Source organism: Diadema antillarum, unplaced genomic scaffold (assembly GCF_040938485.1).
Source record: "Diadema antillarum isolate AM-2024a unplaced genomic scaffold, OU_Dant_1.0 seq00000365_RagTag, whole genome shotgun sequence".
NCBI lineage: Eukaryota > Metazoa > Echinodermata > Echinoidea > Diadematoida > Diadematidae > Diadema > Diadema antillarum.
This window is the reverse complement of record NW_027271366.1, coordinates 301615-373703: the sequence shown is the minus strand read 5'-3', so window position 1 is coordinate 373703 and position 72089 is coordinate 301615. Positions and strand designations below refer to the sequence as shown.

The 72089-nt window shown below is 37.3% G+C and overlaps 3 protein-coding genes across 3 annotated transcripts in view; all 3 read left to right on the top strand.

Annotated features, from left to right (window-relative positions):
• LOC139731204 (tyrosine kinase receptor Cad96Ca-like) overlaps positions 1 to 7234 on the top strand; it is a 9886-nt gene extending 2652 nt beyond the window's left edge. Inside the window, exons 3-9 of the mRNA XM_071642087.1 lie at positions 48 to 112; positions 2649 to 2765; positions 3351 to 3455; positions 4475 to 4580; positions 5143 to 5239; positions 6036 to 6135; positions 7169 to 7234. Of these exons, the coding sequence (XP_071498188.1) occupies positions 48 to 112; positions 2649 to 2765; positions 3351 to 3455; positions 4475 to 4580; positions 5143 to 5239; positions 6036 to 6135; positions 7169 to 7234 (656 nt within the window). The remainder of the gene's footprint in view (positions 1 to 47; positions 113 to 2648; positions 2766 to 3350; positions 3456 to 4474; positions 4581 to 5142; positions 5240 to 6035; positions 6136 to 7168) is intronic.
• Positions 7235 to 25566: 18332 nt separating this feature from the next.
• LOC139731203 (tyrosine-protein kinase FRK-like) lies at positions 25567 to 29383 on the top strand. The gene is made up of 5 exons (XM_071642086.1): positions 25567 to 25590; positions 27244 to 27349; positions 27850 to 27946; positions 28212 to 28311; positions 29318 to 29383. The coding sequence occupies exons 1-5, from the start codon at positions 25567 to 25569 to the stop codon at positions 29381 to 29383; spliced, it is 393 nt and encodes a 130-aa protein (XP_071498187.1).
• Positions 29384 to 34364: 4981 nt separating this feature from the next.
• Positions 34365 to 70330, top strand: LOC139731196 (ankyrin repeat and SAM domain-containing protein 3-like). Its single transcript, XM_071642079.1, has 11 exons — positions 34365 to 34442; positions 36885 to 37087; positions 40075 to 40273; positions 41765 to 41886; positions 43934 to 44015; positions 65743 to 65878; positions 66355 to 66573; positions 66739 to 67423; positions 68629 to 68770; positions 69436 to 69608; positions 69937 to 70330. The coding sequence occupies exons 2-11, from the start codon at positions 36906 to 36908 to the stop codon at positions 70328 to 70330; spliced, it is 2334 nt and encodes a 777-aa protein (XP_071498180.1). The 5' UTR covers positions 34365 to 34442; positions 36885 to 36905.
• The last annotated feature ends 1759 nt before the right edge of the window (positions 70331 to 72089 follow it).

Sequence of the window (72089 nt, the reverse complement as noted above, 5' to 3'; positions counted from 1 at the left end):
AATCATCATGGTATTTACCTCTCTTCATCTTTGTTGTGCACTCACAGAAAACAGTCCAGACCTTCTGCATTTGGTGACACATCTACGTAACCTTCCAAACCATCCAAACATTGTGAGATGTTTTGGATGCTGTCCTGATTATCGTGAGTACACCGAATGTTTCAGCACCCCTCACCCCCCCCCCCCCCAAAAAAAGGAGTCAAAACAAGGAACGAGATAACAAGACACATATGGCAAAATGACATTGACTTGTACGACTGTATTCCTCCATTGTCCTGTAAGATTAAGCTTGTTACAACGCATTGCTTTGTATGTCTACACTAGAACATGTGTGGATGCAAACATTTTGTGTAAGTACCTTCCTATTCTATACTCGCAGACTACTCTACTCCTCAGGAAGAGTCGAGATAAATACATAGTAATTGCCTAATGGGAAACTAATGTATCGTTGAGCACTCGATGCCCTAAATGTTTATGTTACAAATCTCGAGATTTAAGTTACCACTTCAGTTGATTGCGGAACAACAAAATGTTTGTTTATTGTAACCGATAACATGGAATAGATACAATTATTGCAGTAAAACTTGTGCATATGATTATCAAAAACGTGGCCCTGCACCACAAACAAGCAAAAAGTAGCCAGGCCTGAATTTTTAGGTAAGGGCTGATTCTGAAAGAGCCGATTCTAAGCTTTGAAATGATGAATAACTCAATTCAAATGGAGTCTCCAAACCTGTCTGAATATTGGAAAGAAAGCACACACTCTGGAAAAGTATGAACTGGCCAAAGAGGCTCTGAAGTACACAATCTATTGAGGCGCTTAGTCCTTACCAAGCTGTGCTAGCTGCACGATGAATGGGACAAAAAAAAAAATTGTAAGCTTCCGTAGCCACAACAATGGAGAGATTATTAGATTAAGCTGAAATTGATCATGTTCTATTCACATATTTTGTTAATTAGTAATTCATTATTTGTACAAAAGTTATAAGAAAGTTATTGAGTGTGAAGCGTGTGCAAATGAATTTAAAGAAATGAAAAAGGAGCCTCCAAGACATACCTAATCAAACCACTCTAGCAATGATATATATATACATACATACATACTATGTATATACATATTTATAGATATAATCATATATGTGTGTGTGTGTATTTATATGTATATCAAATATTTACGATTAGATAAATGAACAAAAGGTATTAGAAAAACTGCGGAAATCGACTTCCCCTTTCATTCTATGATACAAAAGTCAATAATAACTTAGAATAGTTCTTGCAGAATATATGGAAAATTAAAACTTTATTTCATTGACCTGTTTCATCTTTCTTTAGTCCTCAAACAAAATCAAATAGTGCGACTTTACTTATTTTTGTTATGCACGGTCTCATATATATATATATATATATATATATATACATGTGTCAATGGAAATAAACTGGCATTTCAATCGAATTGATCTGGATTGAATATAAAATACATTCATGTTTGGATATGTGAGTAGGTGGGCATGAAATATGATAATAGATATAAATTGTTGCTAATGATGTGTACAGGCAGGTTTTGTCACCTCTAGAATTTGACCCTCTACACAAGGCCACTTTACCCTTTCCCCTCATAATATTCCTATTTCGTGCATGAGATAGTGTTAAACGCAAGTTTTTGACAACACATTCCAAGCACCAACAATCATATTATTGATTAAGATATCTTTATTTTATTATCATAATCTACGGTTAATCACTATATTACGAACTTAGATATTTCATTGTGAAGTTGGTGTGTATGTAATATAAACTGAAATTCTGTAATACTCCTCCGTTAATGTTGGTTAGGTTTTTGATACACCCGTGTATTTTTTTTAATTTCATTTGGGAAGCAGAATTAATACCTACGAAGGGTATTATATGACTTATCTTTCACTTCCATGGCCATATATATTTGACATTGGCGTCATTTTGACTTCCAATGCTAGTATGGTGTGCCCCCCCCCCCCCCTCTTTGTTTTGTTTTTTAATCTCTAAAAGGCAATTAAAATGAATTTAATGTCGCTTTACATTTGATATATTGGAATCTGGTGCCGTTCAGTTGAAAGCAAAAATCATAACCAATGTTCATATATACATATTACATAATTATGTATTATATATATATATATATATATATATATATATATATATATGTATATATATATATATATATATATATATATATATATATATATATATATATATCAAGTGTGAAAACAGTCGTATAAACACCGCAGAAGCCAAAAAATTGGACTGATGTTTCGGTCAAAGACCTTTATCAAAGATAAAAGTCTTTATATTAGGTCTTTGATAAAGGTCTTTGACCGAAACGTCAGTCCAATTTGTTGGCTCCTGCGGTGTTTATACGACTGTTTTTACACTTGATATCTACTTTACACACCGACGCAGAACTTTCATATCTCGATATATATATATATATATATATATATATATATATATATAGCCCCACTATTTATTATGATGACATATTGAAATGCTTGTAACACTGAACGATATGCATTTGTTCCTGTGAAGAAAATATCTGCCATCATGCAGGTACTATGGTAAACGAATTTGTTTCCGGTGGGACATTGCTGACATTTCTTCAATTCAATAACCAGACTTCAAAATCTCCCTACGCTAACATCAAGCCTTTAAGACCCCGATTTAATGAGACTGAGTTACTTACGTTCGCCTGGCAGGTAGCTAAAGGGATGGACTTCCTTGAGTCCAACAAGGTAATTACCTATGGAAAGTACATTTGAGTTTGTTTGCAAAAACCGATATGTCCATATTTGCCAAATGGAGATATTTGCGATTAAAGGTCAAGAAAAATAAAGAGAATAATAAGAAAATGTTTGCTTCTTTTGACCATAACTTCAAAAATATACCTGTATATGAAGTGACCAATACATCATTTAAACAGCATTATTTTGTACTTTATGTCAGAAACCAAACTTCAAAATCTTCAAAAATGGACTTATCGGTTTTTACAAACAAACTCTTCATTTTTATCTTATGCGGACGCCAAAATTGTTTGTACGTTCTTAACTGTGTCATGAGGAAACAGTTTCACTTTGTAATTAGATACCGTCCGCCCAGCCATGAGACTAGTGAACAAAGTAGCTCTCTCTCTCTCTCTCTCTCTCTCTCTCTCTCTATCTCTCTCTTCTTGTGTTTTTTTCAAACAAGGGCAACATTAATTAATGGGCCTGGTGATTTACGTGTCAAATTGAATTAGAACGATGAAGAGCGAACTTTCTCCGAAACTTGTGATTCATATATTTCTTATCAAAGTATTCATAACTTGTTATCACATTAAGATTGTCCATGGAAACCTCTGTGCACACAACATTCTGATGAAGGAAGACAGGATTTGTAAGATTTCTGACTACGGGATGACGTCAATCATGTCACCCGCTGGAAATGTAAGTATTACCAAGATTTGCAGAATTATTGCTCAACTGAACATGACTAAAAATGAGTAGATACCACGTTACAAGGACATTAAAGTCTTTCTTTTTCTGAAAGATTATATACATACCTTTGTCAGTGGCGGAGCAGGTGGGAGGCGTACTAGGCGCCTCCCTTTTAAAGGGATCGTACAGTTTTGATCGAGACCTAATTTCAGGTTTCTAACATTTTTTTTGGTGAGATAATGAGAAACCTTGTATGAAATATGAAAGAGCATGTAATTTTATGGGGAATTCAACGTTTATTTGATAAAACTTTGTTTTGAAATGGCTGAGATATCAACAACAAAAAAGAGTGATTCTAATAAAGTGTGGGACCCACACTTTATTACGATCGCTTTGTTTTCTTGTTTTTTGATGTTTCAGTCATTCCAAACCCGATTTTTATCAAATGAACTTTGAATCCCTTTTAAAATGGTATCCTGTGTACTATATCATAAGTGTTTTTTCGCTATCTCGCAAAAAGTTTAAAGCCCAATTCTCATCTCCACCAATACTGTACTATCCCTTTAAATTGTGTTTGAAATTTAAAAATAAAACAAATAAAAAAAAAAAAAATCTTAGCTGATTAAAACCGAGAGTATCACCAGAATTACTTTTGCGCCCCTCTCTTAATGGAATTCCGGGATCCGCCCCTGCCTATATGATATACACATCCCTATAAGAAATATTTTTCCCCAGCAATGAAATTCACAACATGAATCCTGGGATGTCTCAGTCCACTTAAAAAGCAAGCTTGTGTGAAAAAAAAAATATACAGAAATAGGCCTTCTCCATTCTCTTTTGAATCACATACCAGTAAGTTCGAGAAATTTTGACTCAAAAACATCACACTATAATCTGTATTTTGCTTTATTTAATAACGTGAAAGTGAAAGACTGAAGGTGGTAAAGTTTCTTGATACTGCAATAATATATGAGAGATTCCAATAATTTGTATTTTATTTGCTTATATTTTTCAATCATTTTTTGCAGAAACCAACGCGCTGGATGTCACCGGAAGGAATGCAGAATAAAGATTGGTCGCTAGAGGGCGATGTTTGGTCTTATGGAATCCTTCTTTGGGAAATCGTCACTCTTGGTAGGACGAAATGATATCATAATATAGGGAATAGGTTAAGAAGTATATATATATATATATATATATATATATGGATATATATTATGTATATATATATATACATATATATATATCTATATATGTATATGTATATATATATATATATATATATATCTATATATGTATATATATATATATATATATATATATATATATATATATATATATATTTTGTTTAATACCACAATAATCATAAACTAAGATTTACACTAAGAAAACGACAATATGTAATTTTGGTAATTCACATAGATAATTATGTATGATGTGTATAACAAAACATGATATTATGAATAAACACGCATATTGTTTACTTTGTTCCAAAGTCCTTGAGATTATCAAATTACTGTGTATGCCCTTGAGACGCGTAAGGTACAATGAGTGTGAACGAGCCAGCGCAATTCGATGAAAGATTACTATCCCAAACTATATACCAACTATATACATAGAAAACAGAAACTGGTACATATTATGCACGTGTCGTGTATCTTCCTTTCCTCTGCTGTCTTCTCTTCCTCTTTCCAAGGAGCGAGACCATATCCCAAAATGACGATGGACATGGTGGAGCAGCAGGTTACCATGGGTTACAAGATGCCACGCCCTTCTCACTGTGGTCAAGAATTGTGAGTATTTACCTTCACTCCCAGTTTTCAAGTGGATTCGATATAATGTGTGTGTCTATTTGTATGTGTGCCCGTTTGCATGTCTGTGTGTGAGTCTTTGAGCGTGTGTGCTCTTGTACTTTCAATAGGCAGGGCTTAACACTAACGGTGGCCCGGTGGCCCGGGGCCACTAAAAATGAAAGTCGGGCCACCAAATTTCAAAAAAAGGCAAATGTGGTGGCCCGCCTTTGGTCACTATTTTTTTTTTTGAAGGAATGTCGATAAATTCATAACTTTTTGCGCCGGAAATTAGCAGTTAAATTTGTTTAAAGAATGATTGAAAAGGACTGAATGAGTGCCTGAGAGTAAGTGTTGCGAGTTTGTTGAGGTTTATTTTATGAGTAGATATGTCCAGCTTGCAATTCTTACTATGATAAAACTTAAATATTTGACTAATTAAAAAAAGAAAGAAATACAGGAATTTTAATGGTTTCTTTTTTTTCGGGCCACCAAATTTTACTCTTGGGCCACCAAAAAATTTGAAATTGATGATTTTGGTGGCAATATCGGGCCACCAAGAAAAAAAAAGTTAGTGTGGAGCCCTGACTTAGGTGCGTGTGTTGGTGTTAGGTGTGTGCGTTTGTGAGTTGGTATGTTTTTACCTGGTGTTCGTTGACTAGAATTTTCATAGATTTCTGGTGTCCTGTACCGAGTCTGTCTAGATTCGACACTTTTGAGATTAGACTCTAAGGACAGATCAGTGCGGAAACCAATCAGTTATGGAGCCTCTTGTTGTTAACTTCTGTTCCCGTCCTAGATACTCTATAATGACCAGCTGTTGGGAAATGGAGCCCGCAAAGAGATGCTCTTATGACGGCATTCAGCAGAAGCTTGAACTGACAATGGAATTGTATCACGTAAGCTATTATACTGTTTTCATTTATATTATTTCTTTCACTAACAGAGTGAAAGGTATTACTCATCGTGTTCATAGCATTATTTAGTTGTTTTGTCGGTATTTTTGGTATTCTTTTCTATTGGGTGGGGGTTGTCAATATGAATCAGTTGTTGTGTAAAGTGTGTGCTTGGTTTGTTTTTATTTTCTCCTCATGTCTCCCTACTGTAAAGTTTGAAGTAAACAAAATAGGTTAGTTTTCGGATTGTATTTGATGATTTTAGTAAAACCAAAATTGAAATTGAAATTTAAATTGAAAATTTGCTGACGGGACATTGATGCAATGATGATTTTGTAAAGCGTCAATTCAGCAGTTGACGAACTATTTATTTCACTAGTAATGCAGCTATATCTTGTTAAAACACAAAACATAATAATTCCAGTTCAATTAAATGGCTTAAGCTTGTCCTTGGACAAAATGAATTAAAGGGCAGGAAGAAAAAGAAGTTAAAATCAGCCCATGAGAACACGACAAAGAATACTGGCGTCATTATAAGATCTAACAAAAGGAATACTTTGTAAGATTCAGACAAACATTTACAACTGTGTCAAATAACACCTGTACATAGTTATGCACGTGATTTCAGCATAATTCTGCTATTGTGTCTTTTCAGTGATTTGTCTTGGGAAAAATATTGTCAAACATTTCAATATTGCACCTGCACATTTTGTAATTCTAATCTTATGATGGGAAACATTATTTTTAAAAAAATGAAATAACTGGTGTAGAAATTATACAAGTTGATATGACGGACGGTATTTATTGAACAAAATAAAATGGTGTTAAATGAACCTTATTTCGGAAAGGATTTATGTAATAAAATAATGATGTCATTATCATGACTTAAACATTTTGAACGCTTTATCATTTCTTGATTTTTTTTGATATGTTCATAATATTTGATTGACAAAGGTTAATAGAACACCGAAAAATATTTTTTTGACAATAAGATGAAATTATTTCCACTCATGTGTGCTAACTTTGCTCTTTCCAGGAGTACCTGTCGCTCCAGAACTTCGACGAGGAATTGTATGATGATGTGGCGGATGTAACAGCCTAGAGGTTTATCAAGAATCATTATGAATTTCAAGACCTTTTTTGACAGACGGAAATTGTGGCTTCAGATATTGATATGCATAATGGCATACGTGTGTGTCTTCCTCTCTTTACTTGTCCTACTTTGCATTTTTAAGTGCATCTGACGTCTGTCTGAGCTAAAGATGGAGAATAGAGCAGCATTTACATCTTTTCAAAACAATCGTATCAATATGAATCAGTTACTTACTGTATTTGCATATGCTCCAGTGTCGTTATTATCCTAAGGGTTTATATACAACACAGAAAAACACAACGATTTCCTAGCACTTAAGAATATTACTACTATTACGTTGATTGTGTATATGTAATGTTGTGTCGTCTTGGTGGCAAGAAATTGTAAGCTATGTTGAATGTATCTCACGTAATGAAATGTCTTCTTTTGTGAGAATTCGCACGATATCCGCATGTTATTGATGGATATTCTTTCTTTAATAGATAGTAATTTACATGTTTAGTCGTAGATTTTGACCGAACCCAAGATAATAAAACTTTTCACTCTTGTAAAAAGATCATTTATGGATGCACTGTTGTCACAAGTATACGGGTTGTTATAGCTCTGTTATTGTTATGGACATAATTGCAAAGTTACTGACAGTTTTATTGTCATTGTGCTGTCTTTATCTAACTATACTTTCATTATAATTAGTGCACGCGTTGTAGTGTATTGCACCATGTACATTTACTGTACTTTATACTAAATATGAGGTTTGAGTGTTTGCTCTAGTGGTGCATAAAGAAATCACCGTTGTTAAATCGAAACTTGGACAAACGAGTATACTATTTAGAGAGTAACATAGAAAAAAAAATCACCGCACACTATTTCCGAGTTTCATTATGGCTTTTCTTGTGTTTGTTATTCCATTGAGTATTAGTGTGGTTATGGTGATTGGTATTACTATCAGCATTTTTTTTTCTACTTCACATGTCTATTAGAACAAATCTTATAACTTGTTTAAATCGAATCCAAGGAATACGATTAAACGAATATTGCTCGCAAAAACCTATGTCCTTTTTGAAGATTTTGATGTACGGTCTCTGTCATAAAGTACAAAATGGTATCGTTTTCAATGACGTATTGTTCACTACATATAAAGGAACATTTTTGAAGTTATGGTCAAAAGAAGTAAACAATATCTTATCATTCTCTATATTTTTTCTTTACCTTTAATCGCAAATATCTCCATTTGGCAAATACGGGCTTATCGATTTTTGCGAACAAACTCTTCAAATAATCCCCACTCGTCATATGCATTATGTCGGTAAACTGTCTAGCATATTCACTGTATGTTACTTTTAATCGGCCAATGTTGCACTGTTTTCTGATTTCGACGTATGTTCTGTATTGGATAAACAAATTATAAGAAGTACGCAAATAAAGCTGTAAAAATAAACAGATTTCCAACGAATCCAATGTCATATGGTGCCACATCCAGTGTCGCATATGCTGTGTAAGTGTTTCAGCGACATGTGTGTTTGATTCAACGTTTGCCGTTTGTTTACTTGATTGCTTGTGTTTTTGTGTGGCAGAATTGAAACTGGATAAGACACACAGTTGTAAGGGACAAACATTCAAGATGGGACACTATGTGAATGCTAATCTGGATGGCGATATTAATAAAACGATTACAATGTACATGCATCATTCCATCAAATAACCCTTAGAAATTGAATTACACAGGTCAGGTCATGAAATATCTGAAAACAAAATAACTTTAGCAAAAATACACTGGTTAAGTCATACATCTCAAGCAGCGTGAGCGTAAAATATTGATTGTCTGCGCACAATACAAACAAAACGATCTTGTTTCAAGATAAAAAAAAATATTCAAAAAGAACCTGTTCATCGGTACAATTATTCTTTATATTAAAGGGACTGAACTGTACTGGTAGAGAAGGGGATAAATGTTTTGAACATTCCTAATTGAGATAATTAGAAACCTCTTATGAAATATGATAGAGCTTGGAATTTTTAAAAGGATTCAACGCTAATATCATGAAAATTGGTTTTCAAATGGTTGAGATATCCAATGAAAAAAGAGATGATAATAAAGGGCGACAGGCCACGCCTTTTATTAGCAATTCCAAAATTGGTTTTCATATATAAACCTTCTGAAACCCCTTAGAATTACATGCTCTTTGACATCTCATAGAATGGTTTCTGAATATCTCGCAAAACGTTAAATGCTAAATCCTCAACTCAACCACAACTGTACACATCATTCAAAATATATGGTGCAAGAAGAAAACGTTCAAAAATCAGGCCTCAGTTCGCTTTAAAATGTTCCTCAATTGAAATGTTATACATCTTTACTGTATTGATAATGTTTTAATTCATTTACTTTATGGATGTCGCGATTCCTAATGACAAAGGTTTTTGATTTTTTGTGTGTGTGTGTGTGTTTTTGTGTTTTTTTAACTGATGCATTTGTATGAATCGGTTGAAAGTAGTGCCTTTTTTCAATGCAAAAATGACGAAATTTATTCGCTAACAGTGTCGCGTCTTTTTGATCCAGCAAACAATATGTAGGGCCTACATTAAACGTCCAATCATTCATGATAGTATTACCCGGCCATTCACACGTGCCGAGATTACTTTATTTGAAACACGATTGTAAATAAGTAAACTAGAATCTTGTTTCAAATCAAACAAACGTGGCCCTGCTATACACTTTCATACGTTACCACATGTTTCTTTTCGAACGTATTTAAAAGTCACACACAAACCTATGTACAGAAAAGTAATGTTGCATGCAAAGGGTTAATGCAGTTAAGAAAAAAAAAGACAAATTTCCAAGCAATCCCTGGGGTTCCAAAAGCACTTGCAGGGAAACACTTGCTATCTTTTTTAAGAGAGAGGCTCCAAAATAGACCAGTAAGTAAATATTGGATGCGATGCAGACAAACTCATTTGTCATTCCGATCATAATAAACAATATCGCACACAAAAATCATTGTTGTTCAATATGATGCGGAACAACCTGAAGATATCTTATTCTGTCAAACAATCAGCCAGCACACCAACATAGAGTCATATTTGTGGCTTCTCTACAGGGTTTGAAAGGAAAGGCTCAGGAATTCGAGAGAACTGAATATGAGATGTTTGGTAGGAACGTCTATATAATTCTATTACTCACACTTTCTGTTTGATTTAGGAATTCTATTACTTAACACTGCTGTCAGTCTTCAGAGGCTAGCATGCCAAAGCTCCGTATAAAGACGTCTATCTGTAGGAAGAATGAATAAACAACGAATGATGTTTGTATTGTTGTTTTTTAAACAAGTTGGCAACTTTAATAATATCACCTCAAACGTAGAGAGTGTATGTCAATGGTGACACAAACAGTTATGTAACTAATGTGAAACGAACTCGAGTCGAACATGATTTGTGAGCCTTTAGTCAAAATGACAGCGTTTTAAGCATATCACTTTGATACCTTGCGTACTTTAAAACTTTCTGTGCCAATACAGAGTCGACTGTTAACAATTTCAAACACATAATCTATAATGGGAACGAAATTAATATACTACGTGGCTGTTAAGTTGGCACAAGTTAATCTCGATTTCGCACAGAAAAATAAGTATAACAGCTGAAGTTGACACAGCTGTTTTATTAAAGGCGTGATTCTGTTGTTGTTGTTTTTTTGAAAATAACATGGAATAAATCCCACATTGTTTCATAAGAAAATATTGTAAATTATGAACTAAGCATATTCAACGACACTGCTCGAAACTTTACAGAAACGGCACATTGAATTGAGACTGAATGAACCGAAGTAAAAACATGAATACGCACACAAAAAAAATGTTATATCGACCATCGCAATGCTTAACTTAACGATTTGGTTAACCGATCCTCATAACGGAAATTAAAATGTATTAAGTTGTGCATCCTGACTTGAAGAGCCGTCACGTTGAAATGAGATGAAGGTGGCGCCTTATGGAACTACCACAGCGTGATAAAATGGAATCGACTTAATAATGTGCAGCACTTAATCACAGAGTATAAAATAAAAGGGTAATTGATAGGTTTCAAATACTATGGTATGCAATTTGATAGACAGGAAAATTTCCAAAGATAATGAGAAGGCGGTAGAGATACAACGACAGACAGATAGATAGAGAGAGAGAGAGAGAGAGAGAGAGAGAGAGAGAGGAAGCGTTCCTTCTTATACAACCTTAACCAATCGAAAATAAAGAAACAAGAAACACCTTTTTTCGAGATTGGAAAAATGAGAAACAGGATGTGTGCACGTCACCGATGTAACTGTTTTTTAAATATTTTATTTCTTTTTACTTTTTCCCCCATAACATGCAGGAAGCCCCCCCCCCCCCCAAAAAAAAAAAAAAAAAAAAAAATGCCTTGTATGGTTCATCGTCACGAGAGGGCGATGTCTTGACTACTGGATTATCGGGTGTTATTTCGCATAGGTCTGTTATCGGTAGGGTGCAGCTCACTGAGCCTCAGTGTGTATCTTGCTTCCTCGTTGAGTGTTTCATTTAGCAACACGTAGAGAGAGCGGGCGGTCTATCCATCGGGAAAACTTTCAACAACAAAGACGTCATCAACGGTAAGATATAATTGTCTTTCCATGAAATTTGATGAAAAGATTCTGCCTGAAAGCATTTTTTTCCCTCTAACCCCGTGGTATTGTGAATTGCCTGCACATTGAAACGATGTTTTTTGTGTTTTTTTTTTCATTCTTGATTAAAAGTCCGTTGGCAAATGTATTCAACTGTGACACAGTATGGTTCGATCGTTTATTGTCGGATACTTTCATTATATTCGTACAATTGTTTAAACTTCAACGAGTTCCATACATCCTCACTAAAATCAGTTCATCCCACATATCGCTTGGTACAATTAAAAGTGTTTGAGTCCTGTGATCAACTTAATAACATGTTATCATAAACTCCCATAAAATGAAATAAAGTAATAATGTTGATGTTTGCAATTAATAAGGCTAATGAATGAAATGAAAATAATGTTCATATGGTTCATCGCATTTGCTGTTTTACACGATAATAATAATAATAATAATAAGGTCTTATTTACCCAGTGTAGCCTCTTCAGTGTTGCCACTGCTCTACCAGAGGGCCCTGCTATTATTATTACCCTAGCGTTGCCAGGTACCCATTTATACACCTGGGTCGAGAGGGACATTGTGGGTAAAAACATCTTGTCCAAGGATGTGAGCACTGGGCGGGATTTGAACTCACGGTCCTCCGTTCGGGAGTCGGAAGTCTTATCCACTATGCCACATGCCACAGAAAAATCTACACTTCTATGATAAATTACACTCTTTCGATATTTTCAATGTCTACGATTGCAAATCGAGTCAAATATAGACTTGTGTTTCTTTTGTTTTCTTCCCGCGACAATGTACTTCGGACAGCCTACAAGAAAAAAGAACATAATTACACAGCAGATATGCAACTTGAGTGACAAAGAAAAGTTTTAATTTTAAAAGTTCATAACTTTTGAATGGACTGTCAGATTTTCTTCAATCTTCACTTTGTCGCAAGGGGATGAGCCCTGCAGTAACTGACATTGTAACATACGAGGCGAAGGTACACGCGTTACTGTCGTCTGTTACAGATAAGCAGGGACCACCGATATTGTGGACACGAGTTCGAATCTGACAAAAGCAGTTTAATTGTCCTTTAACTTCGAACCATAAAGAAAATAAAATTCACCATATTTCTTGGAAAATAAAAGAATATTTGACTTTAATACAATTGTAACTTTTTTTCTGAAAGCAGAAAGACAGTATAATGCCCAAATTTGTGTCATCATTATGAGTTGAAGAGATATTTACTTTTCATAGCAATGGAATTTCGTGGAATTTTCTTTTTATTGATTTCTAAATGCAGTAATGTCACCAACTGTATAGATAGTCTTCTCATCCAGCAATGGTGTCACTAAAATTTGTATTCTTTTTTTTTATTGGGGGGGGGGGTGGGGGTTGCAGTTTATGAAAATGAATGATCTGTGTGCAACTTGACATATATACCTAGAATCAAAGAATAAAATTGTTTGTTGTTGTTGTTGTATTTCTTCTTTTTTTCTTGAAACAGAATACAGCAACAATGATGTCACATCACCTGCATGTTACAGTTGTAGCGATGATTCTGCAAGGCGTAAGTATCACAATGTAATTTGAAAATGTCTAAGATAGAGACAGGAGACATTAATTATGAGCTACCTCATGAAGACATGATTATCATTATATCTAATAATAATGTTTAATTTGTTTCAGATTTATTATGGTCTGATTTTATGTCAGTATCAATAATTTTCTGGGGCATATTATTATTTTTCTTTAATAGCGACCCACCTTTTCTCTTTTCTTTTCTTTTTCTATTTTAAACACCAACAACATAATGTGAAAATTTACATAGGACTCCTAGCGGCCTATGTAATGCTTTTTTCTTTAATGAACACGGACACTGTCCAGTATAACCACCATACGCCTTCACTAACAAACACAAACACGTAAGATACAGTTCTTCTCTCTCTTTACCTGCAGGTAATAACGGTGACACATTGTCAAACGCTGTATGGACCGTCTTCAGTAGCAGTGGAAGCTGGAACTACCACACAGCTAACATGTACAGTGAGTGGAGGGACATCTTCAGTTTTCACTTGGCATGATGTTTTAGTGAAACCTGCTCTCACTTTGTTTAGTGGGGGGAACAAATTAACTCCTTTGGCAAAATATGACGACTTTAGTGTATCAGATGATGCCAGCTCATCTACACTGACAATCACAGATACACAGATTGCCGAGGAAGGGAGATATATTTGTCAGTCTTCTGAGGTGTTGAATCCTGCACCAGCAGCACAAGTTACTGTTGAGGGCGAGTTTGCTACTAGATAACAATAACACTACAAGAAGGACCAAACGTGACTGATATATATTGGCCTTTATAAGACCCCATTGGGTTTTTACTTATTTAACGTGAATTCACTAAACATGGAATTACACATGGATGCAAACACATTATGCATTACTCGTTTTCCTACCGAAGCAGGGAAGATTCCTATAATTATAAAAGTAGGTCTAATTCCTGATTTCTTGAGATAGATCAAGGAATCCTCAGCGAAACGGAAGAAAGAGAGAAAGAAAAAAATAAAACAAGAATTAACAGCACGTTAATAGAAATAGTCAACCAAAACAGAGAAATTAAAGTTGGGAGCACCATAACGGGTGCTGTTCGTTATTCCGAAGGTTCGCTATTACGAAGGGTCGTTATTCCGAAGGGTCGTTAATCCGAAACACGCAAATTCCCTATATCTACAGGTTCGTTAATCCGAAAATGAAAAAGGGTTCGTTAATCCGAAAATTTGTGTCGTTATTCCGAAGGTTCGTTTTTCCGAAGATTGGTTAATCCGAAAATGAAATTCGGAACAATGAACCTTCAGAACAACAAATCTTAGGAATAAAGAGCCTTCGGAATAACGAACTGTAACCCACCATAACAAGGACTAAAGAGAATGACTGCCAGCCATCAAGGAAGCAATCAATAAAAATACCGGCATTGGATGGTGCTTCGTTCTGAATCTTTGTGTGGTCTTCAGTGGCTTTTCTATGTTGTATTTATAGCATGCAGAGACAGCAGTAATATCGTGTACAATGGTCATCCTTTTCAAATGTCTGTTCTTCTCAAAATTGATTATACAAGGAATGTCAAATTGAAGTGTGTTTAACGAGGCAAAAAGAACAAAAAGGTACCGCTGAGTATAGACATTTTAATGACAAAGTAGACCCTATAGTTTCTGGTAATGGTTTATTAGGCTGTATGTGTTTGTGTGTTTGTGTGTGTGTGTGTGTGTGTGTGTGCGCGCGCGCGTGTATGTGAGTGCGTCTCCTTGTGATTACTTCTGAAGTAACATTCGTGTTTCTCTTTCAAATCTATAACAGTGGGACCAAATTTATCACTAACGTTGAATCCTACTCTGATCGCTGGAGAAATATACGAGGCAGATTGCAGAGCTGTAGGAAGCCGGCCAGTCGTAGACATCAACTGGTATCTTGGAGACGTACAACAGACAGGCGGGATAGTAACAACAAATGCTCCAAATGCCGGTAATGCCGAACTGAGTGATACAACAAGTACATTCACCTTCATTCCAACAAAAGAAAATAATGAGCAGAGACTTCAATGCAAGACCACCGGACATCTATTGGCCAGCCTTAACCAGCAACAGAGTATACCTTCTCTTGATATTCACTGTAAGTTAGAACGTAATAAAACAAAAATATATATTTTTCTTAGTTTTTTGTCTTTTTGGGGACTTTTTTTTTAGTCTGCTATCACTTCTTACTTTAGGGAATATATGTGACCATGCACCACAAAACAAGCAAAAAGTCGCACCCCTTGATTTTACGTGAGGGCTCAAAAAGGTGAAATAGGTCATTATTCTTGTACATCAGAGCCTCTTTTCTCAGTTCACACTTTCCAGAGTGTGTGCTTTCTTTCCAGTATTTATATTGAGTTATAATTGTCATCCTAAAGTTTAACGTCTGTTCTTTCAGAATCTTAACTGAAAATCCATGTCTGGTGACTTTTTGTTGGTTTTGTGATGCAGAGTCACAGATAAGTGATTTTGCATCACAAAACCAACAAAACGGATTTTAATTTTTAGTTTAAGGGCAAATTTCGATCGAGCAGTCTCTGTACAATCATGCACAATTTGACACATTATGAATTTTCTAGATAGTGGAAATAATCTAAGTCTACAGTCTTTGGACAATTTCTTCTATGATAAAAGCCGCGATTAATCTAAAAGTCTATTCAAGTATTTCATCTCATCAAGCCGTGTTCTCTACAATGAGCGGGACAAAAACCTTGGATTGCAACTGATTGACGAATTGCCCTACATCGACATAAATAAGCACTGAATTGATCGCTGTTGTTGTAGTAGCCATGATAAAAGTCATGCGCGTATTAGTTTGGAGAGCATGGTTGCAATGAGTTTGAATTTAAGTCATTTAGTTGATCAGCAACGGTCATGATATGACTATCTCTCTTATGTCGATGCAGGACAATTTGTCAATAACTTGCTGTGAAAACATCTTGACGGAAGAATTTCATGAGTTTAAAAAAAAATCCTGGATGTTAAACATTATAGCAACAATGAATGGAAATGTGGCACGTTCCATCAGCACGCTTTAATCATGATTACTACAAACTTCTATAATAATAGTGTTATCCTTTCAATTATCATAACATTAGACACTGAAGAGTAAAAACGAAAATATTAAATGTTTTGTTTACCATTTGGAGTAGTGATTAATAAAAGGTTTGAATTGTCAAATTTGAATCATAATATGTGTAGGTCAGGTGTATCTCAAAACATCTACCGTATAACAATTTTGTAATAAAACCTGAAATAAGGAGATCACTAATTTCCTCAATAAACCATGCCTATAGACGGTTTATAACATTGATTATCATGATTATTATTTGTTGTTGTATTTCAAAGACATATGAAGGAGACAAAAGTTGGACCCCTGAACATAAAATGTTTTGCTTCAAGATTTGTCACATGAGCGACCTTTCTTTTTTTTTTATTCACTCCGCTACTTTGACATGTAAACATTCAAATAGAAACAAATCAAGTAAAATAAAATAATGTTTTTTTTTTTAATAATTAAGTGTTTTTAATAATCGAGTTTTGGTTTTGGTACAAAGTTGGAGTGTCGATATGAAAATATCAAATACAAAATAAAGTATAAATAAACATGTAACTTTTGGCTATGCTACTCGTGGTTCCGGGCTCGACGTGTTTTCGCTCGCCGACGTAAATTATGACTGCAACCCGTACTGAATTTGTCATAATTATGTGCTAACCAAAATGTTTCTCTGCCTAATATTCCTAACGTTAGTACTTATACACAAACTGCTAAAAAATCAATTAACATATGGCTCAGACAGAAGTATGCATTTAAATCCTCCTCACAAAGCAAAATATTTCTACTTACTAAAATAATTAAGACGTCCCTAGCACTTAATCATATTCCTGAATATCATTAACCTAACCTTACTGCCGGATGAGCTCGCCTGAACCTAACACAATGATGTTATAGTGCATAACTGAATCCAATTAACTATATATATATTCATGTATATATTATCCTGGGTGTCCTGACAACAGAGGCGTCATTAACCTAACGATTAAAAAAAATCATATATATAAACACTCGAAACCAATATATCCCTTTCCTGAAAACATTTGATTAACATTTTACATTGGTAGTTTCGATCCCGTTTGAGAACTATTTATCGCATCTGAGGCTTTTTGTTTTGTTTTGTTTCATCTGCAAATAATGTTGTGAATAACGCCTTTAAGAATTAAATTACATCTATGAAAACGTCACAGAAAACATTTTTCCAGTCTCTTCAATGTCAACCTTCATCAGACCAAGACCTTTTTGACACGGAGTATTTTTGTGTTGGTGAAACTTAGAAACAAAACAGCTATAAGATATGTTTCAGGGGGTAAGAACGTTGCAGTCAGTATTACAACTGACACGCGTGAGTTGGAGAGAGAAAACGCACAACACATAACACTTGAGTTAACAAGATATTAAAAGAGAAAGATAACAACATGGTAAATGTTAATTCAAACATGAACAATTTTTAAAACAATTTTACAGAAGGGGTGTGTGCATGTGACAATAATAGAGCATTTGGCCAGACAAATCAACAACATTGTCTTAGCAATTAAATTCATTTTATTTCTCATGAGAGGAATCGAAACACTAGTATGCGCTTTTTAAATTGTGCAGGTATATAAATCACAATGAAGTGTCAATGTTTAGTATACAACCAATATAGTTCCTTAAACATTAAACTATCTTAACTATATGAATCTTAATCATCGATTCATTTAGCTGATACGACAGTCAACCCGACCTCGAATGGCGCAACGTCGGTTCCGATGTCCTCGAAATCTGCAACAGGTAGAAGTGTGCCAGTTGTTGGCCTTTATATCATAAATTACTTTGTCTAAGATTCCATAGTAACCATAAAGTTCCTTCCCTTTAAAATCGTACTCTTAGCTGATAGTGAAATCGGTTCAATAATAACACAACACTTATACCCGTGTCAAATGCAACGAATGGCACTTTGCCAAATCACATTGTGATGGGAAGTCATTTTCGACGATTTTGATGTGTAACGCTCTTTAAACTCGAAACAAAGAGAGAAAGTCATATCATGACGTGATTGCTTATCATCAAAATGCCTTTAATTCAAACCCGTTGCAACCGTGTTCTTGATATGAAGAGCTTGCTTCAGAAAGGCGCTAAATCCATCATTTTTTAATCGATTTTGAGTCTTTTGGAACAAGCTCTTCATATACGAGTTGTGGTTTGTGTAATGCATGTGGCAATAATAAAGTATGTGGACAGACAAATTAGCAACATTATCTTAGAACTAAATTCCATTTATTTCTGGTGAGAGGCCCGAAATACTACTATGTACTTTATAAATGATAGGATTGTACGAGTATGAAAAATAAATCACAACGGAGTGCCATTGTTTAGGATAAACTGTATAGTTCATGAAACATTAAACTCTCTTTTCTATATGAATTTTAATCACCGATTCATTTAGCTGGTACGACAGTCATACCGACGTCGAATGGCGCAACGTCGCTTCCGATGTCCTCGAAGTCTGCAACAGGTAGAAGTGTGCCAGCTGTTGGCCTTTATATCATTAATTACTTTGTCTTAGATTCCATAGTAACCATAAAGTTCCTACCCTTTAAAATCGTACTCTTAGCTGATAGTGAAATCGGTTCAATAAATGATACAGCACTCATACCCGTGTATAATGCAACGAATGGTACTTTGCCAAATCACACGGTGATGGGAAGTCAATTTCGACGGTTTTGATGCGTAACGCTCTATAAAACTCGAAACAAAGATAGAAAGTCATATGTGATTGCTTATCAGCTGAATGCCTTGAATTCAAACTCAATGCAACCATGCTCTTAAAATGTGGTTGGTAATGGCATGTTGTTTTATACAATCATTAGAAAAAAAAAGAAAAAAAAACGTTTATTCTACCTTTTTTCGATACACGTTGCAATAGCCTACCACATTTACCGCTCATGTCTTTTAAAGATGACTTGTTTTGGTTTTTCAAAGGAAAGAAGAGTAATCCTGGAAATGCTGAAATTTGAAATGAGAAGATAACCAGTACTATTGAAACCTCTTATGAATCATAGGAATGTGTGATTATTGAATGAAAACCCACAAGTCAAATATTGATGTGGCCATGTTTGGATTAATCATTTCTGACTGACTTGGATGACCTGTTTCATCCTCTGTTATTGCTTTTGTGTTGCATGGTTACAATATTTAATGAACAGCAGTCAACATCCAAATTGTGTGCAAAAACCAAAGCCGCTATGTATTTTCAGGCAAATATTTACTGCTTATTTGAATTTTATCCCTAAGTCCATTACAATTTATTTGGAAACAGAAAATAACTATGAGCTCAAGATTGTCAATTGCACTCTTATTACAAAAGGGACTGTGCGATAATTTTTTTTTTTTTTTAATGAAAGCGACGGAATACATTGTACCTTTGCTAGTGCGAGACTAACAACTGTAAAACATCCATAATACTTGTGAACTTACTTAACATATCACCATTTTTCAGAGTGGAAGCGTGGATTCATAGATAATATTAACAGCGTTCATGATGGTTGTAAGACATTATCATCAAGCCTAACTCTCCAATCTGCGCACATTTATGGCGGACACCCGGGATGTTTTGATAAGGAAGAGATTATTGGAAAAATGAAAATTAAACACTAGCCGTGAGGAAATCGCTCGTTTTCTACTAATTACAGATAAAGTGGAACCACCATGCAGTGGAAAGAGGAAATAAAGTGCATTACGATTTTGACACAATAATGTTCACTTTATGTCATCCGGAAGTTTTCTCTTTTAACTAAAACTACATCACATTCGATAGGTAGTACAGTGATCAGCTCCTATATACGAATATTATTATAAATCATACAGCATGTGTTTTTACATCAAGTACAAAATCCGCATGGGAAACAGATTTCGAGAGGTTTGGTAACCATGAGTGAACGGGAGGACAACATAGGTTTCAGCAATAAGAACACCACATGCTCACCGTGTAAACATTCATTTTTTTTTCTGAATTCATGACCAAACTGGGGATTTTGTTGGAGTGAGTGGGAGTGAGTTGCCTTTGTCGACTCGGGATCTAAAGCAAATAAGTTGTATGAATGACTTAGGATATAATCATTTTACAAACCTTGGACTATTACCACATCGCGTACTTAAATTTACCTATATAATATGACCACAAATAATTTGAATTCAAAACGGTCTTTAACTGAGATAAGTACTAATAGTAACAACGGGGTAGAAATGAGTGCTATACAGACATTGTTGTGTGCGTTACACATTCTTTCCATGCTGTTGCTATCACTGACTGTGACCAAGTACCAGAACACCATCACGAACATCCCTACCTCAGGGCAATTCTCAACAATTCTCAACAATAACCACAACAAAAGGTGAGACTCACAGCGATGGAATAAAAGCGATAGAATGGTTGGTTACCTTTGCTAGTGCGAGACTGACAACTGTTAAGCAAATGTGTCATGAAAAACTCATAGAACTTGCCACCTTTATGTTTTTTCCTCAGTGGAAACCTGCTTTCAAGGCAATATGGTTAGTGATTATTGTGACCCAGTATTATCATGTTTTCCCATTTTATTTGCAATCTAGATGACGCGTGTCCTTGTAATTGTCCCATTTCTGGCATAATAGCCGCTGTGTCAATAATGGGTGTACAACTTGCTGTTTCCATAACTGTAAATATTCTGCAGTTCTACAAACAGAGCACAGCACTCACTCAAGGTAAGTATAAGAAATTGTTATATAACATGGACTCATTTCTTTTGTACAAATCTTAGTAGTACTATAGTAGTAGTAGTAGTAATGATAATAAAAATGATAATAATCATCAACAGTAACGATAATTATACCCATTATTAAAAGTGTTATTGTTATTTTTATTAGTCCTATCATTATTATTATTATTATTGTTACCATTATTATTATTATTATTATTACTATTATTGATATTATAATTCCTGTTATCATAATTCATATTCATAGGTAATCCAATACGTATAGGTAGTAGTGGTAATGAGTCCTGTCTATAATACTCTGGTATCGCATCGCAGTATTGGTGGAGATAAACATTGGGCTTTTAACTTTTTGCGAGATGCCAAGAAAACACTTACGAAATAGTACTGAGCTTACCACTTTAAGACGAATTCAAAATTTATTTGATGAAAATCAGGTCTGGAATGACTGAAACATCCAAAAAACAAGTAAAACAAAGCGATCCAATGTGGGTCCCACACTTTATTAGAATCACTCTGTTTTGGCTATCTCAGCCGTTTCAAAACCAATCACCATCAAATAAACGTTGAATTCCTCATGGAATTACATGCTCTTTCATATTCCATAAGAGGTTTCTCATTATCTCACGAAAAAAAAATGTTAGAAACCTCAAATAAGGTCTCAAAGAAAACTCTATGATCCCTTTAATGTACACCGTTACATGGCAAACACGTGGACGTTTTGTAGCGCAAATTCTAAAGGCTGATAAAATAGAAAACAGTCCTGACAAAGGCATTGTATCAATAAAATACATATTTTTGTGCGCGTGCGTGCACATAATATATCTACAAATACGTTTTCTCTCACTTATCTTGACTGATTATGTAAGAAGATAGAAAAGGAATAAATATGTATGATATTACAAGTACCCAAACATAATCATGAGATAACATTATCTTCAAAAGCAGAATAATTAAAGAAGGACCTATATTAGGGCCTACATCGACATTGCGTGATTACCGCATGTAACATGAATAACAGTAATGAAAGTCATTCAATTAAAGTAATAATTTGATTTCAGAATAGTTGGAAATTACAATGCTGCACCTGTTTCTGTTCTTTTCCCTCGCTTTTAGTACCAAGTACATCTGAAAAGCAGGCAAGGTAAGGAAAATACTCATCACCCGTTTCACCTGGCATTTTGCTTTCTGATATTCAAAAGAGGGGTACTTTTCAGTGGCAGCAGAAAAAAAGTGGTATGCACACTATTAACATTAAGGTTTAACCTTTAATTGATTCCAAAATCATTGTGTATAACTAGTTACAATTCCAGCATCGTTTGTTGTGTGTTAGAAAGACAATTCACAATTAACAATTTATTGATTTTACTTGTGTTTGTACCATAGGACAGGCATATCAGGAGGCAGCGAGAACAGCCCTTATGAGATGATCGAAATCGGAAGCAAAGGTTGTATTTGACTTTTTTCACAAAGCATACCGTTGTTGTTGTTTTTTTTTTAGTCCACAAAATGGTCCTTTATATATAGCTATCACTCAGTCTTTGCCAGTGAATATTTCTTTTTTGGTCTTTTTCTTCTTTTTTTTTTTTGCATATATGTGACCGTGCACCTCAAAAACGAACATTTAAAGTCGCACACACTGATTTTGCGTGAGGATTGAAAATAAGTGAAATGGGTCAACCTAGCCGAACTTGACTTTTTCATATTTTCTGAAAGAGCGGGTCTTCTTTTACATTATGCTAAAATTAAGCCAGCACGGTTTGGTAAAGATTAAACGCTTGAATAGACACTGTACTTCAGAGCCTCTTTTCTCAGTTCATACTTTTCCTTGTTTGTGCTTTCTTTCCAATATTTAGATAGGTTAGGAGAGTCCATTTGATTTGACTTATACATGATTTTAAAGCTTAAAGTCTGCTCTTTCAGAATATGGTCTTAACTAAAAATTCATGTCTGGCGACTTTTTGTTTGTTTTGAGGTGCAGGGTCACATATGTTACCGTGCACCACAAAACGAACAAAAAGTCGCACCCCTTGAATTTACATAAGGGCTCCAAAAGGTGCCTGAAACGGGTCAACCAAGTCAATATTGGGTTTCTCATATTTTCTGAAAGATCTACCTTGTTTCTACACTATTATTTAGTTTCGGTTCATAAAATGTATGGGAAAGTGCATTTCCAGCACTTTTTTTTTTTTTTATAGAGGCCCCTTTTCATTTCTTGATAAACGTTTGCGCACTCTTCGCTTTCAAGTCTAGAAACTTTTTGAAGAAATAAAGCTACTGCTTTGAAAGTTGGCATTCATCATGGAAAGAATGTGTTGATAGAGGGTAATGTCAGCACAATCTGATAATCTCTCCATTGTTGTTGCTCTTGTGGTTTATACCTTCTTCTTTTTTCTTTACTTTTTTCTCCCATTCATCGCACAACTAGCTGGGTTTGGTGAAGATAAAGCGCTTGAATAGACAATGTACTTCAGAGCCTCTTTTCTCAGTTCACATTTTTCCAGCGTGTGCTTTCTTTCAATATTTCGATAGAATAATAGGAGAGTCAATATCAGTTGAGATATACATCATTGTTAAGCTTAGAGCCTGCTCTGTCAGAATCTCGTATACATTCACCTAAAAGTAATAATCACAAGTGCAGGGACACAGTCATATGATCATTATTTTAAGGTGAATGTATAAGATAAACCTTGGACAAAGTGTCTACTCCCTTCATTCAGTTCAACCGTTCTTGGTAGCAATAATATAAAAGCATGTGTTCACTGGAGGATGCGTTAGTGTGTGTGTGTTTGTTTGTGTGTACGTGCGTTTCTATGATTGCGATTGCCATATTTTGAACATAGGTGAGAAGTAGGAGATCAGGTTCAACGTCATGAAAGAGGATATTGTTTAATATATTTGATGACGTCATAAGACCTTTCTGATTATTTGGCGTGGTATAATGACCAAACAAGTACAAGTCGGCCTAACTTGTAGCAGGTGTTATGGTGGAAAAGTATCACTAGACGTCGCCTTTCTTTTCATTTCACGTCTCAAACGCACAAAACAAAAATGTGAACTGTTGTCAGAAAAATGAAAGCGTTTTTTTTTTTCCCGTAATTTGGCAGGTAATGTTGTAAGTCAGCCACTTCTTCCAAGCACCGCTGCAATTGCAGCTGAAAACTTGACGTTCTTTTCTCGGCTGGGTTCCATCGGACAGGGGAAGTTTGGCGACGTGTGGAAGGGTGAACACCATACAACTCAGGGCGTGGCTTCAGTAACCCTGAGACAGCTTACAGGTTTTCACTATTGAACTGTTTTCATAGAATTACAAGATATTCTGCTCTTCAGTTTAATGTGTGCATTGTGTAATACATCTATGTTACAAAAAGTAAGTTCACTTTTTTTATACGAAGTTAATCTCTAAAGGTACAGCATTGTTTCATAATGATAAGAAAATGAAGACTAGCAGGTGTCGTTACTCTGTGCATTTTTTTGTGTATGTAATGGCTGACACCTTTTTGATAAGCAGACGCTTGACGAGGACATTGTAATGAAAAATTTACATTCTGTAGTATACTGAATTAATGGGGACGTCATAAAATGTTTTATGAAGTCCCAACTGTATAAGTGTAAATCAATTCAGTTGTACATAGAAAAAGAAAAGTATGAAGACCTTTGTGACCATAATGTGTGTTAAATGATTATGAAAGTGTGCTTAAAAAGGTCATTGAATTGATAATGTTCGAATTTGTGATAACTAAAATCATATTTCCATTATTTACTTGGGAAACTGTGTATTTGGGCGGAGCATACTTTTAAACCTTAAGCTAATGGAAACATGGGGTTTGAGATATTAATGATGATTGTTTCGTTTTTCAAGTTGCATGCAGCCTTTCTAATCATCAAAATATTCAATCTTATATTTCTGCTATACAGAAAGTGTTCCGGATATCATGCAGATGGTGGAATATTTGCAAAAACTCCCAAACCATCAGAATGTCGTGACGTGTCTTGGATACTGTGAAGAATATCGTAAGTATAATAGTTTACCCCGACAAAAAAAAAGTGTGATCAATGCGTAGTTTGTTCCGATCTGAAAATAAAGAAACATTTTAAAGAAATTGATATCAATTTTCTCTTTTAGTAAACACGTTATTGAATTTATTTCAAAGTATTTAAAACATTTGTATTGACTTCTGCAAAAATAAATATTGTGATATCATACAGGAGCCGTTGTACACGAATTCGTTTCCGGTGGGACACTGCTGACTTTTCTCCATTTTAATAACCAGTCTTCAAAATCCCCATACTTGAATATCAAGCCAGCTAGGCCATACTTTGATGAGTCCAAGTTACTGAAGTACGCCTGGCAGGTAGCAAACGGAATGGAATTTCTTGCCTCCAACAAGGTAATTACTCAAGAAAAACATTGTTGATTTATTTGATATAATTGCAAGAAATGCAGATGTACAAATTATTTCTGAAATGAGTAAACTGATTAAGGACACCTGCCACTGATTCAGATTTGAAATCTAGAGCTGTTCAGATTTCGAGGTTGTAGCTTCTTATGATTAGTTTTATAATAATGTGATAGCTCTCGTATCATATTAATGCTCTGTTCTTTTCTACATCATTACATAATCCTTATCACTGCCATGCAACGCCTATTAGAATATTCCTTTGTGGACCAAATTCAATTCTTGCTTGACAACTTCGCCGTCATCGAAAAAGCCACAGGGCGGACTTAATTGATTCTTTGAAAAGTGATTAAACACTGACCGAGGTGTACTATTGATGAGTATTGTGCTTCTCCACTGGCTTCTATGTCTCCTTCCAATAACGTCTAACGTGCTGATGCTATGTATCCATAGGATCTTGTATTAAGAACCTTCTTTTTTCTTCACATATTTAATTTCATAACTATGCATCAATCAAATCTTTGTCATGGTTTGTTGATAATTCTATACATCTCATTGTTCTCTCACAAAGTCCAATGCTTCTTGATACTGTCAACAGCCTAACCTTGATTCAAGCTATCAAGGCTTGCTTGAATTTCAGTTTTAAGCGCACACACAAGCCCTCTCGCGCGCGCGCACACACACATACACGCACACACACACACACACACAAATACACACATCATTATATAATTGTTATATGTGCTCTTAATTACCTTTGACTTCCTTTCTTGGATCTTTAAACCACACAAGCATTTTATAAGTTCCTCCACATTTAGTCTTCTTCCATGGGAAGAGTATGATACACTCAGATAGAATTAAACCGTGTCATGTGACTTCTGCCCATTCTCTGTGTGTGTTTGTGTCTGTGTTTTCTCAACATTGCGAAAAAGATAGGTTTATAACATTCTCTGAAGCCTATGACTTATGAAATTTACTATCGAGGTATTCATAAGTTAATATCAAATTTAGATTATCCATGGAAACATGTGTGCTCACAACATAATGATGACAGAAGACCGGATCTGTAAGATTTCTGACTTTGGGATGACGTCATCCATGCCACCCTCTGAAAGTGTAAGTATTATAATTGAAGCATACATTAAAAGAGGAATTATGCTTCTATTTATACAATAATGAACAGGATTGCTTACAAGGAACAGATACCCCACGTAACAAGGGCATAAGTCTGGTTTTTTTTTTCTGAAATGATTATGAATAAGAATAATACTTTGACGTAAAATACATCAGTTCTATACATACCGACTAAACATAATTTCTCCTGAGAAAAAAATGTACTGCGCGAAGCGTTTTGATGCCACAGGAAGCCTCAATCCACTCAAAAAGCTTGTGCGAAAATTTGAAGAAATAAAGAATAGGTCCACCCTATTGTCTCTTCTTAATCACTGTACAGTATAAGTCCGAGAAATATCTACTCTAAAAACCACACACTATCCCTGTCATACCTTTGCTCATTAATATGAAATTGAATGAAGGGGGGGGGGGGGGTTACGTATTCATGTGTATATTGAAATCATGTAATCATGTGATATGGCGCTCATCTATTTCTTTATTTTTTTTTTGATTACAAATCATTCTTTACAGAAACCAACGCGCTGGATGTCACCTGAAGGACTGCAGAATAAAAATTGGTCGGTAGAGAGCGATGTTTGGTCTTACGGGATCCTTCTTTGGGAAATCGTCACTCTAGGTACGACGTTACATACAATACATTATTATAATAATGACACTTGAATAGATTACTTTTATTTGATTGATTGCTTGATATTGATTATTTGACCTATTTTACTACGGCATAATTCGAGTGATAGACAGGATATTTCACTCGGTGAAAGATGAAATTATTGCTCCTTTCACCTCATGAAATATTTTACCATTGTACATTTTTTATTATTTGTATGATACGTGTGTGTGTGTGTGTGTGTGTGTGTGTGTGTGTATACCCATATGAAAAAATGCCACCTCATTAATACCGTACTTTACAAAATAGTTCAATGTCTTGAGATGTACAATTTAGTGTGTATTTCTTTGAGACACATGATTTATACTGCCATGCAGTAAAGGAGCCTGCGATACCGGAAGAAGGAGTGTCAAATTCCTTAGCAACAAAATATATGAAAAAAGAGAAACAAAACACTGCTAAGTTTGCTCATTTCTGTTCCTGTTCCATCTTCTCTGCGTTTTTTCAAGGAGCAAGACCCTATCCAAAAATGACAATGGACATGGTCAAGCAGCAGGTTACCAAGGGTTACAAGATGCCACGCCCTTCTCACTGTGGTCAAGAATTGTAAGTAAATTATCTCAACTTCCAGTTTGCTTGCAGGTAGATGTGTGATGTGTGTGTGCCTTTGTGTGTCAGCCTGTGTGTTGTGTGTGTTTACCTGTGTGTTTTGACGAAATTTCCCAATTGATTCCTGCTGTCCTGCACCGAATCAGTCTTGATGCGACACTTTATTGATAATGGCACACTTATATAATACAAAGACAGATCAGTGCAAAAACCTATATACGCCATTAAAAGCTGTCGTTGTTTGCTTCTGTTCCTCGCCTAGATACTCTATAATGACCAATTGCTGGGAAATAGAACCGGAAAAGAGATACTCTTATGACGTCATTCAGCAGAAACTTGAACCGATGATGGAAGTGTATCACGTAAGTTATCATACCCGTTTTATGTGTGAATACAAGAAGTAGCTTTGGAAGCAGTCTCGAGTACGCCATTAAATCCAAGGTTATTATTTAACAAAATTCCGTTGGAACTACAAATGGTATATCCGAGACTCCTTCTTCTTCTTGTAATAACATTCGGACCAACACGTGGAAAATCCCAAACCATCATATTGTAAGATGCTTCTCATAGTATTCATAATTTCTTATATATTTGATACATATATTTCTTACATATTGATGACGGAAAGTTGATGTAATGATAATTTCTGTGTCGTTCTAGCAGTTGGCTTCCTGTTTAAATTGCTGGTGAATGCAGTTGCATTTTGCCAAAAGCGCAATCCTCAAAAGGAAAGAAAAAAGCTGAAACAAAAAATTTTAACCTGACGAGATTAATACAATTCTGGCGTCATTAGAACATCAGAAATATACCTAGATAAATCCAGAGGAACACGCAATAAACCATGCATAATTCTGCTATTGTGTCTTTTGAGTGATTTGTCATACAGGATTTTAAACATTGTTCAGTTATGTGAAAATGTCAAGTCAAGCTAACTGTACTTTTGCAATGCTTTTGATCGGCCTTGTTTTGATTTCAAAACATATCAGGTAAAAAAAAAGGATTAACATTCTGTCGGACCGTATTGACTCTACACAGTAAAACAGTGTTAAATTTGATATATCTGTAAATATCATGTAGTAATATGTCATTCTCACGATTGAAACGTTTCAACCCTTTACAACTTCTTCATTCTTTTTGACATTATATCAAGGGTTAATAGATCACAGAAAATAATTAATTTTAGACTAAACATGTTTGGACCGTATTGATTATACAGAGTGAAGTAGTGTTAGATAAAACTTTTTTTTTTACTGTTAAAGAATTTATGATGCGTCATTCTCACAATTAAAAAAAGTTTGAACGCTTTATCATTTCTTCATGATATTGATGAAAATAATCAATTTACTGTGCTCACTTTACTCTTTCCAGGAGTACCTGTCAGTCAGAAACATGGATGAGAGATTGTATGAATCTGTGGCGGATATAACAGTCTGAACCGAGGTCCACAACGATGAAAAACATTTTTTCATGAAATTTCGTGACATTATTGATAAACGCTGATAGTTGCTTTAATGTATGTCATATAATATTGTTGGATGAGTGCCGCCTGTTAATGTAGCGTCGTCTTAATGACCGACATCACACCTCTGTTATAAAGGCCTCACTGGGATAAAGAGGGAGATTCGAGCAGAGTTTCAACACGGACGTAACAAATGAAACATAACAATATTAATTATTTTGATTCTGTGTATACTGCAGCAGTGTCATTATTGTCCTAAAATGCAATGGTAGTCTCTAATCAGAGGGAAGCAGTGGGAATGCGGAGGATGATTGTTCCAATCCTTGCGGGATTCATAAAGAGTACAATTATATAAATATATATATTATTGTGCGAAAACGGTCCAGAATAGTCTCATATTCAAGTAATGTGCAGTTCAATGTTTCCAGGTTAGCATGCCTGTACAGTGACGGGGCGATCGTTAACGGCCCGTTAACGATCAAAGCTTGCATATCTGTATCAATGTTCAGCAGAGCACAATACGTTCGATGCACAGAGAGTACTACTAGTTTGTTTAATGATTAATTGTTTATATTATTTAACATTGTCTTACGTAATGAAATAGCTTCTCATGAAATAATTTACGTATTAATATCCTCACGTGTTGTTAATGGTGATTATGTATTTAGTACATACTTTTGTATGTTCAATTGCAGCAATTGCCTATCACATATTTCACATTCTTCTTAGTGACTGTAGGATGTTTTACTCTCGCATGTGAATAATTTCTAGGTAGCTTGTTGTGATATACGGAATTACGGATTATTATAGTCCTGTTGTTGTTATGGACATCATTGTAATTGTTAAATGGATTACTGTCTTATCGTCATTTATGGTAGTTCCTATGGTGTTCTTCATTATAATTAGTGTACAGCTTAATTGCCGTGTATCGCATAGTGTGGAGTTTATTAGGAAACTAAATTGCAAATGCTAATTTCAGATCAGTAAACAAATCTGAATTTGAGTGTCGTTTAAGCATGTAAATAGTAATCACCCATTTTTAATCGAAGCTTGGAAAAACGAGGATACCGTTTTCATGGGAAATGAAAGAAATTATTCCCCCCCCCCCCAAAAAAAAAATAAAACCAAAGCACGCTTTTTTTTCTTTAATAATTAATGAGATATATACCATTAGTGTCTTTATGCCATTATATCGCCAGTATAACAATAATCATTTGATTGTAAATGTATACCTTATGTTTTGCTTGGGACGTCTGAAGATAAAAGAAACAAGTTTTATTGCATTGTAAGAAGAAGATCCATTAAATTTCATTAGATATCATAGGGATTCAAAATCATATCGATTCACGACTATGCGCTATATTGTCTGATTGTACACTGTAGTAATCATTTTGTACTATAAGCCCATATAACTATCTGTGCAAAGAATATGCATTATATTTATCATCTATACAGTATGCATCATGATTGTGATGACTTTTATCGCGAAACGAGCTAACTCCGTTTTTTAAGGTGAAATATGCGTGATTAAAAGCAAAGAAAATAAGAATATTTAGGATATTCTTAATCAAAACTTCTAGAATATACCTTGTTATGTCACTTCTTGAGGTATTACTGGAGCGGTTTAGTTTTGCTCTATCAGATGATGGACTTACTTTAAAATGTTTATAAATGACGCTTGCTTCATTTTTCAATAAAACTCTTCATAATGTACGGCCTACACATGCACAATAATGATGATGATGATGATGATGGTAATATATAACAAGAAACGAAAAATCATGAATTTGACAATGATTTGTCTTACTTGACGCAGATCGCAATCCGTCCTAGTATGCATTATGTATTACAGATGAACTGTTTGTTAGAGATAATCCCCTCCCATTCCCTTATGACGTAATTGGCCAATGTTGCAATGTTTTCCTCATCTGTATGAGAACCAAAAACGAACACTGAGCACAGGATATCGATCCATTCGTGACCGTCTTATGTTCATGCACGATCTCGTTATTTTAGCTGTAAACACCTCATTCCGGGTTTACAGATCATTATAGCGCCATTGTCCAAACACATGTGTAAGGGACCTTGTATACATTTTTTTTTTCAAATTGCTAGAACAGCTATTTTAACAGTTCAGTGTGCAAAATAATAACGCATATATTGATGAAATGCTTTCAAATTAAAAAAAAAAATGATGTACATCTTTAAATAATTGCATGAGGAATCTGACGTACATGAATGTCGTATAGCAGGTCTGCGGTTACAAGACCTTCACAGAAATTCTCTATAGCAAGATTATTACGATATACACTTGTTTTTTCATCTATCCCTATTTATTTGTTTATTCATTTTGTTAAGATAATTTGTATGTAATTGTCTGTTTTTTTTTTGTTTCTCTTTTGTCGTTTCATGTGGTTTTACTGAGTTTTCTAGTTATAGTATTTCCTGATCAAATCACGGAGCGCATGAGTTCTTGTGAAATACGTAGTACTCAGCCTATCATTGTGTGTACAGTGACTAATCACTGTGATATCGTAAGTCATATCAAAGGCCCCGGCCAGGCATCCATAGGTATAGGTCTTTCAATTATGAGATTTTTGTAATAGGATCATTTTACTTTCATGAAATGTGTATAAATGTCACGCTTGATTATTAAAAAGATTGTTTTTTCTTCTCTGATTTGTTTTTAATATTTTTATTCTATTTGAAAATTACTTGTCAATATAAATGAGATGGGAATGTGACGGAACGAACTGACTTTGATGCGGACTCTGTAGGCCTATATCAAATAAATAAAAAAAAAAACCTACGGAAATAAGCCAGAGAAAATAAACACTTATAAAAATAGTACAATAATAATAGTTGTCACATAATGTTTCAACTACTTTGAATTTGTTGGGTTTTTTTTTTTGTTGTTGTTGTTGTTCTTTTGTTGCTTGTTCTTTTAGCTTGCTTGCGTGCTTAACAGCCTTTTTGCAACGGAATTTAAACTGAATGGGGATGCTGTTTGTACTAAGGACAGAAGTTTACAGTGAAATTTGGAGATACTGATTTGTATGGGTATACATCGAGATTATCGATCCTTTATTCCAAATTGGTTGATGCGTGCATTCCTCATTTTTGGAAGGACTTATGGCCTAATTCTTAGCTTTCAGTATTAATGATACCCATTCATGAGGGTTTTTTGTTTTTGTTTTGTATAGTTTTTTTTTTCGCTTATTGCGGAAAACATCTCAAGGATCAGAGTTGTTATACACAGGTGAGGTGGCATTTAATGCTGTTTTGTGTATGGGGCATTAAATTTCTTTATAGGGGCTGCGGAACTTTCTGATGGGGGATCAAATTCAATTATTGTCAATGATTATTTCCACTAATTTATTGATTTGTAAACATTTCACTTTAAGTCACTCAGTCAGATGGAGGAACCAAATTGAGAAATACAAATGAAGAGTTTTAATCGCAATTCGAGTAAACTCCATTCTTGGAAAGTTTAGATATTATATTTCATTAAAGCTGCAAAAAAGAGGAAGAAAGTAACACAAAACTACAGGATACTTCTAATCATAATTTCTAGAATATTGAATTCCTTGTTTTATGTCACAAGTGAGGTATTACTGGAACCGGGTTTAATTTTGCTGTAACTGATGATGGACTAACTTTTGAAATGTTTAAAAATGGCGCTTAGCTCGTTTTGCTATAAAACTTTCCAATGAAGAGTTTGTTAACAAAAACCGAATTATAAGACCATATTTGCGAAATGGAGATATTTGCGATTAAAGGTCTAGAAAAATATAGAGAATAATAAAAAAATTTTGCTTCTTTTGACCATAACTTCAAATATGTACCTTTATATGTAGTGACCAATATATCATTAAAAAGGGATTATTTTGTACTTTATGACATAGACCGTAAGCCTACTTCAATATCTTCAAAAATGGACTTATCGGTTTTTGCGAACAAACTCTTCGAATATAGAATTCGATGCCACAAGATAAACACAAATTTATAACGCCCTTCAAGGAATTAAAGGAAAATAAGTTAATGCGCAAGCAATTATTAGGTGGTTATTTTCTTCTCCATCATTATCATTATCTTCTCATTTTTTTTTTATTCATTTGGTTTTGTTTCATTTCATTTATTTTTCTTTTCCAGCGTGTACAAAAACACTAGCAAAGCCCTTCATATATTATTGCATTCAGCAAAATATTTATAAACACGATTTCGCATAAGTCAATAGATAAGCCTACATGGTATTTGCTACATTATTTTGAAAATGTTGAAAATCGAGGGAAAGCTATTAGTAAACATTATTTCTTATAACACGCATTCAGCTCAGCACAGTTTTTCTTTTCCTTTCATCTTTCTTTTCTCTCTTGAACGTCTTTAATTATTTCTTTTGTTTTGTTTTTATATAATCTTCCTTGAAACACAACGAACAGTGTAAACCCATCACTCCATCTCCAAAACAGCCTAATAGTACTGTGCACTAGTAAATGGTACATGTCAGCCTCTTAGGTCAGTCTTCTTTCACAAACAAATAATAATCGGGCTCCTAGAATTAACATTAGGCCTAATTGTTGACATGTGGAAAATTGACTCTATATACATGTACATGTATACCATACCTTTTTCGCTTCGTGCTTTTGCCAAAAGTGCAACTGCCAGGGAGCGACCTCAAGTTTGGCCTGCTAACTACAATAGTTCGTTGCACCTGCTAGACTCTTTGCTGCATCATCATCGGACGGCACCGGATGTAATAGCCGGTCCGTACCGTCGGTGCGCTTTTGAAATTTTTGGGCTGGTAGGTCGTCGGCACTGGGATCAAGGAGCTTCTTTTTGAAAACACAAGCTCCTTGCTGCGCTGGGCCATGGGATCGATGACTGAGCGACGCTGGCAGCGCTGTTTACAATTTACAGAAATGGACCCCGCTGCAAGAGGAGTGAATTCGACGAGTTATAGATTCTCCCATGCCGGTATCTAAAATGAACATGGCTGTGCTTACAGACAAAATAATCCAGAACGACTAGCTGTTGGTGAGTAGGGATGTCAACTTGCGAGTAGCATAGGGAGTCGTCAAGAATTGAATAATTTGTCTCGGTGAGGAGTGTGGCCAAGATTGTTCAGTCCCACACGTTGTTTTTCACGTGCGGCAAACGTATGAATTATGATCATTGCGCTAGGTAGGGTTACTTTTGTGAATTGTGAATTAAATTTTAGGCCTACTCCGTAGTAACGTTATCGAGAGTCTATAGAAGGGTCACATATCTGTACAAGCCCTGCGGTGCGTATTCCCAGGGAGAGCCCATGGTTGGTTTTGTGAGGAAAGTAAAACTATAATTATTATTCTTATTATTATTTCACTGACACTGTATTTCAGTCCGGGAAGCGTTTGTTTATTTTTTATTTTTTATTTTTTTTTAAGACGGCACAGATTGGGGTATGGCGCGTGATAAACCTATGGGAAAAACGTTGGGTTAGGGTTTTTGGTTAGGGTTAGGGTTAGGATTAGGATTAGGGTTAGGTTTAGGGATAGGGTCCCCAGTAGATTTTTAGGGTCCCCAATCTGCGCCGTCTAAAAAAAACCCGCGGGCGGGAAACCCGCCTCATGAGGACCGCCCCCACGCCTCATGAGGCCCAAAGGGGGGGGGGGGGGGGGGGAACGCCTCATGGGGCCCCATATACTTCTATTCATCTCACATCTGACGTATAAATTGTCGCAACTTTGCACGGTGATTTTTTGTTACACACACATGTCCACTATCCATAATGAAAAGAAGAAAAAATCCTATCTGTTTTTTTTTTTTTTTTCAAAAATCGAGTTTTAATCAACCGATGCAGAGTGCCCATCAAAACACGTGTGACAAAACACAGGATGTAAACTACCAGAGCAACAACAATGAAGGGATTATCAGATTAAACTGAAGTGAAATTGAGTATGTTTTATTAATACATTATGTTCATGATTATTGCCAACTTTCAAAGCAGTAGCTTTCCCCTTTATGCTTTCAAAAGTGAAGACTTGGAAGTAAAGAGTGTGCAAAGGATTTTAACCCGTTTGGGACGGTTTGATTTTGCTACAACACGTATTTCCCATAGACCCCTTCCCGAGTATACTCGGGACTCGCCCTCAACGGATTAAGAAATGAAAAGGCTCCTCTAAGACATACCTGATCATTGTACTCTCCACTCAAAGAGGGTTGTAGAAAAACTGCTGAAAACACACTTTCCCATTCATGTTATGATCCCAAACAAAGGAAAAGTGTGGAAGAAGGATAGCTCTTTCAGAAAATATGAAAAACTCAGGATTGACTCGGTTGACCCATTTGACTTTTTTAAAGTCCTTACTTAAAATCAGTGGGTGCGACTTTTTGTTTGTTTTGTGATTCGCAGTCACATTTGGAGTGTTATTTTCCAATGCTATTTCTGGCTTGTGTGGGTATTGTTATTTGTGTTGACCCGTGCCATGCTCGACTGAGTATAACCTAATTTAATTTAATTGACATATTAATGGGTTTCCTCTAATGTTTGGTCAATCGGGGTATGGACCATAGGAAGCCCTGAATACAAATCTGCAGTCTTGCAGGCTGGCTTGTTTATAGTATGTTACCACTATCATGGACAGATCTCATCCATTTCAAGTCAATGAGACAGTGAATGCTTCTTCATCATAACAATTAGTCAAACTTGGAAAAAGTACAACCTGTCATTGCTGTTTTTTTTTTTTTTTTAATGAATTGAATGTGCTCTGTCACGTATGACATTATTTTGTCAACACAATTAGGTTTCAATGGCAAGAAGATTTTCCTTTTCTCACAACCATCTCGCCATAGTTGATGACAACAAAATATTAGAAATAGGTATTAGATCTACCCAGCTAGTATAATAATTATAAATGTCTTTTAATAGATTATGTCACATGACCATGTAAATATTTTGGTTTAGGGCAATTACAGAAAGCAGGAGCATTAAATTGAAAAGAAAGAGAAGAAAAAGAGAAATACTGTAATCAGAATTTAAGGTGCTTACGTTCAAACTCCTATAATGGTGTGATTATTCTTCAATTCATGGCAGTGTAGAAAGCTGTATCAGATTGCTCTTCAAACAGCAGAGGTTACAAGGAGTTTGCATGAAACAGCAACGCTAAACACCGTCACTGGTCTGACGGTCCCAGACCGGTGAAAATCACTGTTGCACCAGTAACTTTTCAGGAATTGCCAAATTAACTAGTTCAGCATGTGACTAGTTTAAAAAAGTACATACATTGTAAATGAATTTAAAAAAAGAAAGTCGGTCACAAGAAGAAAGAAAGAAAAGGACAAATAAAGTTTAGGTTCAGATTAGTAAAAAAAATTGGAAAAACTGGGTAGCTACCATGTCTGACAGAAACTGATTAGACCAGTACACTGTACCGTATATGTGTAGAATTAATGGGTTAGTGTTCAGCCCTGCATACAGTTTTTCACTTTACTCCACAGGTCTGTCAGTGGTGAGCCAGAATGGACTATCCATATGAAGCCAGCGATGAAGCCAGTGAGTCGGAACTCCTGGACAAGAGTCTATCCATGTGGAAGGGATGGAGCTCATTGGACAGTACTGCAACCTTTGAACCTGTGCCGCTAGACTTGCACACTGCAGCATCGATTGGTCAATATGACTGCGTGAGAGAGTACATTACAAGGTACATTGTACAGTGACCTGTCTTTAACCACCCACCCAAGAGAGACAAAAAAAAAAGAAAAAAATGTAGTAGTTATGGATAGGTGGCCGCTGTAGACAGGGTCTTTAACATGCTTTCTCTTCTGAAGGGAATTATTTTTAGTGGTTGTATATGGCAGGTAACCCTTATAGACAGGTGGTCACTAATGCAGGCTTGATTGCATAGGCGCCGGAAGTGGGGGGGCAGGGGGGGCGGCCGCCCCCCCAATCCAAAAAGTGGGGGGGCAAAACGCATTTTTGCCCCCCCAAAAAGCCCCCCCCCAAAAAAAAAAAAAAAAAAAAATAATAATAATAATGATAATAAAGATAAATGAATAAACAAAGAAAATAAAATAGATATGTACATATATGAATAAAAGGGAAAAAATATGGCTACAAACGGCAGCTTTTTGACTGTAAAATGTCAAAATTTTCAAGCTCGCTCGCTTCGCTCGCTCGCATACAGCAGTTGAGCCCGGTGCGCCTCCCCCTTAATTTCTAAAGCGAAAAACATAACTACGACGGCAGTTGTTGGACTCTAGAATGTCAACATTTTCAAGCTCGCTCGCTTCGCTCGCTCGCATTGAATCGTTATGCCATTCTCCTAATGTTGCTGACAGTAATTGCCAGTAGTTGCGCCCGATGCCCCACCCCTTAATTTCCACAGCGAAAGATAAATATAGCTACAAACGGGAGTTTGGGGACTGTGAAATGTCAAAATTTTAAAGCTCGCTCGCTTCGCTCGCTCGCATTGAATCGTTATGCCACTCTCCTAATGTTGCTGCCAGTAATTGCCAGCAGTTGCGTCGGATGCCCCCCCCCCCCTTAATTTCCAAAGCGAAAGATATAGCTACAAACGGGAGTTTTGGGACTGTAAAATGTCAAAATTCTCAAGCTCGCTCGCTTTGCTCGCTCGCATTGAATCGTTATGCCATTCTCCTAATGTTGCTGCCAGTAATTGCCAGCAGTTGCGCCCGATGCCCCCCCCCCCTTAATTTCCAAAGCGAAAGATATAGCTACAAACGGGAGTTTTGGGACTGTAAAATGTCAAAATTCTCAAGCTCGCTCGCTTTGCTCGTTCGCATTGAATCGTTATGCCATTCTCCTAATGTTGCTGCCAATAATTGCCAGCAGTTGCGCCCGATGCGCCCCCATTTATTTCAAAGCGAAATATGTAGCTACAATTAAAACTCCAGTTTTGGAACTGTAGAATATCAAAATTTTCAAGCTCGCTCGCTTCGCTCGCTCGCATTTTATTGTTATGCCATTCACCTTATGTTGCTGACAGTATATAATTTGTCGATCGTTTTACACCGTCATTCCATAATCCATGTAAGGAAAACTTACAATGTTCCTCAGTGACTGCGTTGTTGAATGTATCACATTCCGTAATGTATTGTAGTCCCATTAATGCTCACGCACACACGCACAAGCATACAGACCGTCCAAATTACTTTATGGTTCCCCCCATGTTTCGACCCACCGTACCCCACTTTACATAATATATATATATATATATATATATATATATATATATATATATGTTTATATATACATATATATATATATAAATAATAGATGTGTGTGCGTGTGTGTGTGTGTGTGTGTGTGTATGTGTATATTGTGTAACATATGCATGGTCTAATCTTGAGCCCCCTCCAATGTTTGCCCCCCCAATCCAAAACTGCTTCCGGCGCGCCTGCTTGATTGTATAAGGCAGTATTTATCATAGGGAATATTTGGTAAATTGTGCCAGAGAAAATTGATTGCAAAATTGTTTTTCTATTAAAGCCAGACATGTCATTCTTGCATTGTCAAACAATGTGAGTGTCCTGCCTAATCTAAGCAGTGTATCTGATGGATTCTTTTTTTTCTCTCTCTCTCTTTCTTAACACTGAGAGCAGAAGCCAGTTCCTGAAGTTGCAATCACTTGCACATCTGGGACCCATTTCATAAAACTTGTCATCCGTGACAGCTGCCACATTTCTATGACAAATGTGCTCTCAGCCAATCAGATGCAAGGATTTCAGTAGCTTGTCACATCTATGACAACTTGTCACTGATGACAAGTTTCATGAAACGGGCCAACGATGTGCTTGTCTACAGATATGAAAATTGATTACAGCTACCATTTACTGTTCGGACAAAACATTAATATGTGATTAGCAGAGAGCAGTGACTAGTAACAAATTTATATGGCTACTGATACTGGGTTCGTACTTTCTAAAAAAGGAGTTCAAGAAGCGTCTATTTTAACCCATTGAGGACGGTTTCATTTTGCTTCAACAGCATTTCCCATAGCCATTTGCCCGAGTATACACGGGAATAGTCATCAATTGGTTAACTCTTTATGTGCCATGGTGGAAACCCCCTGTGTGCCACGTTATTCTGAGACAAGAAGGTAGTCATGCTTTGAGAAAGAATTTTGTTTTTCCAATTTGTTTTCAACTTCTACAAATTTCTGTTAAGATGGGCGTAATAGCAGGCAAAGTTAAAGAGGAATGCCAAGCTTTGTTTTGATATAAATTGTATGACGAATCTATTTTCAATTTTTCTTTTGAATGACCAGTTGCTACATTACTGTAAAGGCATGACTTTTGCACATAAAACCGTGACAGAAAGTTAGAATGTACAAGCAAATCTATTTGGGAATATCGCTTGATAGTGAATCACCACATAGAATGCAAGCTGTATAAGAGAGGAACAAAAGGACGAGAAACGCTTTCATTGTGCCTCGGGATTAGCAGTGATTAGTGATTTATCAATCGGTTTTGGTGGCTTTGTTTGTTGAGCAGAATATGCGAAGTTGGCACGCCGTCGACTGAGTCGGACGTGCGAACGTGGCACATAAAGAGTTAAGGAACTTCTGCTAACTTTCTCCTCCTCCAGTGTAGCTCTGAACACAAACTGCACCTTTAAAAGTGTTGAAGTTTTTCCATGGAGGTGTCACATTTTTATCAATTGTTGCAGCGGCGATGTTGACATCAACAAGCAGAATCGAGGGAGCTGGACAGCCCTGATGTATGCATGCTACATCGGCCATGACACCATCGTCAACTTGCTTCTCGATGCGGGGGCAAAGGTCGACGTGCAGTCCGAAAAGGGGACGACGGCCCTCATGATGGCTGCCAGCTGTGGAAATGAGAGTGTCGCATACTTCCTTTTGCAGGTGAGGCATGCAGGCTGCAATGTGGGGATGGCAAGTTTACATTATTGTTCTCCTGACATGAATTTATCTTGTGGATATTTGTTTTCTAATGCTTTTCATGTAGGCAAGTAAATGTGTGTTGATGCAGCATTGAAGAAAATGCACACTCTGTACTGATTTCATCATGATGAGAAAAATATCATGATTGTAAACTGTGGAGGTGTGATGACCACCAGCTGTAGTGATATAGAATTCCTGTAGCAGAAAGCTTTATTCTATAGTACATCACTACAGATGGTGGTCATCATAACATGTTGCTTTAATGTAGGTAACCCTTGTATTTGCAAAATGTAAAATGTTCAGAGAGCAAAAAAAGAAAAAAAAAAAAAAAACATGGCAGCCAAAGCACTGTATTAAATGGAGGGCCTTTCCTTTGACATGCCATGGTAACTTCATTTTTGGGGTAAGACAGCTAGGATTTGGACAGGACATCACTCAACTGATTATCTGACCATTAATTAAAAAAAGGTCATTTTCACCAAAATGTCAGAATACAAGATATTGTCGCCCCAGCAACACACCAAAAGCTTTGAATTTGTTAGTTAATTCAATCTTTGCCTACTGCAGACCAAACGTTAGTCTTGAATGCATGTGATTTCATATGCGTGATTCACTGTTGTCGATTATTAGTAAGCAAATAATCAACGTTGGTGAAGGTGATGGGACAAACTATCACTTCCGAGGCAATCTGGATGTAGCTGTCTTTCCAAAGCGCAGCTGAGGAAAGATAGCGTACACATTCAGATCACCGAGGAAATGATAGTTTGTCTCATTGCCTGAAACTAAAAGTTGATTATATACTTTATATTCCACATCTAGGGTCCTAAAAATTCCCATTTTATTCCACATCTGAAACCGTTTTAGCTCTCTTTAGGTAACTCTTAGGGCTTAGACTACGTGTGCGTGTAGATGACAAAACAATGAATTTGCTGCACGCTCCATGCGGAATGGAAGTAAAAGTGCGTTTTACTGTGTACTATCAAGTGGCCTAGGCCACATGATAGTCCACAGTGCAACGCACTTTTATTTCGTGCGTACTCATCTTGCGTTAGGACTGTGTGGACTGTGTGGAGATCAGCGAAACAAAAGGGACTATCAACATAGAGTGTAACAAGCTTTTCTTCTCAGGTGATGTGATGGGCAAAACTACGCTTCATCACGTGATCAGCTCTGGACCAATCCTATTGCAACATTCTTAGTATGTGGAATATAATAAAAGTTATCATTTAGTCATCCGTACTTTGTGTGATCTCAATTTGTCTTGTATTTTTCATAGCATCGAGGGTAAGTAACTGTACAATTACTGTTTATATGTTCACATTTATAGGGAAAGTGACCATTGTGTTTTTAACACATAAAGATGTGCATTGACTACAGTTGAAAGAAAAAAGATGAAAATATCAGACATTAGCTGGGAAGTTTGTTTTGTATTGTGTACATTATACAATGTAGCAAGGAGCAGAGTTGGAGGTCGTCGATCTCCGCGGCTGGACGGCGCTGTTCTACGCCACGTACACTGGTCACCAGAGGATGGTTCATTTCTTACTGGAGAATAATGCACAGGTCAATGCAACGTAAGTGGCAGCAAACCACATGACTAAGTACTGTAAATAGAGATGTATTGACCGCACTTATTGCCCCACTGAGGTCGAAATTTGGGGTGCAGTTCATATGCCATTACTGCCAGTACTTTATACTAAATATCTGCTTGAAGTGTGCAGAAAATGTTCAGTGTTCAATGTGTGAAATAACTTCTTTTTCATGAGGTATTCTACTGCATATTTCTGGGGGTTTGTTTGTGCGGCACAAAAATTAACACATTTTCTCCCCCAAACATTTCGGTACTCAGTTCAACCAACATGTTAAGAGTATCTCCACTCGTTGCATATTAGTATGTATGCTTGTCGGCGGACTGTTGTTTTTTTCCCCCAAACAGCCGAAAAAAGGGGGTGGGGTTGATACATTGATGCGGTAAATACACCACCATTTCTGGTACTGGTATATAATATGCAAGCATCTTTATTCAAACAAACATCGAACCTTTATGACAACCCTGCCTTCAAAGAGAAATTGCTTGTGACAAGGTGAATTTAGAGGTCTCAATATTCCCTTTCTGTATATAGCTAATCTCTTTTCTAAATACTCGTACGAAGAAGTCACGGTTATGACAAGATATATTGGTGATCCTGGCATCCTCGTTATGACAATGTTTTCCTGTATGCTTTTCTCAGAGACAAAATTGAATAAGTGGCACAAATGAATGCGTAAATCAAAATACCAAATGTGTCATGACCTTGAGATCATCATCATTATAATGCTTATGACAGGGCTCGACACTAATGGTGGCCCGGTGGCCCGGGGCCACCAAAAATGAAGGTTGGGCCACCAATTTTCAAAAAAGGCAAATTTGGTGGCCCGCTTCGGGCCACCAAAATTTTTTGAAAAGTGTCATTTATCTATGTTAACCCATGTGACTGTCAATGAATATTTATACTTAGTCTTGCCATTCAGCAGTTAAATTTGTTTAAAGGATGGATGAAAAGGACTGAATGAGTGCCTGAGAGTGAGTGTTGCGAGTTTGTTGAAGTTTATTTATGAGTAGATGTGTCAAGCTTCCAATTCTTACTATGATAAACTTAAATATTCGACTCATCAAAAAAAAAAAGCAGGAATTGTAATGTTTTTTATTGTTTTTTGGGGGGCCACCAAATTTTTCTCTCGGGCCACCAAAAATTTGAAATTGATGATTTTGGTGGCCCCATCGGGCCACCAAATAAAAAAGTTAGTGTGGAGCCCTGCTTATGATGAGGTTAAATTGATGATGTTTTTCATTACTACTACTTCAAACTGTGGCTTACATTTTAGGCTAATGATAATTAGTAAACTGTAATGTAACCCTGCATCACATAACCCACAAAAAGTTGCCAGACATGAATTTTTAGTTATTGGCAGATTCTGAAAGAGCAGACTGTAAAGCTTTAAAACTGTGTATAACTGAATTGAAATGGACTCTCCTAACCAATCTAAATATTGGAAAGAAAGCATACACTCTCACACTCTCGAAAAGTGTGTACCGAGAAAAGGCACTCTGAAGTGTTGTAGTTTCTATTCAGTTGCGTACAACCTCTACTAAACAGTGCTCTGTGCGATGAATGGGACAAAAAACAGGATGTAAAACTCTTTTAATGGCAACAGCAATGAAGGAATAATCAAATTATGCTGAAGTTGAGTATGCTCTGTTGACATATTTGATTCATAACTTAGACTAATGGGCATACCTTTAAAGCATCATCCTTCCAAAAGTTATTCAAGTCGAAAATTCAGAGTGTGTAAAGGGTTTTTAACCTGTTGTTTGATGACGATGAGTCCCGAGTATACTCGGGCAAGCGTCTATGGGAAATGCATGATGAAGCAAAATCAAGCTGTCCTCAATGAGTTAGAAACTGTCTTTTGCCTCCATGTATTTCTTCAAAATTCTATTGTAATAAAGTATCATAAACTTGTTAGTCATAAACACTTGTAAATGCAAAAACACTACTGCAATATTATGTATGTCATGCTATGCAGTGTTGTTTGCTGTATACACTGTGATCGTCTGTACTTATTTTTGGCAATCTACAGGGAGCCCTCGCTTGGCATCACACCATTAATGATGGCAGCTGCCGAAGGTCATGAAATTATTGTCAACCTGCTCCTGGGAAATGTGAGTCTTTGTGGTTTGATTACTAGAGAGCTTTGGATTTGCGGTGCAGACGTTTAGACAACAATTGCATTAGCCGTTCTCCTCTCCCCCTGTTTTGTGTTACAAAGTGGATTAAGATTACACAGAGAGGGAGCCTATACAAAGTAAAATGGCACCCCCTTAGGATCATCGCATCAGGTAGCTCTCTATGGTGTGAATTTGAGCATATATTTCTCACACATGTACAACACCACACAAACCAACTGCTAACTCAAAAAATGCCACATATCTATACAGTAAATGAAAGCTTCATCGTGAGTCTTCAAATAAGTTGTAATCTTCTGTTGCCATTTGTGCATGCAAAGATCCTGCCTTCCAGACCTGGTTAACCCAGTTCTTATGGAGACCTTGTGACCTGCGTACTAAGTCTATTAAAGGGGATTTCAAAATTCAGTTTTGAATGGATCAACGCCATGCAGTTTTGTAGCTACTGGCAACTTGCAAAGGATATAGTCATAAATCTGTCATAAAGTTTACGTCACTGCAAAGCCAGGGGCCTGTCTTATAAAGACTTGTGATAGAAATCAATCACAAGTTTCTTGTGAGCTGCAATGCAAGTTGCAATTGATATGGGGACTTGTGATTGATTTGAAGGCTTTATAAGACGGGGCCCCTGGAGGAATTTCTTCACAGTTTTGCACACTGCTTACCGAGCATAAACATTTCTATAAAGAAGTTGCATGCCTTTGAAATACAGAATGTTTTTGTAAAGCGCTCGTGTGTTGTCGTCTCAGAAATAATGTGGTACACAGGAGGTTTACACCATGGCATACTTAAACATTATGCAGTAAACTTTAGTACTCCCATAGTCCACTGCCTGGACTGTTTTGTGTGATCATTTACCGCGCGCACACACCGCTACAGCACGCGTATGCCCCACCGTATGTTCGTGTATTAATTTGCCGCGCACGCACGCATCTCGACCTCCAAAACAGTCCAGTCTGGTTTGCCAAGTCTCCCCGAAATATTTCGGAAAAAATTGGCCCCACCCCCATCCCCTCATTCATTTCGAGCATCCTGACTGGTCGATGAGATCGCGTCCAGCAGGCAATTTGTGGGATCGAAAAAAGTCGATCGATCTCTAATCTTGTAGTCTTATTGCAAACAGGTATATTGCATGTAGCAATATAACATACATATTTTACGCCAATATTTGTATTAATCTCTCCATATATTGATGGAATTTCAAAATCATTTTTCTTTTTATTAAAAATTGCTCAAATGATATATCTTAGAGATCATAAGAGCAGAATGAAATTAGAACGTACATAAACCGTGCGTAAGATTAAGACTAACTTCTACGCGTTTCCATAACTGTTATAAATTAAATTATAAATATCACAATAACCAGCATTTTAAATCTATTTTTCGACAGAAAAAAATAATTTAAAAATTACAAATAAAAAAATTGATAAATACGTGTAGACAAGATATTCGCCCATTTAAAGCATCGTGACTTATTGTACATGTCAATTTCGAGGTGGCTTTTACTTCTCGATCGGGGATCCCCCGGATCGCGTGTACAGCATACAGCTTGTGCAACAAATGTGCTTTTCGTATTGATTCCGAGTCTTGCGTTTTCCGACCAAAATCTGTGCAGCATTTCAAGTATTTCCTCCAAACCTTGTTTACATGATCAATGGATGTCAACATCAGAGTCTCCGCGTCGCTTTTCTGACAGTGATAATGAGAAGAGCATTCAATGCAATGTGCTAACTGAGAAGCTTGGATTCGTTGACGGTTTCGGGGAGCAGCAGCAGAACCAGAACTTAGAAGTCCCTACTACACGTACTCGTTTCTCCGTGCGTGGTCATAGACTCATGATTTTGTTTATCTCCATGCCGACTGGTTTCGGCAATAGTGTGGTGTTCCAACTTCCAAGCTGCACCGTTGTGCATTGATATTCTTCGCAAACTAGATCTACTAGTACATGATGGACCAGACTCTCCGAAAGCTGTGGCTCTTGTCATGCCTTTGAAGTCTTTAATTTCGGACCAGATGAGCAGGGCTATGGATCTTGCTTGGCCTGCGTGACAAAGTCGAAGACTCAAGCGGCCTAGTGGTAAGCTAATCATTTAACGTTAGATCTATCCAGTTTCTACAAATGATTCGTCAAGGCAAATTTCTCTTGTCTTGCATTACAAACTGTAACTGTAGGCCCCTAGTTGAACAACAACAAAATGATTGTAAAACTAAATGTAGTTAAATGTCTGGCCTCTGGGCCGGGTAGGGTAAACACATGTAAAGGCTTCTACTACAGTACTACTCTTGTGAGTGTTCCTAGGTGTACTGAGCTGAGTCAAATCCTGTGTAATTGTAATAAATTGTTAACACCGTAACTGCACTGGTTTAATTGTTTTGTACAGTACAGTAACTACTGTAACTTTCTCGCATACAAATGCAACACATAGGCCTACTGCCTTGCTCCTCTACACAGACAGAGGAGCAATCGAGACACACGCTGTGGCCCACAGACTAATTCTTCATGTGCATGTACATTGAGAAAAAACTCAAATACACGTAGGAACATGCTTCAGTATGCAAATGTACTCATACTGAAAGGGGACAACTTTGCACAACAGGGAATGACACTAGAACCAGACAGGGTTTGCCTTTTGAACACTTTAATTCGGTCTTCGGTACCGAATCGTCCACATAGGTCCTCTGAGGACAGTCGCCATCTTTCATTCTTCTTTCCGCCCTCTTTCGGCGTATCTGTTGCAATCGTTTACACATTATGTTCCCTTACAATAAAGCTTGTTCATCTATAGATTAAAATTATGCAGTCTTATGGCCATGCGATATGCATTGAAGAGACTGCAGGCATTATTAAAATCACATGTGCAATGTAGAAAATGTTTTTTATTTTAATCTTACTGTTTTTTTTTTCTTATTTTTCAAATAGGGGGACTTCATCTGGAGACACCAAAGCATTTCGAGCAGTGTATGGAAAATTTGGTGAATTATGATCGCAACTCAAGTCGTCAGTCCCGCTGTTGCCCTGACAGCCACTGCAACCAGAGATGTGCGTAGCGGTATCATCGAAAACTTTGGTCTTCGCAATTATGTGTGGGTAAATCAGTTGCCAGACAAGCAAAATATAAAACATGTTGTCAAGTCTGCTGCAACAGATTTAGATTCAATGTTCAAGTGGCTGGCAGATGACTTGAAGATCCATGGTGCATGTTGTGAAAGGATGATAAGAAATATGTGCAGTAATGTGTACGCGACCTTTATGGCACCAGAAGGTTGCCACAGGTATGTTAATAAGTTTATATGTACCACCAGAACGTGGAAACTGATATCCAAAAGGAAATTGTTGACAGCATGTTAGCAACAGATGGTGAAATCAGAGTTCTGATAGCTACAGTACCATTGCATCTGGCCTGGGTGTTGACGTAAGCAACGTACACAGTACGGTTTTGTGTGGATGCCCAAGTGATCTAGACGATTATATCCACTTTTTAAAAGCACTCAATTTTCAGGCCTTATCAGATATACTGGTAACATGAAGAATCATGTACAGCTGTACATCGTAGCTGAGATTTTTTTTTTTAAATGAAAAATGTCACGTATACACGTGTACATATAGCTTAGCTTGTACCTTTGGGATTTGAAAATTGTTTTTTAGAGAATTCATATGATTGTTTTAAAACAAGAATCCACTGTGGGTGTTTTTCCTCCTTAATTTAAGGTTTGTAATGGTGAGTGGTTGGTACATTGGTTTCTGAGTGTACCTGAATTTTTGCAGTTCCATGCTACATGTACAGTTGTACAATAATTTTCTTTTTATCACTGCAATTACTGTACCTTGCTCTTATTGATAGAAGCAAATACAATGTACATTTGTACACACCTACTTTTCATACTGTACTTTGTTTTTTAGGCGTGAATATTTTCATTGATTTTCATTGGACATGTTGATGGGTACATATCATAATTACAAGTGATAAAATTATGGAAAAGTTGTTATTTTAGTTCAAGGTTGTGCTTTTGTGATGTCACTTGGATTACATGTACATGTACATGTACATGTACATACAGACCATGTCAAGTGGGGATGGGCTGTGTGTTTTGGGTGTTTGGGTGGGTGTTTGAAAATTGAACTGAAAATGCTGTTTGTCTGCACATGTAATTGTACATCGCATGTTCATCTATGCATACATGTACATACAAGTGTACAAATGTGTAGAGTGTGTTTTTGAGTTGTACAACTACCAAGAACTTGTTTACATATAATACTTTCTTTACATACAAAATCATTCATGAGAAGTACAGTATGTTCTTTGGCCCATTTTGATTAAACTAAAACTAGTTCTGTTAATGCACATGAACATTTTTACCTATAGTTTGAACTGTGTAGCAATGAATTTATTTTCTTTTTTGAACTTCGAAGCATTTTTTTAAACCAAGAATTGTTGTAAAGCGCAACAAATGAAAAAACAAAGATTTCTTTGTCATAACTTGTAACCAGTTTGTGTTAATCCTGTATTTTTGATGTGTAATGAGAGTCTACTACACATGGTAATCAGACTGAAATGTGACATATCAAATTATTTCTCTGACATCAAAATTCAGAGTCAAACAGTTTACAATGTATTTTGTTTGAAATAATGCACTGTTGTTGAACAATGATCATGAACTACATGTATCATGAATATACAGTAAATGTATTGTATATTACAGTACTTGTACATGTACATGTACAAATGAAAGTGTATAATGAAGGAATTTCAAGAGCATGGAGAAACAACTGAAATATGCCTAATATTTTATAAACTATAGAACATTTAATTTCAGTTCCTTATGAGTACTTGGTGGCACAGAATATCCAACTTTAAAGACACTTATACACCTGAGGAATTATTTTGAATGTCCTTCCCAGAGTGACAACTTTTTGAACTCATTATTGACAGTTGGGAGTGGGATGCTAGCTTTGAAACTTCCTTGGTACGGTAGTTGGTACAACATTAACAGTTTTAGGCGCACCTGGTAAACTAGGGACGGCGAGCGACGCGGTGCGACGCTTCTGCAAATTTCTTTCAATTTCCGACGTCAAAGGACACCCAGCGACGGTTAGCGACGGCATACAACCAGTAGTTTAGACTGCGTGTCGGCGGGCGCCGCCGAGCGTCGCAAAGCGTCGGCTAACTCCCAAGTATACTTGTAAAAGACGAGCCCTCACAAATGGACCGTTGCATGTACGAAAAGGTACCTTGTGGCCGTCTCGCTGCGTCCGCAAAATAAGCTCCTTCCCTCTACCCTCCCGATGCGTCCCGATGCGTCTCGAGGCGTCCCTCGTTGAATGGCGACTTTTGTTTCGTAATGAATAGAAAGCTTATACTACTAGTGCTAAGCGGAGAAGCCATCGGCAATCCAGGATTTAGGGCCACGCACTATTTTGACATGAAAATTACACTTACTGATACATGTGCAAATGTATTTTAGGTTACAGAAATGAATTGTGACATGATTCAACTCCTCAGCAATGCAACTGCGAACCAAATTCGGCAATTAGTATTAAGGAAGAAATGCCATAAATATACTATTGCTTGATGCTTAAAAAAAATCGCGAGTTTACCGTTTAATTCGCGCTACTCGCGCGCTCGCTACTCATCAATGATCCGAATCCCCGATACGCGTGCGTGTACGTAGTGCAGCGTCCGAGTATATACTTGGGCACACAATCTGCGCCCTGGGCTTGAGATGAAATTTTATGAAGCATAGCTGTGACTTGTGAGAGCCAACATCAAATGCAAGTCCCCGCACCGTACGTAAATTTTCATTTAAACGCAAGGAAGTTCATTGCTAAAAGGAAGCGTGATTCCGTAGGCAAATATCGAACGCAACCTTCACTAATCAAATGGAATAGAAAGTGCTACATATTACTAGCAGACAAAGCGAAGCCATCGGCAATAGGAGGGTTTGGGGCCAAGCACTGTTTTGACCTGAAAATTACACTTAACTGATTTTCTAGGTTACAGAAATGAATTCTGACATGATTCAGCTCCTCAGCAGTGCAGTTTCGAACCAAATTCGGCATTAAGTATGAAGGTAGAATTGCTGCCCGATGCTTACAAAAATCGCGAATTTACCATTTCGCGCTACTCGTTCGCTACAACTCCCGATATCGATCCGAAAATCCCCGATACGCATAAAGTATTATGTGTTATAGCGTGTGGTATAGTGCACATAATCTAAGCACCGAGCGTGGGAAATTTCAGTAGTTGCGAGAGGTAAAGCATCAACAAATGCAAGTTCCCGCCCGAGAGCGAGCCGTACGCAAATTTGCATTTTATTGCAAGCAAGTTCATTGCTATTTATAAGCGGACGCACGATTTCGTAGGGAAAATATCGAAGGCAACCTTGACTAATCCAATGCCAATTTGCGTTTGTTTCTAATTCAACGCAAAGTTTCAGGCAAAACTGTATTACTTTATTTGCAGTTGCAAGTCAAATCTCTCACAGGGCCAGCGAGCCCTGTCAGTCCTAACAACTTTTTAGGCACGACGGACATCCACTCGTTGGTATCTATTCCAGAATGCGTTCGGAATACTTAGTACCTTTTATCTCAGTGGCATGCACTCGAGAATGCGCGCATTCTATACCCATTCCGGCCGTCGCCTGGGAATGCTCAGCTTAACAGGGCCTAGAAATACATAGTAAGCCGGGCATTCCGGAATGAAACTGAGAATGCATCAACAATGAGGGTGACTTTGTCTAATCTCTCTATTGTCTGTTAAAACCTAACGGTAACACTACCAACAGGATTAATTTGCCAGGGTTCACAGCCTTTGTCTTCTAGAATGCATTCGATCAGCCCCACGCTTTCACCAATGAGGTGCATTTTGTATACGTACGTACATGCCGCTACTAGCTCACCATTTTGCTTCCTTCGCGAGCTCTCAACGATCGAACATGTGGCTCTGGCTGGCCTGGTACATATTGCGAAGGTACCAAGGTAGTCTTTATCCAGGCATGCTAGATTTCGAATTTTCTATCAAAGGACATTTAATTCAGTTTTCGCCTAGAAGGGATAAATCAATCCTTTTGCATGGCTACATGACCATTTGTGATATCAGGGAGGTGAGGTCTGTTCGCTATATGCTTTTTTTTAGGCGAAAAGAAAGACAAAACAGTATCATATGACGTTTACAGGAACTCAAAAGGGGCTTTTACTCAAGACTAGTGCTAGAGGCATGTCCCTGGCTCACTCCCACTCCCAGGCCAGACTGTCTAATTGATATCTACACGTGGTTTACAACACGGGTGGGGTGTGAAGGAATGCATACGCGCATTCCTTTGCTGGCAGGCAACACTAACTTATTGATTGATCCACTCTGCTTTCATGGAAATTTCCACAAGCTTGGCCTGGCTGGGGCATAGGTATCATTCCCATTTATTCTGCCAGCACATGTTCCTTGTTTTGTTGTAGTTTTAGTTTAGTTTAGTTTTTGTTTTTGTATTGTACCGAGCTTCTTCTTTGTCGGGTGGGCTGGGGAGAGGAAAGATCAAAGTGAGCTGAGAGGGAATGAGACAGGGAGAGGGGAATCAAAAGGAGGAATCGTCCGCTAAGCATGTTGTCTCCTATACTTTTGCACAGTTCCATTATTATTGTCATCAAACGCCGATCATGCGAAATTAACCGGATTTTGATCAAATAGAATTGAACTGATATGAATAATAATATGAAAATCAGTGCTGTTGCTACAATACAAACGCATTCTACGTCACTACGAATGATTACAAGTTACTGATCTTATACTGCAGGACCTATAATGTATTACAAAGCGTTTTTAAAGCGACAGGGCTGTGTATGAAATTACAGACCAGCGTGGCTAAGAGCTACCCTCACAACCATGAAGCACACGGGCAAATTACAGATAGGAAAATTATTCGACATGTATTCTAGCATGTTCCGGAGCTGCATGTTATTGCTATTTACTTTCGAACGTAAAAGCAAACATGTGACATTTATTTTATCATCGTACGGAGTTGAATATTATCGTTATTCATTTCTGAACGTTAAAGCAAACATTCGACATTTGTTTTAGCATCTTCCGGAGCCGAATGTTATTGCTATTTACTTTCGAACATAAAAGCAAACATTAAAACATCTTAATATCATCGTACGGAGTTGAATATTATCGTTATTAATTTCCGAAAGTTAAAGGAAACATTCCACATTTATTTTAGCATCTTCCGGGGCCGAATGTTATTGCTATTTACTTTCGAACATAAAAGCAAACATCCGGCATTTATTTTACCATCGTAAGGAGTTGAATATCATTATTATTCATTTCCCAACGTCAAAGCAAACGTGCGATATTTATTTTAGCATCTTACACAGCCGAATGATATCCTTATTCATTTCCCAATGCAAAATCAAATACTCGACATTAATTTTTGCACCGTACGGAGCTGAATCTTACCGTTCTTCTTTTCCTAAAGTATAAGAAAACATCTGACATTTATTTTAGTATCATACAAAGTCGAATATTACCGTTATTCATTTCCGAACGTTAAAGGAAACATTCGACATTTATTTTAGCATCTGCCGGGGCCGAATGTTATTGCTATTTACTTTCGAACATAACAGCAAACATCCGGCATCTACTTTAGCCGAATGTTATCGTCATTCATTTCCGAACGCAAAATCAAATATCTGACATAAATTTTAGCACCTTACGAAGCTAAATCTTACTGTATTCATTTCCAAAAGTATAAGCAAACACCCGACATTAATTTTAGTATCATACAAAGCCGGATATTATACCGTTATTCATTTCTCGAAAATAAAAACAAATATCCGACATTTATTTTAGCATACGGAGTCGATTGTTAGCGCTGTTCATTTCCAAAAGTATAAAGGCAAACATCCGACTTTTCTTGGTGGCCCGATCGGTCCACCAAAATCTTCATAAAAATATATGAAATTTTGGTGCCCGACGTGCGTTTTTTGATGGCCCCGGGCCACCGCTAGTGTCGAGACCTGACGGTATACCTGGTAGGTACCTCTTAGCAACGGGGTTGGCGTCTCAATCTGGCAAGAAAAAATACGAATGTATCGAACTGCGGTACGAAACGCAACTTTAGGCGACGAGTATTATGTCGTAAAAAACAAACTAACCAACATACAGAAAAATCGAACAAAAGCAAAATCTCTGTGTTAGAAATCCGTTTCCAGAGACACTTTTACTCATTTTTTTTTTTTTTTTATTTCACACTGAAACTAAAATACAACGTGTATAATATGGCGCGACTTTTCTTTCTCACAACGCAACAGGGCGGCGTGTCGTTCTTTTGAAGGTCAAAGACAATCGTAGAGGTGCACGAGGCCGCTATCATTCTTCGTGAATGAATGGTTTCAGTAATGCGTCTGCATTCTCGGACGCATTCCGGACGCCTTGAATAGAGGATTTTATAATCCCCATTCTCGGAATACGACGGAATGCCTCTATTCAGAAGGCTGAGGGGAGTAACAATAGGGCATTCTCAGTGCAGGCAGAATGCGTGGCCCGGGAATGAAGTAGAGAATGCCTGCATGCCGGACGCATTCTGGATTACCAGCGACTGGATGTCCGTCGCCACAGCATATAGGCCTACAATTCATCACATTTTATTTTGCTTTCTGCAGAATGTGCGTCATCATGCGTCCCGAGGCGTCCCTCTCTGAATGGCGACTGCTGTTTTTTAATGAATAGAAAACGCTAAACTGTACTGGCAAACAAAGAAGAGAATATTAATCATTATCTTATAATGTCTTAATGAAGTGTAAAGTTACTCTAAATACTACGAATTTGGAAGTAAAACGTGATTCGTTTTCTTCTCTTAAATGCGTTCTTTGAGACCTTCAGCAAATTGTGATAGTCCCTTACGTGCTACTAAGTAGGTTATAGCTCGTTATTCCGAAGGTTCGTTATTCCCGAATTTCATTTTCGGACTAACGAATCTCCGGAATAACGCCACAAAATGTTCGGATTAACGAACCTCTATAAGGTATAGGGAATTTGCGTGTTTCGGATCAACGAACCTTCGGAATAACGAACCTTCAGAATAGCGAACCTTCTGAATTTTGAATTGATTTGATTTGATTTATTTCATTCTCATTTTCATTTTCATTTTTTTCTTTCATTCCACAAAACATAACACAAAGTAAATCTCAAATTCAATCATAAGCATATACACATTGCAAAATATAACGATCAATGGTAATCAACAAACTTACAAAGATATGCACACATACTGGAATTACAAAGTTATGTTTGAAGGATTAAAAAAATGAGAACTGGGGGGTCCACTAAAAAGCATTGCTTGTAGATTGTGGACCACTCTAAAAAATCTTCAAAAATACTTATTATAATTACAAGTATATACATGTACATAATACATAATACAGAAAAAAAAGACAAAATGAAACAAAGAACAGAGACACAACAACATGACATGACTAAACTGAGGGGGATACGATTGAAAGGAATATGGCAAAAAAAAAACAAATTTAAGGGAAGAAGGAAAAGAAAGAGATAAAGAGAGTGCCTATACACGCTGGACAGAGACACGGAAAAGGGGATTGTGGAAGTATTTCGGACAGCTGGTGACTGCACGCAGCTGTGGAAAAGTTAAGGATATAAACTGCCGAATTTCTTTACTTTATAATGCCATTCTTTACTTTATAATGAATAACGAACTGCACCCACTAAGAACAGTTGTATTTAGTGGCAAGTATAGATACGAGGCCGATTGTAGTCATCATCATGAAGCATACTAACGTAGTATTTAATCTTCCAGCGCGCGTTGGTGCGTTGTTTGTAATTCTTGGTAAAACCACATTGTTTTCAAAGAGAGAACATTATCTTGCTGATATAGATCTGCTCTACATAGCTGTCACATTCATGACAGCAGTTTTAAATTCTGTATAAACCTATGTCATTAAACTTTTCGTCTAAATTTCGTCTTTATATACCCACTGATTAAATACGAAAAGATTTTAAAAAGTGGTGTTCATCAAAGAAGGGGGTCTGGACATTCACATGTTGGCATCAGTGACTGTTCATTCATCACGATTTATTTTTCTCTGTCCATTCACGAATCAACAGTATCATCATTCATCTAGTATTAAGACAAAAAGGTAATGTATATAGATAGGGAACATAACTGCATCACCAATAAAATGTTATTATCGATGTGTATCACAACATACCTTGGTACCTGCTCACACTCGTGTTCATTCATTTGTTTTTGTTTTCATAAAATTCATTCTTTCCTATCTTGGTGGTACCTTATAAGCAGCCGTTGAGTTTGCAATTCCCTCGTCGATTGAACGTCGACGGACTCTTCGATGATTTTCAGCGTCGATTATAACTTACCTGAACACCCACAGACACGCACGACAGCTTTCAAAGTCCCTTGACGGTATAAACTTGGAGAGGTGCTCACATGGACTGTTATCTCGGTGTCGTATAACATGCCGAAACACACAAATTCCCTATGCCTAGAGGTTCGTTAATCCGAAAATGAAAAAGGGTCTGTTAATCCGAACATTTTGTGGCGTTATTCCAAAGGTTCGTTATTTCGAAGGTTCGTTAATTCGAAAATTAAATAGGGTTCGCTATTCCAAAGGCTCCTTTATCCGAAAATGAAATAGGGTTCGTTATTCGGAAGGATCGTTAATCCGAAATTAAATACGGTTCGTTATTCCGGAGGTTCGTTCATCCGAAATGAAAGAGGGTCCAGAACGAACCTTTGGAATAACGAGCCTTATTTTATTTTCGGATTAACGAACCTTCGGAATAACGAGCCTTTTTTCATTTTTGGAATAACGAACCTTCGGACTATTTAAAGATCCTTCGGAATGACGAACCTTCGGAATAATGAACTGTAACCCTGCCTTACGGGGGACGGGGAATGCTTTCATCTTCTCAAGAGACCTCTTTGTGTGAGAGAATGCAAAACTTTCTAAGGATGTTTTCAATTATTGTTTACTAGAAAACATAGACATGTGTTGTTTTCAGGCTTTTTCATTTTTCAATTTATTGGATTTTAAACATCATTTTCCGAAGTACGTGAATCCATTTTCTTTTCCTCTGTCATGACTGAAATCAGAAAGTCTGCGATAACAATAATTATCGCTAAATGCCACGCTGTGTTTGGACGTGCCAGTGTGCGAAACACATGGTTTTACTTTCAAGTTCAAAGGAAGGCTCTATGTGCTTCTGGCTTCTTTGAGGTTTGTATACTGCAAGTTCGGATCCATGGATCGAATGCGCCGTAGTAGCTGTGCTTAATAACGGTAAACAGTTTACGTTCGATACGAAGAAATATTTTTGAATCCAGTGATTAGCAAATCCCTTTTTATATTTCAGTGAAGATTTGAAATGCCTGATTTAATACGCTATACAGACAACTGTTCGATATTTCTGCTATGGGCCAAAAAGAAAGGCTATAGAACCATGGTGTGTAGCGTAGAATCATGAGATCACGAGCTAGTTCTTCCATCGATTTAACTTCCAGGCTATTTACACGTTGTTTACAACCAGAATTCCAGTGCGCGCATTCTTTCGTCTGGCCAGCACCTGGGGTCTGGTGCATGCTTCTTTGGAAATTTCCCACAACGGGGGCCGGGGGGGGGGGGGGGGGTGGTGTCGACCGCATACAATCCGTTCGTGTTTTTCCCCTTCGCTGCCTTGACCGCATACAATCCGTTCGTGTTTTTCCCCTTATTTTTTCCCCTTTGCTGGTAATGAACATTTAGTTTTAACTTAACGAAGGTGAGGTGTATGTATTTTTTCCATCATTCATGGGAAGAGAAGAAGAGTGAAAGAGGGAGAAATGAAATCAGACGGAGGACACGTAGCTCAACAAGCTGTCTTTTACACCAGCATCAGTAATTATCATTACCATCACTCAGATCATTTGGCCCTTTTCGTATCAAAATTAAGGAACACGACCACCATCATCACTCGAGATAACACATAAGCAAACTAATCACAAAGTACCAACAACCTCTCAGACAACAACACAAACACTATACAAAATATCACACAGCACACCGAAGAGGCTGGGAGCGAACTTCCTTCGAAATACTACACTACAGCAAATTGGAGAAATCGCCGTTACGAAAATGCATGTGCAGTAACCAGAGAGACACCTGAAAGAATTTTTACATACCGGTACTTCGAAACAAAGGGAACGAATAAAGTGACATTAAACGAAAGAAATCGTACCAAACGAGGTATGAGAAACAGCGGAAATAAAACAATGAGTAAAGGCCCTCGCCGAAGTTTGCAGCACCGAACACCACGCGAAAATTATACAAAGTCAACACGTGGCAACTCGCTATGACGAGATCTTTGAGACAGACATATTTTGTTCTTTGTAATCTTTATCAGTAGGCAATAAACAATACAAAACAGAAAATGAATTCGTTGGGACCGGAGAAATTAGTTTGTTATATCGGGTATTATTTTGTTACATCAGGATCTCCAATGCCTACATCGAGTTTCCACGGTACACTGGAATCAAAGTTCGAACGCTTTTTCACATGCACAAAATACATGCAAGAACAATTATCGCAGGAGCAAATGTGTCATCATCCAGTTCATTCTCAAAATTGTTGTTTTTGTTTTTTCAGTCACAAATTATCTTAAATTGTTGTGAAAATTGTCCCGAAACGGGAGAGTGCCATAGAACTTCTTTAGAGTTCTGTGGAGAGTGCCCGTCACCTTCTTCTGAGGGAATTGCTAGTAAGCCCGACCAGACGCAGTGCAATTCTATGCAGCGACAGGGCTGGGTAGTTAGTGAATGAGTTGCCTCCTAATCCGTCTTTTGTTCGCACGAGGCGTGGCGTGGACATTCTGTTTTGAAATCGACAAGCCTTAATTGTCTTTGATCAAAGTTACTCTGTACAATGTACTTGAAAGTCTGTGGTGTAGGGGTCATTGAGACACCTTCCTTGCAAGACACAGTGCGATGCGTGAAAAAAAAAAAGAAGCTTAGTGCTTGTTCATTAATTTTCTATGCCACCACGCCAATGTGCTGAATACGCATTGTATCACGATGTGCACCATCTTGTTGATGAACCCTATGAATTTGTTTAATCAAATCGTTGCTGACCGTAAAAGAGAGGAGGAGATTATAAGTCACGAACTGCCAGCCGCATGACAGAAATGTACCAAGCAAGCAAACAAGCAAGCACCAGTGAATGCCGTTTACAAACGCAAAAACTTGAACTGTTGATAGCAAAATCGACTGAAATCGTGTTTAGACTAAGTAAGAAGCTAAAGGGCCTACTCGTACATTAATATTGCAGAGATCAGTTACATGATTTCTAACAGAAAGAAAACTCGCCTTTTAAAATGCAAGGTAAATCTCGCTCCACATCACAATAAGGCAGCGAGTAAGTTCAGATTGTCTTTATTCACTTACTGTTGTCAAATCACTACCCTGATTCAATTTTGGCTAGTCCGCAAAAAAATTGACTAAACAAACATTACGACATATTAGTATGCCTTAGTAATAGTATCGTCCAGCTTGTGTACCAGCAGCACGATTATAAAGATTCTCGAGTACTACGTGTTTATGTACTGAGCTACTGTACGCGATGTATACATGTTTGCGGATTTACAGATCAGCAGTTGCGATCTTAACAAATTTAATTTGTGAGGGAGACAAAGTGAAGAAACTCGCATCTGAACCTTCACCCCTCTGAATAATATCTTTCTTTCAATGCAAACTTTTTTTGGGGTATATTCAGTTATTGTTTACTATAAAACATAGTCATGTGTTATTTTTCAGGCTTTTTAATGTTATTTATTGGATTCTAAACATCTTAACTATTCGAGTTTCTTTTCCCCTGACTGATATCTGAAAGTCTGCCATAACGATGTTCGCTAAACAGTTTACGTTCCATACGAAGAAATCATGTCTTTTAAACGAGGAAAAAAACAAACAAAAACAAGACAAAAAACAAAAACGAACGAATGTTGACAGCCAAATAACTTCACAGTTCGTAGGTGAAGTTCCTTCAAACTTTCCAAAGTAATACGTAGTTGTGAGCGTGAAATTGCCAGGATTTTGCTGTCTAACCGGTTAGTGGCTGCATCACATACTCGTAGTGAATTTGTGAATATTTGTGAATATTTCTGTGAGTAATCAATCCCTTCCTATACAATTTTTTAGTTCAGAAAACATTTGAAATACTCAAGTAAGTACACGATAATAAACTGTTCGATATTTCTACTAATGGTCAAAAGAAAGGCTATAATTAGAATCATGATCTTTGCGATGACAACTCATGAGCTATAGTTCTTCGATCGATATTTCCAGGCTATTTACACGCGGTTTATTCCCCAGCGCGCGCATTCTTTCGTCTGGCACCTTGGGTCTGGCACCTGGTTTTGTGGAAATTTTCCACAAGAGGGGAGAGGGGTGGGGTGTCAAGTTTCTCGTAATGCCAGAGAGTGCATACACAATCTCTTTGCTTCAGTTACTGTTGTGTTTTTTTCCCTTTGCTGGTAATGAACGTCTAGATTTAACTTTACGAAGGTTGCTAGCACGTGGTTCTTTTTGTTGTGAGGTGTATGTATTTTTTTTTTCATCATTCATGGGCCGGAAGGGAAAGAAGTATGTTCAGCAAGCTGTCTTTTACACTCGCATTAGTAATAACTTATCATCACCATCACTCAGATCACTCAGCCTTTTTCTATAAACATTCAGAAACATGACCAACATCATCATCAATCAAAGATTACTGTAGTATTCCTCCCGTCTATATTTCTTTTCTGAATTATCCTCCACTGCTCGCTTTAATGATTAACAAAAGATCGTAACTGTTCGTTACTTTGAAAGTTTGCAATTTCCGAAGTCTCGTTATTCGAAAAAAAAAAAATAAAAGCAACAACAAAATTGTGTTGCTGTTTTGAAGATTCGTCAATTCAAAAACGAAGGAAGGTTTGGTTTTCTAAATGCTGCTAATCCGAAAACAAAACAAATTTTTGACCACGTTATTCGTTTTCAGATTAACGAACCGTATTTCCCATTTTCAGATTAACGAACCTTCGGAATGTCACAAAATGTTCGGATTAACAAACCCTAGTACACTTTCAGATTACTATAGTAACAAACATGGAATTTGCGTTTTTCGGATACTGAAGAACGAACCATCGGAATATAAGTACACCTAGTATCATCATACCTGACTCTTTTTGGAATAATAACCACCACGCAAAGAAATTAACAATGTCAAACTGAGAAACTGATTTCATGCCTCAAAATTTTCCCTGATGCCGTCTATATATTTCTTTTCTGAATTACCCTTCCCCCTCCACTGCTCGACTGAAAAACAAACAAACAAAACAAAACATAAAGTTACAGTTCGTTACTTAAAGTTCGTTACGAAGGCTAAGATTCGGAGGAACGAACCAATGGAATAAGTACATGACTCTATCCAGAATACAAACATCACGCAAAAAAAATTAACGATATCAAACTGAGAATTTCACTTTCTTGTATTTCTTGCCTCAAGAATTTCACTCCCTTCTATATTCATTTTCTGAATTACCCCCCCCCCCCCCCATCCCCTAATCGACAGAAAAAAAAAACAAAAACATAAGTTACAGTCATTCCGAAGGCTCGTAAATCCCAAATTGACGAAGGGGGAAAAACAAGTTTCGTTTTTTGAAGAATCGTCGACTCGAAAACGAAACGGGGGTCGATATTCTCAACGTTGTTAAACTCAAAAGATAAATGAATAAATAAACAAATAGGTAGATAGATAGATAGATAAATAAATAAATAAATACATTTTCGTGCCGGATTAAGAGTTTTCAGACTAAGGCACCTTCGGAATAATCCCACACACTGTTAGTTAGTTAAAAGTTGATGCCTATTCAGGTGGTCACAACTTACGTTTGAAATGAGAAAGTGCATGGGAGCATTTGCAGACATTTAAAACATCCGACATTAACGTTTTAGCACTATAAAGAGCCGAAAGTTACCGTTGTTCATTTTCGATTGTAAGAGCAATCATGCAACATTTACTAGTATTTTAGCACCTTACGGAGACGAATGTTACCGTTAATCATTTTCAAATGTAAAAGCAAACTACCGACATTCATTTTAGCATCTTAGGGAGCTGAATGTTATCCTTATTCATTTCCGAACGTGAAAGCAAACATCCGCTATCTATTTTAGCATCTTACTGAGCCGATTGATACCGTTAATCATTTCCAAATGTAAAAGCTACAATCTCTTATTATTTTAGCATCGTACGGAGCAGAATATTACTGGTATTCATTTCCAAATTTAAAAGCAAACACCCGACATTTATTTCATTATCATACGGAGCCGAATGCTGCTGTCCACTTCCGAAAGTGAAATGAATCATCTGACAATATTATTTTAGCATCGTACGGAGCCGAATAGTAGGGCCTACTGTTGTTAATTTTCAACGTCAATGCAGATATCAGACATTTACTTTCCCATCAAACGCAGCTGAATGTTACTGTTATTCATTTCGAAATGTAAAAGCAAATATCCAACATTTATTTTAGCATCGTATGGAGCAGAATGTTACTTCTATTCACTTCCGAACGTAAAATCAATCATCTGACATTTATATCAGCATCTTCCGGAGCCGAATGTCATTAATATTTACTTTCGAAAGTAAAAGCAAACATCCGACATTCATTTGATCATAGTACGGAATTGAATATTATTGTTATTCATTTCCGAACGTCAAAGGGATCATTCGACATTTATTTTAGCATCTTCCGGAGCTGAATGTTATTGATATTTACTTTCGAACATTAAAGCAAACATCCGGCATTTATTTCACCATCACACGGAGATGAATATTATTGGTATTCATTTCCAAACGTCAAAGGGATCATTCAACATTTACTTTAGCATCTTACAGAGCTAAATGTTATCGCTAATTTACTTTCGAACGTTAAAGTAAACATCCGGCATTTATAGCATCTTCCGGAGCTGAATGTTATTGCTATTTACTTTCAAACATAAAAGCAAACATCAGACAGTTATTTTATCATCGTATACGGAGTTGAATATGATTGTTATTCATTTCCGAACGTCAAAGCAAACATCAAACATCAATTTTAATGAATCAATGTTACTGTTATTCATTTCGAAATTTAAAAAGCAGACATCCGACAATATTCTAGCATCGTATGGAGCAGAATATTACTGCTATTCGCTTCCGAACGTAAAAGCAATCATGTGATAGTTATTTTAGCATCTTCTGGAGCCGAATGTTGCTATTTACTTTCGAAAGTAAAAGCAAACATGCGGCGTTTATTTTATCATCGTACGGAGTTGAATATTATTGTTAATCATTTCCGAAAGTCAAAGCAAACATTCGACATTTATTTCAGCATCTTCCGGAGCCAAATGTTATCCTTATGCATTTCCGATCGCAAAATCAAATATCTGACATCAATTTTAGCACCGTATGGAGCTGAATCTTACCGTTATTCATTTCCAAAAATATAAACAAACATCCGACGTTTTAGTATCATACGAATATTACCATTATTCATTTCCAAAATTAAAATGAAACATCTGACATTAATTTTAGCATCTTGCGGAGCCAATTGTTGCCGCTGTTCATTTCCAAAAGTAACGACAAACATCTGACTTTTTCCTACGGGAGAAATAGGACGACTTCGTAATACACTGTATTTAGTTCTTGAGTCACTTGACAGATAAAAAAAGATCTAACCTCATGCATGCAAAATTTTACATGTATGGAGCTGCCTAATTAAGGCATACATTCGCGTATGAGTGTAGACCTACATGTGTTTTCATAAACCCTCTTCGATCGCTACTTTCAAAGTGTTCCCCGTTCAGTGAGATCACACCCCATAATTACGTTTTCTTTTCACCATCTTGTAGCCAAACGAAACGCAAATCAACTCATAACCAATGTTGAGACAAAGGAAAGCGTCGGGACACGTCGTTCATCGTCGGGCTATCACAAGCATCATTTGTAATCAGGAGAGGTGCGTCTGGACACGTCGCTCGCTATTCAATTTAAGCACTGGCCGTGACCATTCAGAAATCTCGCTATATCTCAAGCGCCATGTCCCGAAACGTCGGCACTATCAAAACGAACGCTTGCGTGAGCGGAGGTCACGCAACATAGAAATAATCAACAGCTTCTTTTGAGGGTGTCGGCAAGTGTCAGCAAGCGTCGGCAAGCGTCGCGGTATCATCAAAATGATGGCGCGTAGTGCTTTGACCGACGCTTAGCGACGGAGTAAAAACATACTGCGACGCACTTCATTGTTCTCGCAATATGTCCCCGTCGCTGAGTGTCGCTCTCCGTCGCTCGCAGTCCCTACTTTACCAGGTGCGCCTTACCATCATGGCCAAATTTTTATAATGAAGGCTTAAGAAGTAATGTGATTAAAAAATGTACAAATTATACATATATGCTCAAATTACGCTCCTCGTAGTCCATTTGTTTTCACTTTGCTGTCTGCTCTTACTGTACATGAAATGATGAAGACTACACAGTGTATTTAACAGTACATATATTTGCACATATGTGTAATGTACATGTACACTGTACATTGTACATTTCAAAGTACAATAGTGATAAATTGATGTATTTCCTGACCACACCTCAACACTGAAAAAAAAAAAATCTAAACTTATTTACCAATAATCAGGTGCCATAAACGTTGATAAAAATAAAGTCTACTACACTGTACAGCTGTATATGTACAAAGTACATATACAATGTTTTAATTTGGATGTGATTTGTTATAGGGGGTTTAATCAAATTGCTAACATGTGAGTGTGTGTGTGTGTGTGCATGTGTTTGTGTATGTTTGTGTGTGTGTGTGTGTGTGTGTGCACATGCGTGTATGTGTTTGTGTGTGTTGTGTGCATGGCCCACACATTTCCCAAGCATAATTTCACACTGATATCCCCCTTAAATGTTTGTGAATTAGAAAAAAAACAAGTTGCTTTGTCAGACTGTCTTTTGATATGAATAGGCCTACTTATTTGATAATGTATATATATATACATGGAGCTACTATTTTGAGCAAATACAGGTATGGTTTGCCAAAAAAAAGGAATATATATATATATATATATATATATATGTAACCTTTATATGCATATTCAGAAGGGCAGTTTAACCAAAACTGTTCACTTGTAATGCCAGAGACAAATGGACCAATATCTCTAGCAGAAATGCTCTTATGCGTCTTCATCTTGGTTTACTAAGTTTAGCTTTACTATCATGAAGACTAACAAACAAAAAAAACCGAGTGACGGGGTATTCTTACAACAGGGATATTGGTCTGATTGTCTCTGTTACAGAAATTATCAAAGTGAATAGTGTCGGTCTACAGTTTTGTAACTGCCCAGTAGGCCCTACATGAAGTGGTAATGAAATTATAAAAGTTGTACAAACTTAGCGCAATTCTTTAAATTTAGACTGCTCTCTAAAAAAGGCACATTCTGGTTCCTTATATGTACTTCACAACTTTGCACTACAAATTGTGTAATGTGGTTGTACCCTATCCCCTTCACCTCCACCACCCCTGATCAGAATATGCTTGATATCTTGTATACCATAGCTAAGTAGAGGTTCATAGAACCTACATCTCACAGCCCTGAGCTTATTACAAAATTACATTGTTATTTAGTGGGCCACAAGTGCCTATGTCAATTAAAGAATTTCTTTAATTTCTGAATATTTCATCATACAATATTATTAAGGAAGAATAATTGTTGACAAAATTATTTCTTTTAATGAATATGATCGGCACAATCCACCCCCCTCCAAAAAAAAACAAAACAAAAAAAAACATATTGGTCCCCTTTACCAACAATAACATCGCCAAACAAATCTTCCAACTTTTCTTGAGGTCCACATCTCACGACCTTCACAGAGTTCTTTGCAGTTTTATGTAGTGTTTGGACGTTAGAAGTGGCACATCACAAATCATACATCGGCGAGCTGGCGATTTGTAGCTCGCCATTTTCAATCTCAAGAATGATATTCAAGTCATCATCGAATCTGGGCACAACAAAGTCCAAAACACCACGTGAAAGTAGGTCGGACATGACTGCAACCATAACTTTCAGCCAGTCAAAAACGTTGCAAGAATCAGCTGTGCAACAATGCATGGTACGGATCACTGAAGAACTGAGTACATGTATCGCATTGCATTGTGATCAAAGAGTTGGCTCTTTGATTGTGATAATGTGTGTTGTGCAAAAATGCAGGCATCTCTGTGCACATAATTAGTAATTGTTGCAGATCGCACTGTATTCACGGTGCAATGCACACAGCTGGTTGCAGATCGATCGATCCCACATAACTTTTCTGTGATCGATCCCTTAGTTTTCATGCATACACGTACGCAATGAGCTTGCGAGAGATAGGGCATTACGTAAGCATACCTAATATGAACTTTTGACCCTACGCACTGTCAAACCATTCTGGACGTTTTTTTCGGACAGGTTTGTTGGCATCGAGCGGTTACAGGGGATAGCGCGATAAGCTGTGGAGCGGCGCGTGGATGCGTAATGATAGAAAACGTCCAGAATCTGGACTAGTACTCCCATAGAGGAAATCCACTCTCATTTTGTGCAGATTAATTTGAGATGGTAATCTGACATCATTATCCGTTATATTTTTCCATTGCAGGCTAGTGTGGACATTGATCTCCAGAGTCACCGCGGTGACACGGCTCGTTCGTTGGCTCTCATGAACGGCCACATGAAGATAGTCAGCCTCATAGACAACAGATGCATGTCGCCCCCTAGTGTCCGATCAGCACCAGGTATGCAAGGATAAAAGATTCTGTGCTCTGTGTCTGGCTGCTGGCTTGCATGAGCTGAAACATTGTATAATTTATGATTGAAGCTTGTGTCTGTTTGTGAAGTTTTTCCCGAAATCAATTAGAAGTCTAACCAATTCAATGCGTTCTATTTTTTTTTTTCTGTAATGTACAATATTAGGAGAAAATGCCTAAAGAGCTACACTACAGGCTCCCAAAGTAGATCAGTAATGTCAAGATCGTTGCAAAGTATAAACGGTTACTCATCGCCAAGATGCCTGATATATTTTTTTTTTGTTGTTGTTGACTCGGCTCAGTTTGCTAAACTGTAAGTATTTTGGATGTTAACCCGTTCAGGAAGGGCTGATTTTGCTACAACAAGCATTTCCCATAGACACTTGCCCGAATATACTCGAGACTCATCCTCAACAGGTTAAATATAAGGTTTGAATCTTGAATTCCTTCAATTTCTGGCTCAGGTCTAGGGGATGATCTTGACCTCAGCTCATCAGACGAGAATTTCCAGCTCCGCCCTGCGAGGCCATCTCATCACCACCACCACCACCATCACCATCACCATGGAAGGGGTCGTAGTTCAAAGGTCAAAGGGCCAAGCATTCTGGATGGCCCAGAGGCATTCGCAAAGTTACGGGGAGAAAAGAAAACAAAGTCATCAGAGCTTGCAGAGGATCACAGTGGTGAGATATGATAGGCTAAAGGAATTTGATGCCAGTGATATAATGCATGATGATTTACAAATTGATGTGCGGCCAGTTTCTGATGGGACGATGAATCAATTTTGTTGCTATGAATGGATTTCCTGTCATGGGTAATAATTTGTCATTATTGATGCTTTTGTATAGAACTCCAGGACGATGGGCAGAATGGGAACGATGTTGGTGGGGCAGAGGATACAGCATTCTGTGTGTCTGGTGCCCTCACGATACGCAGCAGTAACTCCAGTCTTAGCAGTAGCTCAGCTGGGGGATTGGCCGGGGCGCTTGGTGTGAGCTGTGATGCGAGTCTTTCCAGCAACGATGCAGGGAGCCCGGGCAGTGAGGAGCCCGACGTCAGACCAAAGAGCGGTGGCACGCACCAGGGCGTCGATCCCAACGAGCTGGCGGCCCAAATCAGCAAGATCAGCATCGATGGGAGCGGCGATGCATCGTCGTCGGACCAGGATCTCTTTGGCTCCCTGAACCATGATCGTCCACAGCAGCAGGTGTCTCTCCACGTAGGATGGAACCTCGGAGCCAATCTCCAGATCTACCCCAATGACCCCGCCCCACCACACCCTCCCCACCCGCAAGGTCCCCAGCCGGCCATAGGGTACACTTCCACGGTCTCCCCCCTCCAGCCCGACCTGTCCAGGGGTGAAGGGTCGGAGGTCATGGAAGAGAAAGTGACCAGCTATCCCTTCACTGACCTGGCAGGGCTCCTTGGCAGCCTGGGCTTGACCAAGTATCTTCACATCTTTGAGGAGCAAGAAATTGATCTCAGAGTCTTCCTGACCCTCACAGACAGCGACCTCAAGGAGGTCGGCATTAGGTAATGATTTCTGCTTTAAAGGTACTGTTTATCATCAATGTATGCATCAAATGTGGTAACTCAAACATTTTTAAAATCACCATTCCCAATGCTTAACAATACCTTTAACGTTTTTCTTTCTTTCTCTGTTGGCTTCTTCCAGCCCCTTATATCTCTTAAATGTTCACATTTTGGTGGCCTCAAAAACAAGAGTACAAGTGCATATCCTCACTTTGAAGCTTAGTTGCGTGGTCATGCCACAAGAAGATAACCTCTTTTGGAAATATGGTGACAAAACATTGATTTTAGATGGCGCTAGGCCACTGGGTCACTGGAATGTTGAGAAGCCCTGAGTAACCCCCACTTTCTTGCCCTTCCACTTCCATTTTAGTTTCTTCCCCTGACTGTTCATACTCTCATTCTCACTGATTAACCTTCTTCTAATTCTTTTTTGTTCCTTCCTTCTTTCATCATTAAATTGTTTTTTTTCTTTTGTTGACCCGTTGTGGTAATTTTACTGCTACAGTATTTCTGCTTTGAGAATAGTCTGTAACATTTTAGTACTTTAACAGTACCACTGCCACTGTTTCAAGACCCTTGTTCACTTCTATTACCCCTTTCCATCGTTTTTAATAAGAAAGGCCATGATTGCTTAATTTCCAGTTCAAAAACATTATTTTTATGATGTGCATACGTGTGTGGTTGTGACTTCTGTGACACTTTGATAAAAACATATGCAGTGTCACATCCCTTTGTTTTACTGTTTAATTTTTTTTTTTGTTTTAACAGCTCTGCATGCACTAGTACCTATATGTGTACATGTTATACTTTATATTAGTAGCAAACACTTTGAATGGACATTGTCATGATAATTTGGAGTTGTCATGTGGTTTGGGCTGCCTACACTGGTATGTGAATGAATGACTTTCCTAACCCTTTAGCCTGAATTTTCAAAGGTGGCTTAAGTAAATTTATGATTTAAATGTAGTCCCTGGAAGAAAAGAAGCACTACATCACAGGTAGATTTTTCATTTTTTGTTTGTAGCAGCACCCATCCCATATGGGATGTCGGTTTGCGTATGTCTCAAAGCTAACCTTGTAAATTTGGCGAGTGTAATCTTTGAATGAATGCCTATAGCAGGGAAAAACCACATACCATTATACATGCTGTCCAAGGTCTATGGCACAGAAAGGTTTACTCATTCCTTGTTGGGTTTTCCGCACAGGCTGATGGGACCGAGGCGGAAACTGACCAACGCCATCGCCCGCTGGCACAGCCAGGCCAGGCCCTTCTCGGACAGCCTGGAGCAGGTCTACGCTGACCGGGTGGAGACTGCTATGCAGGAAATGGCCGTTCAACTCTCGGAGGTCAGCTGGGGCTCATGACGGTTAAACTATGTAGTATTAGTAGTGAGATGTAAATCTGCAATGTTACTCCTTCAATGCAGGTACAGGCAAAGAGTGTGGTTTTGCATACGTGCAGGATGGGTATTCCCATTGTCCAACTAATGAGGAGGCTTTAACCATTTGCAACTGGGATCTAAATCGTGCTAATAGAAAACACTGTAGTAGCAGTATCCCTCAGAGGAAAAAAAAAACAATGGTAAATGTTTTCATAGTAATACTATCAAAAGAAATGAGAAAGAGAGAAGTACAGGTTGTACTTGTATTCAGCAAAGATTGAGAAAGCAATGCCTGTTCATGAAATGTTATGCAACACATCAAATCATAACTCAGGTTACTCATCCCCCACCAAATTCTGAAATACCCCAAAATTGTGTTTGTTTGTTTTTAATAATATTCATAATAATAATATGATAATGATGATGATGATAATAATAATAATAATAATGATAATGATATAATAGTAATGATAATAATAGTGGGTGTGGGGGGTATTCGTATTATTTTGCACAGTGAACATAGGATTTTGCAAAATGTACATCTCCTTCTTTAATGTTATGCTGGAGATGGAACTTGGAAGGAAGAAAGGTTTTTCCTTTTTGACCGTTGATGATACTTTTCTCTTCCAGGATGGGATAAAGAGAGACCAGATGGAGGCACAACTCCTGCAGGAGAAGGAGCTGAGGAGTGTGGTGGAGGGATGCCTGATGGAGGACCGGAAGAATTACCAGCAGGTCATCTCCATGGTAACGGATACCAGCAAACTCTGTCATCGCATGAGGCAGCTGTATGATAATGTCAGGTGGGCCGAGTTGTATTGTAGTAGAAAATTTTTATTGAGTGATGCGTGCTGCTGACTAAAGGCCCCTTCTAAAGAAATGTTGTACATCACTAATATAGCAGTGACAATACACCTTATAAGGATAAAGAATAATTGATGCTTATGTTAGTGAAGGTATATAACTTTAACATATTAAGTTATGTTATGTTTTATCATATTAATATAAGTTTAAGTTGTCAGTAAGTGAAATGACAGTATTAACCAAGGCAAAGCCAATAGAAATGTTATAGCATGAAGGTGATTTTATTTCTAAGCTGCTGTAACATTCAACATGTTTTTATTCCATCAGGTTTTACCAAGTGGAGCTAGTGCGACGAGTCCAATCCATGCCCTTCCTTGCGCGAAGGGATTCTGGGGACTCGAGTTCCCCGTCGTCAGACATCGTCCGCTCAATCATGAGCAGCCCAGTACTGAGGGGGACAGCAGTGAGCTCCACCCACACCAGCGAGCAATTGGGATTCCCCGAGAGAGGCAGCCTGCAGAGGGGGGAGGGGGAGATGTCGCGTGACGGCAGCGACGCCGTCGAGCTGAGGAAGCTGCCCATGGTCGACCTCGTGGAGACGCTGGGGCAGCTCTCGCACAAACTGGGCCGGATTGTTGCCATGGTGACAAACAATGCAGACAAGATTGTGGATGGGCAGAGTGCCTTCTCGCCAAACTCCAGCGGGAACTCTTTGCCTTAACCCATTGAGGACAATCCCCAAGAATACTCGGGCAGGCGTCTATGGAAAATGTGTGTCATAGCAAAATCAGTCCATCTTCAACGGGTTAAAAGCAAGCCTCTTCTTCTTCTGATTTCATGTTCCCACAGAATGGACTTTCATTGCAATAGGAGTAATGCTCTGATGTCATGTACGTAAGATGTCTAATCAATTCACCAATTTCCAGTTGTGATACTATTATATCTTCTTATTGCAGTTCAATGCAAAGCTGTCAAGGGGATCCAAAGAAATGTGTGCTCGATTGGAATGAACTGTAGAGAAGAGTAATACAGCGGTCTCCCGTTACGTATAACAGAGTCCCCAGGACCTTTCGTATAACATAGAGCAGATGATTTTATAGCCTAAATTTTTATTTTGTTGTAAATGGAATTCTGTTATAACCATTCTCATTATACAGGAGTGCACTGTACAATGGCCAATTGAGGTGACTAAAGAAACAAACTAATTAATATCACTAAATTGGTGTGATGCTTAAAGTAAGCACAAAACTTAACATCATTAATCAGATGTATTTCTTGAGGTGCACAAAACATGTTTTTGTCTTGTCATTCCTTTTGACACTGAGTCAATCATGTAGGGTGACTTTAGTTCTTTTTTAGTTTGTTTATTTTTTAACTTTAGTTTTTTTTTTCTGTTAAATTTGTGTCTTGAATAGGAATTCAACAGTACTTGTATACAGTTTGAGAACAGTAAGAAATATGAGAGGGAAATGATATATTAATGCCAGGTCAAAGAATGCCGTGCAGGTAGTTTTTATTGAAATTTGGCAATGCATTATTTTTTTAGCATCATATACTCTGCCGTGTGTAATGTGACTTTTGAAAATTGAAAATGTTCACTTTATTTGAGTCAAAACAAGATATTGCTCATTATACATGAGTAAGTAGAGTGAATGAATTTGTACAACCAGTATTAAGTGAGGCATTATGAAATGCGTACACTGCCAAAATTGTTCTTATTTTTAATTGTATTCTTTGAAGGTTTCTATGGTTATGGAATGTCTGGTGATGTACACATGTTCACAGAACATTGGTCACAGAACAGGTCCTGAAAAGGACATACCCAGTCTAGATGTTTCAGGGTGCATTTAAGAGCTCAAAAGCAAACCAAAGTGAAACATACCGTACTTTGTCAGAATTGAAGCGTTTGAGCATTCTGTTGAGAAACCAGACCTCATGTGGCATCTTTAAAAAGGGTCACACATTGTGTAGCTAGAGGGCGTCCTACACCTGGCATACTTGAACTACATACATATATCCCGAAGAAGGAGAATGAACTCTTTGCATTATAACAGATTTGCACATTAGCACATTACAAGTGAAAGCGTTTAAAGGGAAGATAAACCCCAAGAGCAATGTGGATTGAGTGAAAGCAGCAACAATAGTAGAACACATCAGTGAAAGTTTGAAGAAAATCGGACAATTGATGCAAAAGTTATGAATTTTTAAAGTTTTGGTGTTGGAACCGCTGGATGAGGAGACTACTAGAGGTTATGACGTATGAGTGGACAACTATACAAAGAAAATATAAAGAAAATTCTACAAAAATCCATTTTTCATGAAAATTACAAATTCCATCAACTTGATATTGACATATGTTAAGGGTAGCAATTATTCCCTCTGGTTTCTGAAAGCGGTTGGTCCATTGCTCTTTCATAATTCTAGATAAGTGAATTTTTGTTGAATTTCCTTTATATTTTCTTTGTATTGTTGTCCACTCA

Coding starts and splice junctions, on each gene's coding strand:
- LOC139731196 (XM_071642079.1), top strand. CDS start 36,906: ATGGACTATCCATATGAAGCCAGCGATGAAGCCAGTGAGTCGGAACTC. Junction 44,016..65,742: donor TCAACCTGCTCCTGGGAAAT/GTGAGTCTTTGT, acceptor TTTCCATTGCAG/GCTAGTGTGGACATTGATCT. Junction 68,771..69,435: donor TGGCCGTTCAACTCTCGGAG/GTCAGCTGGGGC, acceptor TTTCTCTTCCAG/GATGGGATAAAGAGAGACCA.
- LOC139731203 (XM_071642086.1), top strand. CDS start 25,567: ATGGAATTTCTTGCCTCCAACAAG. Junction 25,591..27,243: donor AATTTCTTGCCTCCAACAAG/GTAATTACTCAA, acceptor CATTCTTTACAG/AAACCAACGCGCTGGATGTC. Junction 27,947..28,211: donor TCTCACTGTGGTCAAGAATT/GTAAGTAAATTA, acceptor TTCCTCGCCTAG/ATACTCTATAATGACCAATT.